The sequence below is a fragment of the Triticum urartu genome, chromosome 6A, assembly GCF_056163025.1.
Source record: "Triticum urartu cultivar PI428250 chromosome 6A, HENAU_Tu73, whole genome shotgun sequence".
Taxonomy (NCBI): domain Eukaryota; kingdom Viridiplantae; phylum Streptophyta; class Magnoliopsida; order Poales; family Poaceae; genus Triticum; species Triticum urartu.
In genome coordinates this window covers 585,807,707-585,879,795 of record NC_141878.1, presented here as the reverse complement: position 1 = coordinate 585,879,795, position 72,089 = coordinate 585,807,707, and the positions used below count along the sequence as shown (strand labels likewise).

General features: G+C 45.7%; 1 protein-coding gene, 1 non-coding gene and 4 pseudogenes across 2 annotated transcripts; 5 read left to right on the top strand and 1 right to left on the bottom strand.

Annotated features, from left to right (window-relative positions):
• The first annotated feature begins 26,788 nt into the window (after positions 1-26,788).
• Positions 26,789-26,891, top strand: LOC125517691 (U6 spliceosomal RNA). The gene has a single exon (XR_007287739.1). It is a non-coding gene; the product is annotated as a U6 spliceosomal RNA (small nuclear RNA).
• A 1,489-nt stretch (positions 26,892-28,380) lies between these two features.
• On the top strand, positions 28,381-28,785 carry LOC147966688 (putative ripening-related protein 7 pseudogene; annotated as a pseudogene).
• Positions 28,786-30,778: 1,993 nt separating this feature from the next.
• LOC147966687 (putative ripening-related protein 6 pseudogene) lies at positions 30,779-31,177 on the top strand (annotated as a pseudogene).
• An 11,000-nt stretch (positions 31,178-42,177) lies between these two features.
• Positions 42,178-45,244, top strand: LOC147966686 (putative ripening-related protein 7 pseudogene; annotated as a pseudogene).
• Positions 45,245-46,664: 1,420 nt separating this feature from the next.
• On the top strand, positions 46,665-47,045 carry LOC147966685 (putative ripening-related protein 6). The gene has a single exon (XM_087530918.1). It carries the CDS (start codon positions 46,665-46,667, stop codon positions 47,043-47,045), a length of 381 nt encoding a protein of 126 aa, XP_087387044.1.
• An 8,816-nt stretch (positions 47,046-55,861) lies between these two features.
• On the bottom strand, positions 55,862-56,254 carry LOC147966684 (putative ripening-related protein 6 pseudogene; annotated as a pseudogene).
• Between the last annotated feature and the right edge of the window lie 15,835 nt (positions 56,255-72,089).

The window sequence follows — 72,089 nt, the reverse complement described above, 5'->3', positions numbered from 1 at the left end:
TAATAGTACTTTGAATATTAAATGTTTGAAAAAAAATAATAATACAGTGTTTCGGTGACTAATATATTGCACGGAGAAAAATGGAGACAAAAAACATACGCTGGCAAGCAGATGGCATGTTCAAGTATATATACTGCCTACAAGAGGATGAGTGAGCTGAGATACTTTCATTTGGATGTGTATATTTTCAATGCCTTGATAAGCTCTTGATATCATGTTGTTGCATAGGCTTAACATACTTAATATTAATATATGTTAAGAGCAAATCAATCAGCTTCCTGCTGTATGTACGCGACCTGCATAAGAACTCACGAGAGGAAAAACTACAGAAGAAGATATTCAACGATGGCTCAATCGCCCTCCTTCCTATTCTTTGCTTTATATAGGGGTTTACAACGAATTCACGTCCAACACGGCACACATACTTGTCCAACATGACGTGACCCTGATAAGAAGTTTAAACTCTCTTATCTCCTTATCTGATCAATTCCTAGACGCACATGATACTTTCGAAACTGTTTTATACTTCAACAGTTCGGTTACAACCAGAATCCTAACACAATGTGCTTACTCCTAACATTTACCCCCCTAAGCATGTTGTGTTATCATTTCACATGCTGCTACTCCAATTCTCTTCCTCATCTCCAAAAATTTCTGTTTTCCAAGAGATTTAGTCAAGATGTCTGCTAGCTGATCTTCAGTGCATACATGATCGACTTCCACCTTTCCTTCCTCCTCACAGTCCCTTATGTAATGATACCTTATATTTATATGCTTGCTTTTATCATGATGAACAGGTTTCTTGCACAAGGAAATTGCAGATTTGTTGTCGATCTTCAATAGCACCTTCTCTGGTTCTTGGTCTAGGAGATCACCAATTAGTCGTCCAAGCCAAACTCCCTCACACGCCGCTGTCGCTACTGCTATATATTCAGCCTCACAAGAAGAAAGAGCTACAACCTTCTGCTTATGTGAGAGCCAACTAACCAAGTTTGGCCCAAGGAAAAAATGCAACGCCGGTTGTGCTCTTCCGATCATCCATGTCTCCCGCCATGTCACTATCACCGTAACCATGGAGCTGCTCATCTTTTGCACCTTTCTTCTTGACATAGCTACACCCAAAGTTGAGTGTTCCTTTCACATGGTGCAATATGTGTTTTACTGCAGCTAGATGTTCAGATTTCGGGGCCTCCATAAAGCGACTCACGATGCCCACTGGATGTGCCAAATCTGGCCTTGTATGTATGAGGTACCGTAAACTTCCCACAATACTACGATAATTTATTGAGTCAATTTTAGGAGCTTCACTTCTCTTGCTCAGCTTGAGACGAACTTCCATAGGAGTTTGAGTAGAATTGCAATCTGCCAGGCCGCTGATCTCTAGGATCTTTCTCGCGTATGCCTCCTGACATAGCGTTATACTCCCTGGTTTTTGATGCACTTCTATGCCTAGATAGTAGCTCAATAAACTCATGTCAGACATCTTAAATAAGTCCTTCATCTGTTGTTTGAACGTTGTCAATTCTTGCTCATCCTCTCTTGTTATCAGTAGGTCATCCACGTATACTGCAACAATTAGGTGAGATTTTTCTTCCCCCTTTTGTACATAGCATGCTCAAATGGACTCCTCTCGAATCGAGAGATATGAGCGTATCATTTAATTTAATGTTCCACGCTCTTGGAGCTTGATGTAAACCATACAGAGCTTTGTGGAGTCTTAACACCTTTTCTTCACTCCCCACCTTGATGAAACCTGAAGGTTGTTTTACATAAACTTCCCCCGCTAACACACCATTAAAAAATGCCGACTTGACATCCATATGATGTAGCTTCCACACTTTCTGAGCTGCAATTGCAATTAGCAGCCGGACAGACTCCATCCTCGCAACTAGGGCAAAAACCTCATCAAAGTCCACTCCTTGCTGCTGTACAAATCCTTTAGCGACAAGCTGAGCCTTGTGCTTGATCACCAGTCCCTTTGAAATTTTCTTTTCTTTAAATACTCACCTCAGACCTATAGCTTGGTGTCCATCAGGAAGATTGGTTAATGACCAAGTCTTGTTATCAATGATCGAGTCCATCTCTTCCATTGCTTTCCTTCAAGTTTTTTCCTTGTTTGCTCCTTCAAATGATACAGGTTCCTCTACACCTAGAAAACAAAGCTCTGCAATTTCTTCTCTTATGCTTGCAGACGAACTTCTTCTACTAGCAACTTGTCCTTTGTTGCGTCCTCTTCCCCTGGTTGTTGGTGGCTCGTGGCTTCATAAATGTCGTCAATCAAGCGCAGACGAACTGGAGTTGGCGGTCCTCGACAAGGTTCACTTACCGCTGCAGCATCACCTTGTTTTGTCAGGTCTGCAGCCTCAGGCGGATTCCCTGCCATGGCAGCATTTTCAGTTGCCGTGGCAGAAGAATTTGCTGCTGGGGGTGTTGCATCTCCAGCCATGGCAGCTACGCTGGGGCTTTTGCTGCTGCTCTGAATGGGTGATGAAGGGGTTTCCGGAACACCGCCTTGTACAAAGGGCATGCTGGGTGCTTCCCCTTCATTCCCATTGTCATGATTGTGCTCGCCATAACCTGCATCATGGTGATCATAAAACACCTTAAATATATCACCTGAAGAATGCGGAGCTGGTTCAGTTGCAGAATCCCAATTCCATGCTTTTGCTTCTTCAAAGACAACATCTTGAGTTCTCAGCATCCATGTACGAGGGTCATAGACTATGTATGCTTTTGATCCAGGCTCATATCCAAGCAACACCATCGGTGTGCTGCGGTCTTCTAGCTTTCCAATGTGACCTCCTACTCTTTTTACATGAGATACACACCCGAATGTGCGCAAGTGTTCCACAATAGGTCTCCTCCCGCACCATGCTTCGTATGGAGTCTTTCGGATCACACTTTTGGTGGGCGTTCGATTGAGAAAATAGACTGTTGTGGTAACAGCCTCCCCCCACCCCAAATCTTCCGGGCATATTTTTACTCTTTAACATGCTCCGTGCCATAGCTACAACCGTCTGGTTTCTTCTCTCTACCACGCCATTTTGTTGCCATGTGTAGGAAGCCGTCAAGTACCTTCTAATGCCATGTTCTTCACAATAGGCATTAAACCTCTTGGATCTGAATTCACCACCTCTATCCGTTCTGAGAGATTTCAACTTTGTTTCAGCTTCTACTTCGGCTGCAACCTTAACGTTTTTAAATGCTTCAAAAGCCCGATCTTTGTCTTCAACAACACGATCCACATGAACCTGCTATAGTCATCAACAATTAGCAAAAAGTATCGATTACAAGCTGGGGTAGCAGGTGTGATTGGTCTACACAAATCACCATGCATCAAGTCCATAACCTTCCTTGCTCTAAAATTTGCCTCGTAGAGGAACGGGTTATGCTTCTGTTTCCCAACAAGACAACCATCACAAAGCTGCTCGACATGCTCAATTCTTGGTAGACCGTGCACCATCTACTTCTGCCCTAGTGTATGCAACGCTCGGAAATTCAGATGACAGTAGCATGCATGCCATCTCCAGGCATCCTCATGCATACCAGCGACCAAACAAACTGGTTCGGCATGATCAAGGTTCAGTATGTAGAGGCGATTCCGTGAGCGCTTCACCCGTGCAAGCAGTGTACGCTGACGGTCAAACACCAGCATCATTCCATCCTCAATGACGATCTTGCAACCGCGCTCTTCGAGTTGGCTGAGACTTATAATGCTACTCTTCAGTCTCGGGATGAAATACACATCCGTCAGCACCTTGTGTTCTCCCTTTCATGTCTCAAATAACATGGTTCCGCGACCACAAATCTGCACCGTCGAGGCATCTCCAAATTTTACAGTGCCTCCAATTGAAGTATTCAACTCAGAAAATTGATCAATATCGCCGGTCATGTGATTACTCGCTCCGGAGTCCAAGTACCAGACATTCCCACCAGCTTCGACCTTTTCCTTCTGCTGCATATGCACTTTATCCTCTACAAGTGTCACATATTCAGTGAGCTTTCTCTGTATTTTCTCTTCCTGAACCTCTTTAGGCACGAGCATGTGCTTTGGGCATTCTTCAATCTGCTCATCTTTCATGAGCTCGCACAACTCTACATCAGCATCTCAGGCTGATCGTCACCTCCCTTTGGTAGAAAGCTTTTTCTTTCTTTGGCGGCTTGCGACATTCAGATTTAAAGTGTCCAAAAATCCCACAGTTATGGCACTTAATTTTCTTCCGATCAAACTTCGGTTTGGCAGGGGCCTCAAACTCTTCTTCTGATTTCTTCAGGTTACGCTGATATTCCTTCTTGCCACTGCCGCTTGCTCCTATCCCCTTGTTTTTCTTGTCGTTTAACAGTTGCATCCATTGAGTCTTGATTAGGTACAAATTCTCACTTTCCTTCGGACCGCTGAAGTTCAACCTGATCCTCTCATCACGGGCTTTGAATCTCCAGACGAGTTTTGCGACCGACAAGGTCTTCAGGACCACGCACTATTTGATTGAGGTGACAATCTGCATGTATCGTGGTGCCGCAGCACGGAGGAAGCCGCCAAAGAAGGTACAATCGCGGTATCCGTCAAAGTCTCTCCAATGTCCTTGATGGAGCTGGTGATCTCAACCACCCTCGTGGCAAATTTATCCGCGGATTCACTTTCATCCATCTTCAGACTTTCATAATCCCTCAACAGAGATTGTAGACGAGCCTCATGAACACGGTTGTGCCCTTGGTGAAGTTCCTTGACCACCTTCCAGGCTTCTGCTGTCGTATTCTTCTTGGATACATGACGTGCTACATTATTGAGGATGACAGAGTAGATCGCAGACATGGCCTGCCGATCCTTCTTATATTCTTCACCTCCCTTCTTGTATGCATTGCCTCCAGGATCGATCGGATCCCAGATTTCGTGAGCCTCCATGGCGCACTCCATCTTGATCGCCCAAATAGCATAGTCCTCTCCCTCCAGCCACGAGAAGGTCGTCGGGGTAAGGTTTCTTTCTTCACCGCCGAACTGCCTCCCAACGCAAGCTGCTTGGTCTTGCTATCGTCGTCGCCCATTGCTCTCTCATGACCGAGGATCTAGCAAGGCTCTGGTGCCAATTGTTAGAGCAAATCAACTAGCTTCCTGTTGTATGTACGCGACATACATGTTGACACCAGATTTTGGCATGGTCAAAAAGATAATTAAAAAGGCTTCAAATGGAAAAGTGCTCAAAGTGAGAAAGTTCCGTATCGTCAAAAGGAGAAACTTTGATATTTGGGCCGTAGCCACCCGATCTAATCTCTAAGGCCGAAGTTGTGTTTGAAGTACTGAGATTTTGCATTCAGAATACTATTCGGCTGATTATGTCCCCAATATGGACTCATATGAGTAATGTTTCTACACGAATTGTCTTCGTCTCGTCGAGACGATCGATTTCGATACAAAAAACGTCTAAATCGGAGTTCGTATGCAAAAGTTAGAGCCAAAACAATGTGCTGCATAAGTTTGCCCCGGAAGTTCCGGGCAAAACTTCCGGGGAGGTTCCGGGCTACACCGAAAGTTTGCACGCGGTGCGCCCCGAAAACTGGAATTTTAACATTATTTGCAGATTTGCGGGGCCGATTTCGACATTAAAATGACCTCTGATGAAAACGTGATCAACTGAAGAGTTTTTCTCCATTCCAAGATCTACAATTTTTCTTTTGGGACCATCGTCATCCGAAGTAGTATGCGGCCTGCAAATTCAGTGCAAGAGGGCTACTTGATATAATTTCAGCCCGGAAGTTCCGGGCCCGACCGGAAGTTCCGGCCCTCGTAGTCCGAGTTAGGGTAACTTTTGATGATTTGGAAATGATTTGAGTCCTTTTTTTGTATGGGAAGTCCATCCGCCTCATATATATGTAAGGGGTGAATGTCGATTGAACAACACACAATCGACATATCAATCTATCATCTTTTATCTTTACGTTTACCTTCTCCCTTTGTTCTTCTTCTTCTCGTTCTTCGTTCGTTCTTCTTGTTGCAGGGCGGCGAATCTCGAGGCCCTAGGGGCGGTCAGGCCGACCTAGGGCAGCCCATAGCCGCCGCGCGCCTTGACGTGGTCCCTCCCGGACGTGTGGGGTTTCGGGTGTACAAAAGCGCCCGCCGGATTGTCTTGCGTACCGCGCTTCCGGCGGGTCTCCTTCGACGTGAGCTGCGGTGCATCACCCCCGGCATCGAGGGTACACGGTGATGTGTTCGTGTGCGAACACACTTTTTGGCGACTCCACTGGGGACGAAGCTTTGAACGGTCTCCGGCCCATTATTGCTACAAAGAGATCGTCATCTAGGGTTTGCAATCTACAAAGATAATATGAATACCCAATTCCCTACTGTAGATGCAAATAATTCATTTGATGTTACTAGATCGTTCAATGATTATACTCTATCGGCCAGCCCTAGTTTTTTCAATAATGCATCTAATTACGTGCATATGCCGATTCAAAGTAATTTACATGTTTCAGCTTCTTATGATACTAGTAACATACAACATATGTATCCTAACTCTCATGCATCGGCAACCCCACAAATCCATATGCCGATGAACAACATGATGGGTTCGGTTAATCAATTTGATACACCTCATGTTAAAATTTTCAATAGCATAGAAGAAAGTGTTTCACCTTTTTATTCATCGGCAACTAATTTGCAGTATGTGAATCCAACCTTGCCGACGGATGGGAGAATTGGCCATGCTACTACTAGCTATTCGGCCAGTTACTCTCAACCATCATATGGTACACCTCATTTTAGTAATTTTTCAGCACCGTATGCAACTGTAGATGTTCATAATTCGGCCCCACATCTCCATGGTCATAGCCGAATAAGTGAAAATTTTACAGGAACACATGTGGCGTCATCAAATACTGTAGCATATAATGCATACTCTACGCAATTCAAGAATTTTGGCAACACTCACGAATCATTGCCGAAAGAATCTGAAAGTATTATGGAGCAATCCCTTCCAGAAGCGCTTGTGGCTGCGTTAAAAAAGAGCTTGGCACAAAACAAGAAAATTAGTGCTCTTTGCCTTGAACAATATGAAAAGGGGTTGTTTCCTGATTATGCTGCAATAAAGGCTAGAGTTTTGCAAGAAGATGAAACTACATGCATTGATAGAATTGGCGAAAGAGCATATGGTTATACAGCGGTGCATACACCTCCACCTAGTACCGCAGCATATTTTACACCCCCTACACAATTGCAAAATTTCGGCAACACTAACACTTCATTGCAGAAATATTCTAAAAGCATTGGGGGGCAAACTAATCTAGAGCGAGCCGAGATTGAGAGGGTAGTTAAAGCTTTGCGCGATAGGGTGCAAGTACTTCGCCAAGAGAGAATTGATAGGGAATTAGCTCAAAGAAAAGAAGTGTTGCCAATTGATATAACCGGTGAAAAGAGTGATGATTCGGAAACTAAAAGTGCTTCGGTTGAAAAAGCCGAATCAAGTAGTATATACCCCGAATCCATCAAATCCAAAGAGGAAAACATTGTTGAGAAAGGGCATGGGAAGTATAGCATGACAACCATACTTGATTTTGCTGAAGTTAATGGAACCTACTTCCTGCCCTATGAGTTTCGTGCCATAGAAATTGATGAGCTTCAAGAACAAGAACAAGTAGCCGAAGAAAGTTTGGTGGACGAAGATCTTCAAACTAACGATGCACGAAACCAAGAGAAAGATGATGACAAGGCGTTGGGGAGCTATCCGAAGGCGGAGCAAGATATTCTTCAAGTCACACCATCATCATGCTCTCCCAACATATTTGAAGAGGTATGTCTAGCAAGTAATTTACCTATTTTCAGATTTGGTCACAACTTTATTGTTGATGCATCTATTAGGAAAATTCTAATAAGTAATTTTCAAAGACCAATGAAGAAGGGCAATTTACTTGTTAGCAATAAAATTGTTACTAAGCATATCGGTCAATATATTGTACCATTCAAAGAGACCGATAGTGACTTACTACTGCAGCCAAAGCTTTTCCCATTGCTTTATTTAAAGTTCATATCTAATTGGGTAGCTTTGCTTGCTTCATGCTTGGCTTACGCATGGTCTCAAGTGAGACGTGTATGTTCTAACTACTTTGATTTCAGAAATTTAAAGCCAAGGTTAAAATCTTTTGGGAAAACCGATGCTAGTATAGTTTCTTATTTAATGACATCGGAAAAAATATGCGAAAGAGAATTCATAGCCGAATGGGAAGATGCCAAATCTGAACCATTCGTTTGCTTAACTCCAATGCCGTTCTCACAACAAGATCGACTAGAAAACAAAAAGTATACCTTCAATTCAAAGATGTGTGATCAAATCTTTGCTTTGTTGTTGAAAAATAATTACATTGGAATTCTTGATCACCATGTCAAGCCATCTATCCAAGGACGAATGTATTGTAAGTTGCATGATTCGTTCAAGCATACTTTTGAGGATTGTAACATGTTTCATCAAATAGTTAAATCGGCCATTGATAAAGGACGATTAAAATTTGTCGAGACACCAAGAGATGACCAGTCTATTCCGATTGGTCCCGATGGCAGAAAGTTTTTGCATCGGCTACTTCAAGCCGATCCATTCAAAGAGAAGGTAAAAACTGCAGGTGATGGGATCAAGCTTTCAAGAAGAAGTAGAAGATCACAATGAACATGAACTTGAGGGTGAGAATTCCATCGAAGCTACAATGAAGACGCTAAGGACTGGGGGGCAACAAGGAAATCCAATGATCGATAAAAGCAAACCAAAAGAAAACAAAGGCCGAAATAAGCGCAAGTGTAAGGGATCAAAAATCACCTTTGCTGAACTATTGGATAAATATCAAAAGAAGAGTGGAGAGAAGAATGCTTATCGGCCAAATCATGCAAAGAAACCAAGATCACCCCAAGGCACAAATATGAGGATCGGCATTAGCAAAGTGAGCATTTTAATGCAACATATTCATATCCTTATTTTGGGTCGCCAGTGCCAATGCCGTGGATGCATCCCTATGCTCATGTAGATCCATATCCATCATGGGACAGGTATGATACAAGGGCACACTCTCCATCTTATTTTAGACCATCTAACCAATATTATGCATCTCCGAGAAGATCAACATTTAAACAATCATATGTTAAAGACCGTTTAAATCATAAGGAATCGGTCCGGAGCTCAAAGAAGAAGAAAGAGGTGGTCAAACAAGTGTACCGTGTTAAAAGAGATGGTCGTAAGAGTGCAACTTCAGATTTGATCTCAAATGAAAAAGAGCCAATTAACGTGTTGACATTGGCTACTAAAGGCAATGAGACGAAGCAACCAATTATCAAGAGTCAAAGTGCCAAATCTGAAGAAAAGAAGTTGACAGTGCACAAGGTAACACAAGAATTTCCATTGCTTCAAACAAAATCACAGCCGGGGTGCCCACTCGGCTTATCGTATTGGCGAAAGAAGGAATTACAAAAACTTAGTGCACAAGAGCTGAAAAGGAAGAACATGGCAAGGGTTCCCAAGAGGAGCAGTCAAAATAAAAATGATGAGCAACCTTTTATTGCAACAAGTGTTATAAAAGTGAAGAAAGAGAAGGATGGAAACTAGAAACAGTTAAGCCGAAGGTTTGCATCACCCCATCAAAATCTTCGGTCAGCACATCATCCATGTTTTTCAACCATACCATTGACGCCTTTGCCATGGAATTCATCATCAGGTATGATAAATACCCTCCCTGGATTTATTTTGATCCATGGAAGCGACATAACTTTCTGCATCATGAGAGGGTATTACCAAATCTCTATACAATTTATTAGCTACATTTTTTCTTGCTAATCCAAAGGGCTGAAATATTTGATTGCTATTTCATTTGTTTATTTCGGCTATACATGATTTGGTGAATGAATTCTACATGAACCTCATGGTAATGGCCGATACTTATCTATCTCCCTAAGAATATATGTAAGAATGGCCGGTATGGTACTCTAACACCGTCCTTAGTTTGAGTAGACATTGAGATAAGTGCTTGCAAAGGAATTTGTCAAATTGATGCCATTGAGGATATTATGCATAGACCAATTCATCAAAATTGCAAAGTGAACTTATGTTTTGATTGGGTGTGCTTTGGCTTGTTAGTTTTCAGAACTTACGTAAGGCCAAATCATGGTTGATTTTATTATTGAGCATCATATTGACGTCATGCATAATATTGTTTTTAGTTTGATCTCTCTAGTACCACGGAGATTATATATTGATGGTTAAATTTCTAACAATGGCCAAGGTGTTGGTGTTGTTTATTTATCTCCATATGAAGCTATTTTGTGAAGCCTCATGCCGCTTAAAATATTTTTGCACAATGATCAAAGCCGAATATGCATTGTTATTCGGATTGGAGCTTTGCCTTGCTATAGGTGCTATACATATTGAGGCTTCCGGTGATTCGTTATTAGTAGTGCAACAAATATCCAAGGTTATCAATATTTTGACGAATCACTTATAGTTTATCTTTTGGTATGTCTAGATGCAAGATTTACCTTGGGTTGCTTTAAAATTATTCATATATCTAGACATGACAATTCGAAAGAGTTGTCACAGCAAGCATCCGACTACTATGTTAACCATGGTGTATTGCATGTCTATCAATAGCCGATGCTAGGTCTTGTCAACATAGGTAAGGCCGAATCGAAGCCCACCGCTTCGGCCACTAATGAAACCTTTATGCAGACGAAGTAATGATTGGAGGAAGTTCATTCTTGGTTATCTGCAAAATCCTAGCGAAAGGGTGAACAATATGGTTCGGAGGAGAAGTTTTCACCGGATTGTTATAGAAGCTGAGAAGTTTTCACCCAAGTTTGCATCAAGAGGTTCAAACAAGGAATGGCCGATGGGGTGTTGATATCGTCCGTAGAACAAGCTATGCGGAAGTTATTTTTCGGCACACAAGCTTTGCCGAAAAACAGGGGGGCATGTGTTGACACCAGATTTTGGCATGGTCAAAAAGATAATTAAGAAGGCTTCAAATGGAAAAGTGTTCAAAGTGAGAAAGTTCCGTATCGTCAAAAGGAGAAACTTTGACATTTGGGCCGTAGCCATCTGATCTAATCTCTAAGCCCGAAGTTGTGTTTGAAGTACTAAGATTTTGCATTCAGAACACTATTCGGCTGACTATGCCCCCAAGATGGACTCATATGAGTAATGTTTCTACACGAATTGTCTTCGCCTCGTCGAGACGATCGATTTCGATATAACAAACGTCTAAATCGGAGTTCGTATGCAAAAGTTAGAGCCAAAACAGTGTGCTGCATAAGTTTGCCCCAGAAGTTCCGAGCAAAACTTCCGGGGAGGTTCCGGGCTAAACCGAAAGTTTGCACGCGGTGCGCCCCGAAAACTGGAATTTTAACATTATTTGCAGATTTGCGGGGCCAATTTCGACATCAAGATGACCTCGGATGAAAAAGTGATCAACTGAAGAGTTTTTCTCCATTGCAAGATCTACAACTTTGCTTTTGCGAATATCGTCATCCGAAGTCGTATGCGGCCTGCAAATTCAGTGCAAGAGGGCTACTTGATATAATTTCAGCCCGGAAGTTCCGGGCCCGACCGGAAGTTCCGGCCCTCGTAGTCTGAGTTTGGGTAACTTTTGATGATTTGGACGTGATTTGAGTCCTTTTCTTGTACGAGAAGTCCATCCGCCTCATATATATGTAAGGGGTGAAGGCCGATTGAAGAACACACAATCGACATATCAATCTATCATCTTTTATCTTTACGTTTACCTTCTCCCTTTGTTCTTCTTCTTCTCGTTCTTCATTCGTTCTTCTTGTTGCAGGGCGGCGAACCTCCAGACCCTAGGGGCGGTCAGGCCGACCTAGGGCAGCCCATAGCAGCCGCGCGCCCTGACAGGGTCCCTCCCGGGTGTGTGGGGTTTCGGGTGTACAAAAGCGCCCGCCGGATTGTCTTGTGTACCGCTCTTCCGGCGGGTCTCCTTCGACGTGAGCTGCGGTGCATCACCACCGGCATCGAGGGTACACGGTGACGTGTTCGTGCGCGAACAATGCACAAGAACTCATGAGAGGAAAAACTACAGAAGAAGATATTCAACGATGGCTCAATCGCCCTCCTTCCTATTCTTTGCATTATATAGGGGTTTACAACGAATTCACGTCCAACACAACACACATACTTGCCCAACATGACGTGACCCTGATAAGAATGTTTAAACTCTCCTATCTCCTTATCAGATCGATTCCTAGATGCACACGATACTTTCGAAATTGTTTTATACTTCAACAATTCGATTACAACCAGACTCCTAACACAATGTGCTTACTCCTAACAATATAACACTATTATGAAAAGACTACTAGCAGTGCGGGTGCCCGCGCTACTAGTATCGCGCTACAGCTAATAGTTAGTAGTAGCGTGGGTTAAACCCGCGCTCACTAGTAGAAAACAGGGCTTTGGTCCAGGCCGGGTCAGCCCATTAGTCCCGGTTCAGTCCAGAACCGGGACCAATGTGGGCATTGGTCCCGGTTCGTGAGCCCAGGGGGCCGGCCGGGCCACGTGGGCCATTGGTCCCGGTTCATCTAGACCTTTTGGTCCCGGTTGGTGGGATGAACCGGGACCAATGGGCCTCGCTCCTGGCCCACCACCATTGGTCCCGGTTGGTGGCTTGAACCGGGACCAAAGGATCCCCTTTAGTCCCGGCTCATGTCACCAACCGGGACCAATGAGGTGCCTATATATACCCCTCGCTCGCGAGCAGAGCACCCCAGTGCTCTATTTTTCTCTGGCCGAGGGGAAGAGGGCTTTGTGGTGCTCTAGCTCACCTCCTATGCACATGAGGTGTTCGATGGAATGCCCGAGCCACACTACTTAAGCTTTCTCCTCTCGAAGCTCGACCTCCAAGCTCCATTTTCCTCGAGATTTGTCTAGATTTAGCGGTCCGTCACGCCCCGTCCCCGTTTTCACCGCCGTTGATCACCCGCGCCGATCTCATCACCGACACCACCGTGGTGAGCCTCTTGTTCTTATCTTCTTTCTGAAAGGAAAAATATTCTTACTTATATGTTTAGATAGATACTTGTATCATTTTCTTACTTTATTATTGCATCTTATATAGTGCGATGGTTTTGGTATCCGCCCCCGTCGGCCCTCGTCCTGTCTATGATTCAGATGTGGTATGTATATTATCTTTATAACTATTGGTTCATTTATTGTTTATGAAAATTATGCCGACCAACGTGACATAGATTTTTATTTATCTAGGATGTATGTGAATCGGAAATGCCAACCGATCCTATTGTCGAGAGGTTAAATTTAGTTGAAGAAGAAAACAATTTGTTGAAGGAAAAAATAAAAAAATTGAGGAGGAGAAGATGATATTGGAGTTGCATGTTGCGGATGTCGTCGATGATCACAAGATCAAGATGGATGCAATGCGCTTGAAGATTAGAAAGATTAGAAAATATGCCATTCATACCGAGGCTTGGTATCATTATGCCGTTGGATCAATTGTTACCTTGGTTGCGATTATGATCGCATTTGTTTTCGCATTGAAATGTTTTACATAGTTTCAATGTATGGTTTAATTAATTAGATGCTCTGGAGAGCTATATGTTGTTAGATGAGAACTATGTATGCACTTTGGTTTTAATGTGATGATGAACTTCTATTAATTTGGACACTTAATTATATATAATGCACGCAGATGAACCAGCAATGGATGTACGGTGACAGACACACCCGCGAGTACATTAAGGGCGTGCATGAGTTTCTCGATGCAGCTGAGGCAAACAAGCAGAATGGTTTTATGTGTTGTCCATGCACTGAATGTGGGAATACGAGGTCTTACTCTAACCGGAAAATCCTTCACTCCCACCTGCTTTACAAGGGTTTCATGCCACACTATAATGTTAGGACGAGGCACGGAGAAATAGGGGTTATGATGGAAGACGGCGAAGAAGAAGACTACGATGACAACTATGTGCCCCCTGAATACGGTGATGCTGCAACGGGGGGAGCTGGTGAAGATCAAGAGGAACCAGACGATGTGCCCAATGATGCTGCAACGGGTGAAGCTGCTGAAGATCAAGAGGAACCAGACGATGTGCCCGATGATGATGATCTCTGCCGGGTCATTGTCGATGCAAGGATGCAATGCGAAAGTCAAAAGGAGAAGCTGAAGTTCGATCGCATGTTAGAGGATCACAAAAAATGGTTATACCCCAATTGCGAAGATGGCAACACAAAGCTCGGTACCGTACTGGAATTGTTGCAGTGGAAGGCAGAGAATGCTGTGGCTGACAAAGGATTTGAGAAGCTACTGATAATATTGAAGAAGAAGCTTCCAAAGGATAACGAATTGCCCGACAGTACATACGCAGCAAAGAAGGTCGTATGCCCTCCAGGATTGGAGGTGGAGAAGATACATGCATGCCCTAATGACTGCATCCTCTACCGCGGTGCATACAAGGATCCGAACGCATGCCCGCTATGCGGTGCATTGCGGTATAAGATCAGACGAGATGACCCTGGTGATGTTGACGGCGAGCCCCCCAGGAAGAGGGTTCCTGCGAAGGTGATGTGGTATGCTCCTATAATACCACGGTTGAAACGTCTGTTCAGAAACGAAGAGCATGCCAAGTTGATGCGATGGCACAGTGAGAACCGAAAGAAAGATGGGAAGTTGAGAGCACCCGCTGATGGGTCGCGGTGGAGAAAAATCGAGAGAAAGTACTGGGATGAGTTTGCAAAGGACCCAAGGAATGTATCGTTTGCTTTAAGCACGGATGGCATTAATCCTTTCGGGGAGCAGAGCAGCAATCACATCACCGGGCCCATGACTCTATGTATGTATAACCTTCCTCCTTGGATGTGCATGAAGCGGAAGTTCATTATGATGTCAGTTCTCATCCAAGGCCCTAATCAACCCGGCAACAAAATTGATGTGTACCTAAGGCCATTAGTTGAAGAACTTTTACAGCCGTGGAATGGAAACGGTGTACGTACGTGGGATGAGCACAGACAGGAGGAATTTAACCTTAAGGCGTTGCTGTTCGTGACCATCAACGATTGGCCCGCTCTCAGTAACCTTTCAGGACAGACAAACAAAGGATACCACGCATGCACGCACTGTTTAGATGACACTGAAAGTATATACCTGGACAAATGCAGGAAGAATGTGTACCTGGGCCATCGTCGATTTGTTCCGACCAACCATCAATGTCGAAAGAAAGGCAAGCATTTCAAAGGCGAGGCAGATCACCGGAAGAAGCCCGCCATGCGCACCGGTGATCACGTGCTTGCTATGGTCAATGATTTACACTACGTAATCTTTGGAAAGGGTCCCGGTGGACTAGCTGTTCTGAATGACGCTGAGGGACACACACCCATGTGGAAGAAGAAATCTATATTTTGGGACCTACCCTACTGGAAAGACCTAGAGGTCCGCTCCTCAATCGACGTGATGCATGTGATGAAGAACCTTTGCGTGAACCTGCTAGGCTTCTTGGGCGTGTATGGGAAGACAAAAGATACACCTGAGGCACGGGAGGACCTGCAACGTTTGCACAAAAAAGACGGCATGCCTCCGAAGCATTATAAAGGTCCTGCTAGGTACGCTCTTACGAAAGAAGAGAAAGAAATCTTCTTTGAATGCGTGCTCAGTATGAAGGTCACGACTGGCTTCTCGTCGAATATAAAGGGAATAATAAATATGCCAGAGAAAAAGTTTTAGAACCTAAAGTCTCATGACTGCCATGTGATTATGACGCAACTGCTTCCGGTTGCATTAGGGGGCTTCTACCGGAAAACGTCCGATTAGCCATTGTGAAGCTATGTGCATTCCTCAATGCAATCTCTCAGGAGGTGATCGATCCAGAAATCGTACCAAGGCTAAGGAGTGATGTGGCGCAATGTCTTGTCAGTTTCGAGCTGGTGTTCCCACCATCCTTCTTCAATATCATGACGCACGTCCTAGTTCATCTAGTCGACGAGATTGTCATCCTGGGGCCCGTATTTCTACACAATATGTTCCCCTTTGAGAGGTTCATGTGAGTCCTAAAGAAATATGCCAGTAATCGTGCTAGGCCAGAAGGAAGCATCTCCATGGGCCATCAAACAGAGGATGTTATCGGGTTTTGTGTTGACTTCATTCCTGGCCTTAACAAGATAGGTCTCCCTAAATCGCGGTAGGGGAGACTGACTGGAAAAGGCACTCTTGGAAGAGACTCAATAATATGCAGGGACGGATATTCTTTGTCTCAAGCACACTATATAGTTCTACAGAACTCTACCTTGGTGACCCCGTATGTCGATGAACACAAGAACAGTCTGCGCTCCAAACACCCGGAGCAGTGCGACGACTGGATTACATGTGAACACATCAGGACTTTCAGCAGTTGCTTGGAAACACGTCTCAGAGGTGACAACACTGTTTGTGATGAGTTGTACTTGTTATCCAGGGGACCATCTTTGACTGTATTGACTTACGAAGGATACGAGATAAATGAGAATACATTTTACACGATCGCCCAAGATCAAAAGAGCACCAACCAAAACAGCGATGTCCGCTTTGATGCAGCAACCGAGAGCGGAAAGGATACATATTATGGTTACATAGTGGACATATGGGAACTTGACTACGGACCTGATTTTAAGGTCCCTTTGTTTAAGTGCAAATGGGTCAATCTGTTAGGCGGCGGGGTACAGGTAGACCCACAGTACGGAATGACAACAGTGGATCTGAAAAATCATGGGTACACTGACGAACCGTTCGTCCTAGCCAATGATGTGGCACAGGTTATCTATGTGAAGGACATGTCTACCAAACCGATTAAAAGAAAAGATAAGGAAGCGAATACATCATACGATGAGCCAAAGCACCACATAGTTCTTTCAGGAAAAAGGGACATCCTGGGAGTGGACGGCAAGACAGACATGTCTGAAGATTATGAAAAGTTTCATGAAATTCCTCCCTTCAATGTCAAGGCTGACCCAAGCATCCTGATAAACAATGAAGATTATCCATGGTTACGGCGCAATAAGCAAATGACACAAGCGAAGAAAAAGTGAAGACTTTCTCCCGCAACTTTGTAACACACGAACATGCTACCATTGTCCGTTTTGTACATGCACATGCTATGTGGGTGAAATTATGATACCATCCCAACTTTCAACTTTTTCAGAGTTCATTTGAAATACTTTCATGTCTTATGGTTCCTAGCCCATGCCAACTTTCAACTTTCAACTTTCTAAAACTAATGGCACTAACAGAAAGTTTATAATTTTGCTCCTCGCCCCTGGCCCATGACCATTAGTCCCGGTTTGTGCCACAAACCGGGACTAAAGGGTTGGTCCTCGTTGCGGGCCGAGTTTAGTCCCACCTCGCCAACCGAAGGGGGCTCACACCGGTTTATAAGCCCTTCCCTCTCTGCCTTGTTGAGCTCCTCTCAAAGTGAAAATAGATGCCCTAATAGAGAAAATTCAACCTAAATTCATAGTGAATTTCTCTGAAATTCATAGAAATTTACTAGGAATTTAGGTTGAATTTTCTCTATAAGCGCATCTGTTTTCACTTTTTAGTAAGTTAATCACAAACTTGTGATTCAAACAATTTTCAAAGAATTCAAATTTTAACTATTCAAATTTGAAAACTAATGGCACTAACAGAAAGTTTATAATTTTTCTAAAACTAATGGCACTAACAGAAAGTTTATAATTTTGCTAACCTAAAAGCAAACAGAATTAAAAATTAAAGCAAAAAAAAAGAAAATAAATAATGCAAAAAACAAATCAAAAAAACAGGAAAAAACTATTTTTATAGTAAAGTTAATCACAAAATAAAATAAATAAAGCAACAAAGAAAACAAAAAAACTAAAAAAGTGTTTTCAAATTTGAAAACTAATGGCACTAACAGAAAGTTTATAATTTTTCTAAAACTAATGGCACTAACAGAAAGTTTATAATTTTCCTAACCTAAAAGCAAACAGAATAAAAAATTAAAGAAAAAAACAAAAGAAAATAAATAATGCAAAAATCAAATAAAAAAATAGGAAAAAACTATTTTTATAGTAAATTTAATCACAAAATAAAATAAATAAAGCAACAAAGAAAACAAAAAAACTAACAAAGTGTTTTCAAATTTGAAAACTAATGGCACTAACAGAAATTTTATAATTTTTCTAAAACTAATGGCACTAAAAGAAAGTTTCTAATTTTTCTAACCTAAAAGCAAACAGAATTAAAAATTAAAGCAAAAAAGAAAATTAAATAAATAATGCAAAAAACAAATCAAAAAAATAGGAAAAAACTATTTTTATAGTAAAGTTAATCACAAAATAAAATAAATAAAGCAACAAAGAAAACAAAAAAACTAAAAGAGTGTTTTCAAATTTGAAAACTAATGGCATTAACAAAAAGTTTATAATTTTTCTAAAACTAAAAGCATAGAGAATTAAAAAATAAAGCAAAAAAACAAAAGAAAATAAATAAAGCAACAAAAAAACAAAAAAATGCCACCCACTGGGCCACCACGGCCTGAATACGACTAGAAACCCTACCATGGGCCAGGATTCAGGCCCGCAATAGGCCCAGTAGGCCCACAGGCATTGTAGTGACAGATTAGGCCCGAAAGCCTGCAGTTGAGAGGAGCTCGGGAGGGTGGGCGCAGCAGCGCTTATAAACCACTCCCGAGCCCTCTCAACTAGCGAGGTGGGACTAAACTTTTGGGCGCGGGGCAGCACAAGGCCATTGGTCCCGGTTGGGGGCACCAACCGGGACTAAAGGGGGGCATTGGTCACCAATGCCCCCCTTAGTCCCGGTTGGTGCCACCAACCGGGACCATAGGCCTCTGCTTCCCGCCCTTTCGGCTGCTGAAAAAAGACCTATGGTCCCGGTTGGTGGCACCAACTGGGACTAAAGGTGGCATTGGTCCCGGTTGTTGCCACGAACCGGGACCAATACTCTGTGTATATAAGCAGGACTTAGGAAATTTTCAGTTTCTCATTGACCATTTGCCCCCGAGGCCGCCAGGCTGCCCGTGCTCGCCGTCGCCGTCGCCCCGCGCCCCTGCCCCGTGCTCGCCATCGCCGCCCACTCCTCGTTGCCGTCGCCCTGCCCCTGCCCCGTCCCGCCCCTGCGCGCCGGCACCCTCGCCGCCCCCGCCGTCACCTCGAGCTCCCCTGCTCGCGCGCGCCGCCCCGCGCCCCGAGCCCCTGCCACGGACTCGCCGTCGCCGCCCGCCCCTGCCCCGACGCGCGCCGCCCCGGCCCGCCCCTGTCGCCGTCTCCCGCGCCCCTACCCCGACGCGCGCTGCCCGTGCCCCGACGCGCGCCGCCCCGGCCCGCCCTCGCCATCGCCTGCGCCCCTGCCCGCCTCCTCAACTTGGTCCGTCCGCCGGCGCCCTCCCATTGCAATTTTTTTCATATATATATGCTTGTTTTATATATATATATGCTTGTTTTTTATATATACATATGCTTGTTTATATATATGTAATGATTTTTTTATAGAATATGATGTTTTTTTCATAGATGATCACATATATGATGTATGCACGAATGTGGATGAAATATGATGTTTTTTTGTTCATAGAACATGATGTTTTTTTAATTCACATATTTTATTTGTTCATGAGAGAGGCGGGGACGTTGAGGGATCATAGATGTATTTTTTTCAGAATTTTCTATCGTGCATAGACGGATTTTAGACCACAGGAGCACCCCCTCTCTATCGTTGCAAAATTTGCAAAGTGATATTAAGAAGGAAGGAAAAGAAGTATAGGAAAGAAAGAAAATAAGAAGAGGAAAGAAAGAAGAAGAGGAGAGGAAGAAGAGGAGAAATAAATAAGAAGAAGAAAAAAGAAAAAAAAGAAGAGGAGAAGAAGAAAGGAATAGTGGAGAAGAAGAGAAAATAGAATATATTCTATTTTTTCTTCTTCTCCACTATTCCTTTCTTCTTCTCCTCTTTTTTTTCTTCTTTTTTTTTCTTCGATCTTCTCCTCTAGTTATTCCTTTCTTCTTCTCCTCTTTCTTCTTCTTCTTCTTCTTCTTCTTCTTCTTCTTAATTTTTATCAGGAACGAGGGTGTCGAGGGTTGGGAACTAGGGTAGAGGGTCGAGGGTCGTTAAGGGGTCAAGGGTCGAGGGTTTCAGTGTCGAGGGTTCGAGGGTTCTATAGGGTCGAGGGATCGAGGGTCGAGGGTTCCAGGGTCGTCTAGGGGTCGAGGGTTCCAGGGTCGTCGAGGGTTCGAGGGGTCGAGGATCGCCAAGGGGTCGAGAGAGGTTTCCTAGTGTCAAAGTATTGAAGAAATCCATGGCTTCATCATTAGCCGGAAGTAACCAGGGCACGACGAAGTCCTCCAAAGTTATTTTGGAATGGTGTCCCGGATAGGATAATTTGCCTTTTTGTATGAATTTCAGCAAAGGCCTTCCAAATAACGATATTTGGAAGGTTCTTGCTGAACTTTGTACCAAAAAGCGAATTATCCTATCTAGGATTTTGTTCCAAAATAACTTTGGAGAGCTTCGTACCATCATGCACCTGTTACTTTCGCCTAATGATGAAGACATGGTTTTGTTGAATCCTTTGACACTAGGCAACCTCCTGACCCCTCGGCGATCCTCTCGAACATGAGAGGAAGAAGAGGATAAAAAAAGAAGAGGAAGAAGAAAAAAAAGAGGAGAAGAAAGAATAGAGGAGTTCTTCTCCTCTATTCTTCCTTCTCCTCTTTTTTTTCTTCTTCTTCCTCTTTTTTTATCGGGAACGAGGGTCGTCGTGGGACATATAGATGTAGTGTCGTCGTTGTCGATATATACCCCCTCCCGATAGCTTCAACACGTGGGGGGGTCGAGGCCACTAATTAATATATATGATTCCTTACTATGATTAGGTAGCTAGTTCTACGTTTGGCACTAATATATCCATCTGTCATGTTTGAATAACAATTGCCATGTTGTAAATATTTGTAGAAACTATGGACACCGCCCGAGACGAAGCAAAAGAAGCGTTGTTGAGGGACATAATCGCAGAAGGAAGTGATGTCGTCTCGTTGTTTCTCAACGACACCGATGGTCTGGAAGGAGAGGGTGAAGAAGCTGGCTACGGTGACCTAATGCCGGTGCAAGAAGAAGAACATGAGGACGGCTCCGATGACCCAATGCGGGTGCAAGAAGGAGACCGTGATGACGGCTCCGGTGACCGAACCGAGTCCGGCCAGGTATATATATTAGTTAAGCCTGTGCTGACTAGCTGATTGATGCATTCATTGTTTTGGTATGTACACATATTAATTAAGTCTTTGTTCTTTTTTCTAGCCCTCCGGATCAAGCACAACTTCTGTAAAGAGACGAGGCCCGAAGAAAAAGTTGAGCTCGGATGAAAAGTTTGAGATCATAGCAATCGCGCCCGACGGCCAACCGATTGAACCCCTCCGGACAAAGAGCGCATTTGTTGCTCAGTGCGGGGTTCTGGTTAGGGACAAGATCCCGATAAGCATCCAGCAATGGTTTAAGCCGGCTACAGAAGACCCTGAGGTGTCTTATGTCAATGATATGCAGAAAAATGATCTTTGGACTGAGCTGAAGTCAAATTTCACCCTACCGCCAGAGGATAATCCAGAGAACCCAGTTAAAGAGCAATTAATCAAGTCTTTTGCTCTTAAGAGGATGGCAGAACTATTCAGGAGGTGGAAGAAAGAGCTGAATAAGTTTGTCGAAAATAATGAGACACCAGAATTCAAGGGCAGATATGAGAAGATCAGAGATCACTGGCCCGCATTTGTGGCCCACAAGACATCAGAAAAGAGTAAGAAGATGTCGGCGACAAACAAGCAAAATGCTGCGAAGAAGAAGCTTCACCATCGCACGGGGTCAGGTGGCTACCTCGTAGCCCGGCCTAAGTGGGCCAAGACTGAGAATGATCTGGTTGATAAGGGGATCGAACCAGAGACAATTAGCTGGCCAGACCGTTGCCGGACTTGGTTCTTCGGGGCTGGCAGAACCTTGGACCCTGTAACAGGGAAGTGCATTTGGACGAATGATCAAATGGACATACCAGTCAGGAAGCTTAAGCAGTATATCGAAGCAGCGCAGCAAGGGAAGTTCTTTCCAGACAGAGAGAACGACGAGCTCACAATGGCCCTCGGGAATCCTGAGCACCCTGGACGGACACGAGGCATGCCAGGCTCCATTCTGTGGAAGGTTGGGTTTCCGGACGCAGGTGGTTACAAATCCCATGAGAGGAGGAAAAAAGTGCAGCAGACCCAAATGCAGGCGCTGCAAGCAAGGGTAGACGCGATAGAGGAACGAGAAGCAAATCGTAGCAAACGTACTGCCGAAGCTTCCCCCGAAGCTAGCCCGCCATCTCAGCGCAGAAGCAGCCTGGCTTCCACCGAGCTGCTTCAGCCGGAGCATGCCTTGACGGCTCCTGCCAGCTATCCCGTGGATGCTATCACGGAGTCTCAAAATTGCCACCTTATGACGCAATGGATGAATTTGAAGGTCAAGGCGGCTGTTGGCTCTGTTTATCCTACTGAACCCGGCGCAACTTTTCACTGCCGGCCGATTCCAGAAGGATATGCTAGGGTGATGGTGGATGAAATAATGGAGGGATTTGAGGACCTCCAGCTTGACCACCCTACCGGTGAAGGGGAGACTCGGCTGGGGTCTGCTCTGAAGACTCCATGCCTATGGCGGAAGGAGCTCATCAACCTTCCGAACTGGACGCCTCCGCCTCCTCCTCCTCCTCCGGCGAGTCAGGGCACTCCGCCTCCTCCACCGCCTCCTCCTCCGGCGAGTGACGATCAGGGACCTCGGCCGGCTCCTTCTCCGGCGCGTGGCGGCACTCCGCCTGCGCTGCCGCACCCGAGCAGCCAGCCTCCTCCTTCTCCGCCTCGTCAGCAAGGGCAGAAGAGACCCGCCGCCGCTCCAGCAGCTGCTCCGGCGCGTCGTAGTCCTTGTCCTCCGCCTCGTAAGCAAGTAAAGAAGACAACCGCATCGTCTGCTCAGCCGGCGTCTAGCAGTACAACCAGAGGCGGGAGGACATACAGATTCGGTCCTTCTCTGAAGAGTCCACAGAAGTTACCATACGACAGGACCCCGGAGGAGAACGCGAAGATCACGCGAACCGGAGTGGATGACTGGTTTCAAGGGTTGAGAGCAAAGAGACATCCACCTCCGGAGGAGAAGGTAGATCCGGTGAAAGTGAAGCGCACTCTGGCTGCCCTGGCAAAACCACCCAAGTCTCTGCCGAAAGGCAACTATGAGCGCATTATTGCAAAGACATGGGCCGAAGCGGAGCGGTCGGGAAGTACAGTCAGTGATCAAAGGCTGAAAGAACGACGAGCAGCTGGGAAACAAATTGCCCAGCTCGGCGAACAAGTGAAGCAATCGTGCCCCCCGCTCAAGGTGCCTAGCGACATCGTCGATCCGAGGATGGTGCCCGATTATGGCAATGTTGACGATTACCTGCCCGACGATGTACATTATGATCCCATGGAGGTGCAGATAGACAGATACGAGTATGGGAAGCCTCTCGTCAAAGATGAAAAATCTTTAACAACGATGATGCGAAGATTACATGATTGGTACTTGAAAATCTGCAGAGAGTCTGGGGGGAGGAGTACTTTGTATGCGAGAGGTAAACCGGAGCATGACCTCGTTGGAATTGAACTGTTGCCTATTCCATTTGAGGAGTTCTATCAGTTTTTCAATCAATTGGCCCTCGATAAAACAACGATCACCTGCTACTATCTATAAGTACTACTACTTCTGTCATTAAGTCTCTCTATATAGCTCATCTCTTTCATTGCATGTATTTATAATTATCCTCACTATATTATGCAGATTGAAGATCGCCGAATTGAAGAAAAGACAAATTGGTGATATTGGGTTCGTTAACACATATCTCATAGATGCAACTGAGGTTGAACATCGTCCCGGAGATACCAAGGCCAACTTGCTACGATCATTCAAAAAAATTGAAAACAAAGATATAATACTCTTTCCTTACAACTTCAAGTGAGTGTTACTGTCTTGTGCATATTCGGTTTCCCTTATATATTAGTCCAGGTTATAGTAATGTAATTGATGAGTTATGCATGCGTGTGCAGTTTCCACTATATTCTCCTAGAGATTAGGCTTGAGCAGGAAGTAGTAACCGTCTTGGACTCTAAACGAAAAGATCCCCAGGAGTATGCGGACATGACTGAAATCCTCAAGAAGTAAGTTAAATCGATCATTATCCACCATATCAACAACTTTGTTCATTTCCTGATATCAAGTAATTGTTTTCTTTGTCCGGCAGGGTTTGGAGAAAATTCACCAGAAAAGTTCCGGGACTGCCGAAGGAGCTGGAATTTAGACACCCGAAAGTAAGTACTATAGTAGCATGTTCTGCGCATCTCCTAGTGATTCAAGCGCTAGTTTCATCAATACCATTTAGCATTCTTGCTTATCAGTTTGATTGACCTCTATTTCTTGTAAAGTGGTTGTGGCAGGAACAAGGGAATGATTTCTGTGGATACTACGTCTGCGAGTCCATCCGTCACACGACCTGTGAGCGGGGCGGGTACTCTGACGAACAATATGAAGTACGTAAATAACAACATTCACAATTTTATTTTATTACCATCATTTGTGTTGAGTTTCATTCATTCATATATATATGTATTGACCCCCTTCTTCAAATTAGATGTTTCGAAAGCGGGATGAACTCCTAGCACCAGCTCGCATGCGAGCAATTCAAGAGGAATTGGCGGCATTCTTTCTTGACCACGTGATCGCTGAAGACGGAGAATACTATGTGGACCATGAGTCCGTATGATTATATTTGTAAGAGATAATTATTGTATATATGTAGCCGGTAGTGTCGGATAGATATACGAGAACTTGTTGTTCGACCAATCTCTCGGAGAAGGAGAGGTGGTCGATATCACTTCTCTCTGTATGCATATATGTTCATGACGATCTTCTGTTTCCTTCGTTTGCTTACTAGCTAGCTAGCGTGTCTAGTCCTCTCTATACGTATGTATAGTACGTAGCGTCGACCAAGCACGAACATAAGAGAGGACACTTCTCTTTATTAATTATAGCTAGCTAACACAATATATGAAACACCTAAATTAACCCCCCAAAACCCCCAAACCCCCCCCCCTTTAAAAAACAAAAAAAACAAAAAACCCAGCCACAGAAATGCTGACGCGTGGATGCCTATTGGTCCTGGTTGGTGCCACCAACTGGGACCAAAGGGTCTCCTGCCTGGGCTCCGCGCACAGGCCACGTGGAGGCCCATCAGTCCCGGTTCTGGATTGAACCGGGACTAAAGGGACAGGGCATTAGTACCGACACTTTAGTCCCGGTTTAGGAACCGAGACTAAAGACCCTTACGAACCGGGACAACAGGCCCTTTTTCTACCAGTGGCTACTGCTATTACATACACGCGCTACTACTAATGAAATAGTAGTAGCGTGGGTAAACAACCAACGCTACTATACTAGTAGCGCTCAGTTTCCTCCCCACGCTACTTCTAACAATTTACGAATTAAAAAATAAAAATTAGATATAGTATTCATGAATAGTAATACGTCCAATGAAAAACAAACGAATGTCACTGAACCATCTCAATATTCCACTTAACATGTCACAGAACCATCTCAAGATTCAATTTAACATCAGACACACACAACCATCATCGTAAGGTGGGTATCTTCCCTAGTGGTCTACCACCAACCTAAACAGACCACTTCTCTAGATGTATCTACTTAGACTCGGAGTTCAGAAGTCGGTGGACTCGAATCCTCCCTCCCCCGGACGGTGGCGTCAAGGTCCTCCACCTCGGTGACCTCCGGCGTCGAAATCACTTGGACGATCATCTATGCGACGTGACAACCAGGCTTCACGGCGAAGTCCGTCTGCGAGTGGTTGAAGAGCACAGCGCCACCGGGCCGTGCTAGTTAGCGTCGATCACCTCTGCACCCACGTCGCGAAAGTGAAAACTTGTTAGTACGCAAATTGCATCAGTTCAACCAAATAGTACTAGCAAACATGCACGAATAGGGAAAAGAAATTTTGGCGTTCACCTAGTTAGGTATCAACTATTTAAATAAAAAAATCAGCAACTTCTTTCTTAAATAAAAAAGGTGCTTGGTAACTGCACTTGAAAAGCTTGATAGCATATGAGATTAAGATATATAAATTTGTGTGGTCACGTCCTTGCATGTTGGAAACAATCATTGGTTAAGATTACACTCTTTTGTAGAGGAAAGAACTTTGGGTCAATCAACAGCCTTTCACTTGATCTCCGCTAGCTACTTTGGATTCAATAAGAAAAGGAACATTTATTTGAACGGAAAAGAACAAGCAGGCAAGCATGCTATCAATCTTTTGGCTAGAATTTCACAAAATGCACCTGCCAAGTGTACTTTAACAATCGACGTGTCCCATCTCCTCATGATGAAGGACTTTAGCTGAGCCGACAACATGGAGCACGATGTAGTCTTTTCCGAGCATGAACCCTTGGCTGTCATCAATGAACCTGCAACATCCATCATGCCCATTGTAAAATATGTTAGTTTCAGATAAGAAAAGAACTGAACTCTGAACATATGATGTTATCTAAATCCTTACTTTATGGAGTCAAGATTCCAGGAGATGTCATCGGCAGCAAAAAAAGGAAATATATTTCACTGATTTTGGTGTTGCAACAACGTATATACTTTATCACATTATAAGTCCTCACACCATCAACTATGACAAGATCTTTATTAAAAGGCGAAAGGCCACATATTACCAACCAACCATTAAGGTTCATCCGTAAAGGTCCCTTCGAAGACATCCGATAAAATTGGAACGATACAGAGAAGATTAGTATGGCCCCTACGCAAGGATGACACACACAAATCGAGAAAAAAGGTTCATCCTTAAAGGAACATGAAATTACACATATATGTGAGTTTAAGATGATCCCTCCGGTAGTCATGACCATCGTGATCAGAGGATGTTGGAACCTGTGCCATCTGCTGCCGGTTATGGCCACCGGTGACATAGAGATCGAGAAGGATGTGTGTGTCAAGGCGGTGGCTAGCCACAACCCTGACCAGTTGGACGTCCGATACAAGAACAAACTGCCCAGTGTTTCCGTCCTCAGATAGTAAGTATGCATGCACGTTGATGATTCCATCTCTGTTTTTTTTCTACACTACCACTGATGGCATTTGGATTTAGTTAATCAACCCTTTTCGTTGCGTTATCATTTCACACTTGCTGTCTAGGTGAATTCTGCACCGATGTGTTTCTTCCACCGTGACATGGAGTTGGATGGATAGTTGTGCTCCTATGGTTGCTGCTACTGCTGCATGCGCTTGGCTTTTTCGTGTGCTCCCGTGGATAGCCAGACACCGCCGGGTTCATGGATGGCTGTTCAATGCAAACATGGAAGGGAAAGCTTCAGCCTTCAGGTGCGTCGGCCCTCACACGGTAGATCCCCTGTCACTGCTTTTGTGGTGTGTTGTTGTGTTAGGCTTTAGTGAGCTTTTGGTGGCTCTGGAATAAGAAGCTGACTGGCATGTGCTTGTGTCTACATGCCCAGACTATGCGGATGTGTGTGCCAAGTGTGGCTTTGCTGCTGAGTTGGCTTGCATCCACCTGGCCGCGCACAGTGCATGCTTCTGTGGATTGTTTGATACACCAGTAGTAAATTGAGCAGCAGCCTATACTGTATCTATGTGGCTGCAGTGTGAGTGTGAGTCTGGTTCTCTCCTCTTACAAGTGTTTGCCATGTATTTGAAGTGAACCGAGAAGCATCTGTGTGTGTGATACAGGCTGTGTGTTTCTTAAATATGTGCTTAAAATGGACAGCTACCTGTGATTGTGAAGTTGGTCGCGACATTTCTTATCTGGTTGCAAAGCATACTTTCCCATTTTGGTGTTCATTCTCTCGGAGTCTTGAAATGTAGTGTTTAGCAAGTGCTATTTCACAGCTTTTTGGACAAGCAAGTTTAGTCAGAGCTCATTTACAATTACAGACATGCTGCCGTCGCTCAAGTTTGCAGCAAGACTGCCCCTCTAGTTTTTTGCTCTTGCTGCATGCATGTGTGTTAGTACTTCAGAGTTGTAATCATGTTTGCCTCGGTGCAAGAGAAGCAGAGGAAGAAAAGGCCAAACTCTCGTCTCCTGTATTTTCTTGTGTGAAGCAGCCGAGAGAAAGAGATTAGAGTTTGTTTTGTGTGCAGGCTTGGACGTGTTGTTTGGCGATTCACACGAGGGAGGCATGCAAATGTGCAGCTACGTCCGTCCGTCGTTTTTTCCGCAAGTATGCAAATATATATAAACAAGAGCCTAGAAGAGAAAGCACACATGGCGAACACACGATATATTACAAACGCGAGCTATCAGGGGCCCGCTCAACCGCCATGGCGAACACCACCAAGGTCGTGTCCGTCTTTGGCATTCTTGTTTTCCTGCAGATATCATGGGTTGCCGGGCAGATCTACACATTCTCAGCGGTGATGTCGGTGAACGGCTTCGACAAAGGGGAGGAGGGCGGGCCGGCGAGCTGCGACCGCCAGTACCACAGCCACGACCAGTTCCTAGTGTCACTGGGTTCGATGTGGTACGGGTCAGGCAACCGGTGCGGCAAGACGATCCACATCAGGAGCGCCGATAGGCACTGTGTGGTGGCCATGGTCGTGGACGAGTGCGGCCGTGAGAGCGGCTGCAGTGAGAACGAGATCAGCACCTCGGCAGCTGTGTGGAGGGCCTTCGGGCTCGACACCAATGTTGGCGAGGTGTTCGTTAGTTGGTTGGATACTAACTGAAACTATTGTGTTTGTTTGAAGATGACCAGATGAGATTGTTCACAGTAAATGGAGTGGTCTGCTTTAAACTTCCACGTCTTTAGCTGGGTTGCATGGATGAAATCCTTAATGTGTGAACGGCGTTCCTGCCTTCATGGAAGTATGTACTTTTTTTCCTGTTCTTCCAAAAAGAGGGTAAACCCCTGTGCTCTGCAATAGGTGGTGCATACATCCTACAAAGTATCAACTGAAACGATTGTTCGTAACGGGCTGCATGTCAACTTGAAATGGTTGTCTACATTGAAGAATAAGATTGTTCACGGTAAATTGGGTCGTCCACTTTGAACTGTATGCATGAAATCCTTAATTTTTCAAAGTTGTTACTACACGCACCTGTTTGGATCTTGCCCACCTTCATCTTTGTAGTGAAATACTATTAACTAATTAACATGTACTTGGGAGTTTGTTTATTGCGCGCGTAAACTCCTGGAGTAAAAAATCAAGATTTAGTCCATCTTTTTCTCAACAGAGTGAGTGCATCCGGGAGTAAAAATGAATATATCATCTCACTCTGTAGAATGCACCTTATTGAGAGAAAGAGGAAGCACCAGTTCCCTAAGAGCAGCTCTAGCAAAAAATGGATGAAGCCCCAAAAAATGCAGCCCAAACCGTCCAAGCCATCGTCTAAAGATCGACATTGTCCAGAAAATACTCCACATCATCTATAATTGGACATCATCGAGGCGTCATCCAAACTCCAACAACTCGCTTCGAGGGCTCCCTCACACTACCTTCAAGAGCTGTTTGAGACCGACGAAGTTGCCACACCATCCCCGCAAGATGTCATGCGCCACTCCACCACCGTCGATGCCCGATCTGGCCACCACACGTGGCCTAGGCTTTGGATCCAGCCACCTGGGTGATGGCTCAAAGCGGAAAAAATCCCGGAATTTTTTATGGAATCAAACATGACCAAGTATTGCACTCTTATAAAAAGATTAAATAGGAAATGACTTTTACTGTATCCGGGGTCAAAGATTTTCCAAAAATGCTAGATAGAAGTACTATTCATGCTATATTGTCGTCATAAATTCATTTTTTTTGCCCTGAAGTCAACGAGAATTATTCCTTGGCCGAAATTTTTATATGAGTACAATACCTAGTCATATTTGGTTCAAAAATACATCCACGATTTTTTGACTTTTTTTGAATTATTAAATTATTTTTGGATATAGGGGGGGTGAAGCACCCGAGTGCTCCTAATCCGCTTCCATATCCCCCCTCTCTATTGAATGCGCTGTACTAAAAAAAGAGGGGAGCATTAATTTCCTGAGGCAAGAACAACTTGTTGCCATAGCTAGAGTAGGTTCTTTTACAATGCACTTGATATATCGTGCACGCCCTCATTTTCCGTTGTTGCTTCGAAATTTGTGCTACATTTTTTTTGGTTTTGCTGGCAAAGATTCTCTTGTTTCAGAGTATTAGATAATTTTCTCTATGTTTTTTTGTGTCAAAAAATGTATCATAATGTTTTGTTATTACATATCAACAAATAAGAGTGCACTTGTTTAAGTGTGGATTTTCTGTTACACAACAAGACATTATGTTGCATCTGGACAAGGGAAAAAAAATCTGCCAAGTTATTATATAATATCCTCAAACAAGAAATTTTTTGTCTTAACAAAAAAAAAGTATTACAAATCTCAATGCATCGAAAGACGGCGGATGCGTATAGTATATTACATGCATGATAGAATACCATTCGTTCTTCGTTGCCGTAGCTCTGTGCATTCCAAAAACCGTGGTCTCAGCAATGCAAGAGTCTGCGAAAGCAGGACATGAGAGAGTCCTTAATTCGTCTAAAGGCTTTGACGAGCGGCACGAGGGCGCGCATGCACATGTGTAACTACGTCCATCACTTTGTCAGCATGCTGCAGCAAGAGCCTATATATAGAAAGCACACAACTACCAGGGCAAGCCAATTGCAAGCTATCTTATAGACTCAATTATACAAATGGCGAGCACTACCAAAGCCGTGGTGATCTGTGGCATTCTAGTTTTCCTGCAGGTGTGGTTTGCCGCGGGGGATGTCTTAGACACCCCGGCGGTGATGTCGTTGAACGGATTCCAGCAAGGAGAGGAGGGTGGACCCGCGAAGTGCGACGGTCAGTACCACAGCGACAGCCTCTTACTGGTGGCGATGACTTCGGCGTGGTACGGGCCCGGCCGGTGCGGCAAGGTGATCAGCATCAAGAGCACTGGCGGGATCACCGTGCAGGCCGTGGTCGTGGACGAATGCGACACAGACAACGGCTGCGGCACCACCGAGATAAGCACGTCGGCCGGCGTGTGGCATGCCTTCGGGCTTGACACCAGCGTCGGCGAGGTGCCTGTCACCTGGTCGGACGTCTAGTTGAAACAGTTGTTTTTGCAATTGTGCTGGTAAAACGAGTCATCTGCTTTCAGTTTCAATGTCTTTCCCCAATGAAATAACAAACTACTCCCTCCGTTCCTAAATATTTGTCTTTTTAGTTATTTCAAATGGACTACCACATGCGGATGTATATAGACATACTTTAGAGTGTAGATTCACTCATTTTGCTCCGTATGTAGTCACTTGTTGAAATCTCTAGAAAGACAAATATTTAGGAACGGAGGGAGTATATGCATACGTACATGCATGATGTGTGCCAGTAATATGCTTATATGTAAGTGTCAACCATTGTAAGTTTGTTTGTGACGGTATAAGTCACTGTATGTAAGATGATCTCATGATAGTCTTCGATGAGCAATATACTTCCACATCCTCTGCTAAGTTTGATCGGTGTTTTTCTCCTTACATAATTACAAGTTCTGCTAAATTCTGTGTTCTCTTTTTTTTTCCTTTAGTGTTTAAATGAAAGTAGCATTAATTCTTACTTCCCCAAAAAATTAAAATGAAAATTGTGCTAGGAAAATACTGACGGGATGATTTAGGTGCAAGTACACCAGTAAAGAATATCATCTTACCATAATCTATGCTAATGAAGTAACAATGTAACGTTACATGGGTATATAAGAAACACACACTGGGAGTAACATGTACACATGTTTACATCGATCGCCAAATAGGAATAACTTCCTTTAAATTTCCATAACATTACAGTACAACTAGGAAGTCCCCCGCAAAAAAAAAGTGTGGACGCATGCAATGGCATGTCCAAAGAAAACAAAACTAAATCTATTGGTACAAAACAACATGGGTGCTTGGATTGTCCCATGCGACAACCTCAGAGAAAAAGAGGGCATGCACCAAAGAAATGCTTGACAAAAAGACATGTGGATGCACAGGTCACATATGGATTGTCATGCAGTGCATCTTTTCATTCCGCATTTCAATTGTTGTTAATTAGCCTATGGCAATAAATTCTTTTTTGCTATTGTAGTTTGCCAGACATGATGAAAAACACTAACGCATCATTTGGAACAAAGAAATCTCGTAAGAATGAAAACATATAGGAAATTTTCCAATGGTGCCCCTTTTCTGGAGCAACCTGAAGTTGCTCCGCCTTTTCACATAGAAGAAGAGAACGGGCTAGTTAATAAGAAAAATTGGCTGAAACCTTATACAATGCTACACACAAAGCAACTTCGAGGCTACACACCATCCGAGACGACAAATCTACGACCCCACGGCCAGAGACGACACACTAAAACACCAGGACAAATTCCAGAGCCGCTGCTCCGGCTTCCACACCGGCCCTGAGGACACACACTTGCCTAGTCGATGACTTTGCCGCTCAAGCGACCAAAACCAACACCCAACATGTCGAAGATTTCTGGAGTCGCCACTCTGACGTCCAAACCAGCCCCAAGACCGCAAACCAGCCTAGTTGATGGCTCCGCCCCCCAAGCCACCAAAATAAACGTCCAACGAACAATACATTTCTGAAGCAGACGCTCTTACTTCCACACTGACTGAGAGGCCACGCACTCGCCTAGCCAACGCCGAAGCTGCAAAGCCTCATTAGGCACTGCCAGTGGACAAAAGGCCGGAACTCAACGGCGTCACCCCAAGGGGAAAGCGACGGGGAACACTGCTGACGTCCTCTCTGATGAAGAATGAAGCTTGGGTTTTCACCATGAGGGCCTGAGACCGAAATAACGAGGGAGGTGAATGGGCTCCAATTAAAGCCTCCAAGGAGGGATGGATGTCCTAGAACGCCGCTCATGCCGTCGTCAAATGAGGTCGAGCTGGTTTTTACCTGGAGCTCACCAAACCCACCGTCACCATGGCTCGCCCAGCCAATCGCCAACAACAACTTGCTGACCAATATCGCCATAGCCATGTGTCCAGACACACTAGACAGCTCGCCGCCAACCACCACCAAGTTTCCCGTGAAACCACCAAAGCGCATCGCACCGCCACAGGATACCGCCAAGCATGAGCACTGCCATGCCTCTAACCTCCATGCTACCGCTCCAGCTAATTCCAGTCCAGTTGTAAAATATGCAACTATAAAACTGGTCATAGCTATTATTGTATCCAGTGGTTGGAATCTGATGCTGCTAGATATACATATTGTGTTCTTACATGGTGTTGTAGAAGAGAAGATCATTATGAGGCAACCACCATGTTTTGAGGATGACAAGGTACCAACAAACATATGAAAATTGAACAAGGCTCACTATGGCTTGAAACAAGTTGCACGAGCATGGTACTCTCGTATAAGCTGATGATATTATAGTAGCAAGCTCCTCTCCGTCTGCTTTTTTTAGAAAATGAGGATGACCCCCGGTCTCTGCATCTGGGAGATGCATACGGCCATGTTATTGATTATTCTCGAGGACCTTACAAAGTATTACAAACAATATACCTGAATCCACCATCTTGGCAACATATGCCTCTACTCCTATCCATATGATGAAGGGATGCTAGCTGGGCCACTACCCAAACCACCCACCTAGGCCTAACATCAAAAGCCGGAAGCCCCAGCCGAGCCACATACCGGGTCTGGGGCATGCTACCTCTTGAGCACTTGCGTTGGTTTTCTCTTGAAGAGGAAAGGGTGGTGCAGCAAATTATCGTAAATATTTCCCTCAGTTTTTAAGAACCAAGGTATCAATCCAGTAGGAGGCTATGCGCGAGTCCCTCGCACCTACACAAAACAAATAAATCCTCGTAACCAACGCGATAAGGGGTTGTCAATCCCTACACGGTCGCTTACGAGAGTGAGATATGATAGATATGATAAGATACTATTTTTGGTATTTTTATGATAAAGATGCAAAGTAAAATAAAAGCAATGAAAATAAATAAGTATTGGAAGATTAATATGATGAAGATAGACCCGGGGGCCATAGGTTTCACTAGTGGCTTCTCTCAAGAGCATAAGTATTTTACGGTGGGTGAACAAATTACTGTTGAGCAATTGACAGAATTGAGCATAGTTATAAGAATATCTAGGTATGATCATGTATATAGGCATCACGTCCGAGACAAGTAGACCGGCTCCTGCCTGCATCTACTACTATTACTCCAAACATCGACCGCTATCCAGCATGCATCTAGAGTATTAAGTTAAAGAGAACAGAGTAACGCTTTAAGCAAGATGACATGATGTAGAAGGATAAATTCATGCAATATGATAAAAACCCCATCTTGTTATCCTCGATGGAAACAATACAATACGTGCCTTGCTGCCCCTACTGTCACTGGGAAAGGACACCGCAAGATTGAACCCAAAGCTAAGCACTTCTCCCATTGCAAGAAAGATCAATCTAGTAGGCCAAACCAAAATGATAATTCGAAGAGACTTGCAAAAATAACCAATCATACATAAAAGAATTCAGAGAAGATTCAAATATTGTTCATAGATAAAATTGATCATAAATCCACAATTCATCGGTCTCAACAAACACACCGCAAAAGAAGATTACGTCAAATAAATCTCCACAAGAGAGGGGGAGAACTTTGTATTGAGATCCAAAAAGAGAGAAGAAGCCATCTAGCTAATAACTATGGACCGTAGGTCTGAGGTAAACTACTCACACTTCATCGGAGAGGCTATGGTGTTGATGTAGAAGCCCTCCGTGATCGATGCCCCCTCCGACGGAGCTCCGGAACAGGCCCCAAGATGGGATCTCATGGATACAGAAAGTTACGGCGGTGGAATTAGGGTTTTGGCTCTATATCTGATCGTTTGGTGGTATGTAGGTATATATAGGAGGAAGAAGTACGTCGGTGGAGCAACATGGGGCCCACGAGGGTGGAGGGCGCGCCTGGGGGGGGGGGAGGCGCGCCCTCTACCTCGTGGCCTCCCTGTTGGTTGCTTGACGTAGGGTCCAAGTCTCCTGGATCTTGTTCGTTCCAAAAATCACGTTCACGAAGATTTTATTCCGTTTGGTATTCCTTCTCTTCGAAACCCTAAAATAGACAAAAAAACAGCAATTCTAGGCTGGGCCTCCGGTTAATAGGTTAGTCCCAAAAATAATATAAAAGTGTATAATAAAGCCCAATAATGTCCAAAACAGTAAATAATATAGCATGGAGCAATCAAAAATTATAGATATGTTGGAGACGTATCAAGCATTCCCAAGCTTAATTCCTGCTCGTCCTCGAGTAGGTAAATGATAAAAACAGAATTTTTGATGTGGAATGCTACTTAGCATATTTTCAATATAATTCTTCTTAATTGTGGTATAAATATTCAGATCTGAAAGATTCAAGACAAAAGTTCAATGTTGACATAGAAATAATAATACTTCAAGCATACTAACTAAGCAATTATGTCTTCTCAAAATAACATGGCCAAAGAAAGTTATCCCTACAAAATCATATAGTCTGGCTATGCTCTATCTTCACCACACAAAGTATTTAAATCATGCACAACCCCGATGAAAAGCCAAGCAATTGTTTCATACTTTTGACATTCTCAAAACTTTTTCAATCTTCATGCAATACATGAGCGTGAGCCATGGACATAACACTTTAGGTGGAATAGAATGGTGGTTGTGGAGGAGACAAAAAGGATAAGATAGTCTCACATCGACTAGGCGTATCAACAGGCTATGGAGATGTCCATCAATAGATATCAATGTGAGTGAGTAGGGATTGCCATGCAACGAATGCACTAGAGCTATAAGTATATGAAAGCTCAAAAAGAAACTAAGTGGGTGTGCATCCAACTTGCTTGCTCACGAAGACTAGGGCATTTTGAGGAAGCCCATCATTGGAATATGCAAGCCAAGTTCTATAATGAAAAATTCCCACTAGTATATGAAAGTGATAACAAAGGAGACTCTCTATCATGAAAATCATGGCGCTACTTTGAAGTACAAGTGTGGTAAAAGGATAGTAGCATTGTCCCTTCTCTCTTTTTCTCTCATATTTTTTTATTTGGGCCTTCTCTTTTTTATGGCCTCTTTTTTTTCGTCCGGAGTCTCATCCCGACTTGTGGGGGAATCATAGTCTCCATCATCATTTCCTCACTTGGGACAATGCTCTAATAATGATGACCATCACACTTTTATTTTCTTACAACTCAAGAATTACAACTCGATACTTAGAATAAGATATGACTCTATATGAATGCCTCCGGCGGTGTACCGGGATATGCAATCACTCATGAGTGACATGTATGAAAGAATTATGAACGGTGGTTTTGCCACAAATACAATGTCAACTACATGATCATGCGAAGCAATATGACAATGATGGAGCGTGTCATAGTAAACGGAATGGTGGAAAGTTGCATGGCAATATATCTCGGAATGGCTATGGAAATGCCGTGATAGGTAGGTATGGTGGCTGTTTTGAGGAAGGTATATGGTGGGTGTATGATACCGGCGAAAGGTGCGCGGTATTAGAGAGGCTAGCAATGGTGGAAGGGTGAGAGTGTGTATGATCCATGGACTCAACATTAGTCATAAAGAACTCATATACTTATTGCAAAAATTTACAAGTTATCGAAGCAAAGTATTACGCTCATGCTCCTAGGGGGACAGATTGGTAGGAAAAGACAATCGCTCATCCCCGACCACCACTCATAAGGAAGACAATCAATAAATAAATCATGCTCCGAAAACTTTAACACAAGTATTTTCTCAAATTCACAACTACTCAACTAGCATGACTCTAATATCACCATCTCCATATCTCAAAACAATTATCTAGTATCCAACTTCTCATAGTATTCAACACACTCATAAGAGAATTTTATTATTAATCTTGTATACATAGCATATTAGGATTATTTAAACAATTTACCATGCTATTTAAGACTCTCAAAATAATCTAAGTGAAGCATGAGAGATCAATAGTTTCTATAAAACAAATCCACCACCGTGCTCTAAAAGATATAAGTGAAGCACTAGAGCAAAACTATATAACTCAAAAGATATAAGTGAAGCACATAGAGTATTCTAATAATTTCCGAATCATGTGTGTCTCTCTCAAAAGGTGTTTATAGCAAAGATGATTGGCTTAAACTAACAAATAAAGACTCAAATCATACAAGACGCTCCAAGCAAAACACATATCATGTGGTGAATAAAAATATAGCTCCAAGTAAAGTTACCGATAGAAGTAGACGAAAGAGGGGATGCCTTCCGGGGCATCCCCAAGCTTTGGCTTTTAGGTGTCCTTAGATTATCTTGGGGGTGCTATGGGCATCCCCAAGCTTAGGCTCTTGCCACTCCTTGTTCCATAATCCATCAAATCTTTACCCAAAACTTGAAAACTTCACAACACAAAACTTAAAGTAGAAAATCTCGTGAGCTCCATTAGCGAAAGAAAACAAAAGACCACTTCAAGGTACTGTAATGAACTCATTCTTTATTTATGTTGGTGTTAAACCTACTGTATTCCAACTTATCTATGGTTTACAAACTATTTTACTAGCCATAGATTCATCAAAATAAGCAAACAACACATGAAAAAACAGAATTTATCAAAAACAGAACAGTCTGTAGTAATCTGTAGCCAGCGCAAGATCTGGAACCCCAAAAATTCTAAAATAAATTGCTGGAAGTGAGGAATTTATCTATTAATCATCTTCAAAAATAATTAACTAAATAGCACTTTCCAAAAAAAATTGCAGCAGTTCTCGTGAGCGCTAAAGTTTCTGTTTTTTACAGCAGGATTAACAAGACTTTCCCCAAGTCTTCCCAACGGTTCTACTTGGCACAAACACTAATTAAATGCGAAATAAACAACCAAAATAGAGGATATATAAATTATTTATTACTAAACAGGAGCAAAATGTAAGGAATAAAAATAAACTTGGGTTGCCTCCCAACAAGCGATATTGTTTAACTCCCCAAGCTAGGCATAAAAGCAAGGATAGGTCTAGGTATTGCCATCTTTGGTAGGCAATCCATAAGTGGCTCTCATAATAGATTCATAAGTTAATTTAATTTTATTTCTAGGAAAGTGTTCCATGCCTTTCCTTAACGGAAATTGGAATCTAATATTTCCTTCTTTCATATCAATAATTGCACCAATCGTTCTAAGGAAAGGTCTACCAAGAATAATAGGACATGAAGGATTGCAATCTATATCAAGAATGATAAAATCTACAGGAACATAATTCCTATTTGCAACAATAAGAACATCATTAATTCTTCCCATAGGTTTCTTAATAGTGGAATCCGCAAGGTGCAAGTTTAAGGAGCAATCATCAAAATCACGGAAACCTAACAAATCACACAAAGTATTTGGAATCATGGAAACACTAGCACCCAAATCATAGAAAGCATAGCATTCATGATTTTTAATTTTAATTTTAATAGTTGGTTCCCACTCATCATAAAGTTTTCTAGGGATAGAAACTTCCAACTCAAGTTTTTCTTCATAAGATTGCATCAAAGCATCAACGATAGGTTTGGTAAAAGATTTATTTTGGCTTTAAGCATGAGGAGAATTTAGCACGGATTGCAAAAAGGAAATACAATCTATCAAAGAGCAATTATCATAATTAAATTCCTTGAAATCCAAAATAATAGGTTCATTAACATCTAGAGTTTTGATCTCTTCAATCCCACTTTTATCAAATTTAGCATCAAGATCTACAAACTCCAAATTTTTAGAACGCCTTCTAGGTAAAGGTGGATCATATTCAGTCCCATAATTATAAAGATTCATATTGCAAAACAAAGATTTAATAGGGGACACATCAATAACTTTTAGATCTTCATCTTTATTATCATGGTAACTAGAAGAACACGCTTTTATAAAGGAATCTTTCTTAGCACGCATCCTAGCGGTTCTTTCTTTGCACTCATCAATGGAAATTCTCATGGATTTAAGAGACTCATTGATATCATGCTTAGGTGGAATAGATCTAAGTTTCAAAGAATCAACGTCAAGAGAAATTCTATCAACGTTCCTAGCTAACTCATCAATCTTAAGCTATTTTTCTTCAATCAAAGCATTGAAATTCTTTTGCGAAATAATAAACTCTTTAGTATTAGATTCAAAATCAGAGGGCATCTTATTATAATTACCATAAGAATTGTTGTAGGAATTACCATAATTATTAGAGGAATTACTAGGATAAGGCCTAGGATTAAAATTTCCTCTATACGCGTTGTTACCAAAATTGTTCCTACCAAAAAAATTCACATCCATAGATTCATTATTATTCTCAATCAAAGTAGACAAAGGCATATCATTAGGATCAGAAGAAACACTTTTATTAGCAAATAATTTCATAAGTTCATCCATCTTTCCACTCAAAACATTAATTTCTTCTATCGCATGCACTTTCTTATTAGTAGATCTTTCAGTGTGCCATTGAGAATAATTAACCATAATATTATCTAGGAGTTTAGTAGCTTCTCCTAAAGTGATTTCCATAAAAGTGCCCCCCGCGGCCGAATCTAAAAGATTTCTAGAAGCAAAATTCAATCCGGCATAAAAAAATTTGTATAATCATCCACAAATTCAAACCATGAGTAGGGTAATTACATATCATTAATTTCATCCTCTCCCAAGCTTGTGCAACATGTTCATGATCAAGTTGCTTAAAATTCATAATATCGTTTCTAAGAGAGATGATCTTAGTGGGAGGAAAATACTTAGAGATAAAAGCACCTTTGCACTTATTCCACGAATCAATACTATTTTTAGGCAAAGACGAAAACCAAGCTTTAGCACGATCTCTAAGCGAAAAAGGAAATAGCTTCAATTTAACAATATCATTGTCCACATCTTTCTTCTTTTGAATATCACACAAATCAACGAAGCTATTTAGATGGGTAGCAGCATCTTCACTAGGAAGGCCGGAAAACGGATCTTTCATGACAAGATTCAGCAAGGCAGCATTAATTTCAGAAGATTCAGCATCGGTAAGAGGAGCAATCAGAGTGCTAATAAAATCATTGTTGTTGGTATTGGTAAAGTCACACAATTTACTGTTATCTTGAGCCATCGTGACAAGCAAGCAATCCAACACACAAGCAAACAAGAAACGGGTAAAAAGAGGCGAATAGAGAAAGAGAGGGAGGATAGAGAGAGAGGGCGAATAAAGTGGCAAGGGTGAAGTGGGGGAGAGGAAAACGAGAGGCAAATGGCAAATAATGTAATGCAAGAGATAAGGGTTTGTGATGGGTACTTGGTATGTTTGACTTTTGCGTAGACCTCCCCTGCAACGGCACCAGAAATGGCTCGTTGACGGGAGATAAAATTTTAACTTGACTTTGCGTGAGCCTCCCCAGCAACGGCACCAGAAATCCTTCTTGCTACCTCTTGAGCACTTGCGTTGGTTTTCCCTTGAAGAGGAAAGGGTGGTGCAGCAAATTATCGTAAATATTTCCCTCAGTTTTTAAGAACCAAGGTATCAATCCAGTAGGAGGCTATGCGCGAGTCCCTCGCACCTACACAAAACAAATAAATCCTCGCAACCAACGCGATAAGGGGTTGTCAATCCCTACACGGTCACTTACGAGAGTGAGATCTGATAGATATGATAAGATAATATTTTTGGTATTTTTATGATAAAGATGCAAAGTAAAATAAAAGCAATGAAAATAACTAAGTATTGGAAGATAAATATGATGAAGATAGACCCGGGGGCCATAGGTTTCACTAGTGGCTTCTCTCAAGAGCATAAGTATTTTATGATGGGTGAACAAATTACTGTTGAGCAATTGACAGAATTGAGCATAGTTATAAGAATATCTAGGTATGATCATGTATATAGGCATCACGTCCGAGACAAGTAGACCGACTCCTGCCTGCATCTACTACTATTACTCCAAACATCGACCGCTATCCAGCATGCATCTAGAGTATTAAGTTAAAGAGAACAGAGTAACGCTTTAAGCAAGATGACATGATGTAGAAGGATAAATTCATGCAATATGATAAAAACCCCATCTTGTTATCCTCGATGGCAACAATACAATACGTGCCTTGCTGCCCCTACTGTCACTGGGAAAGGACACCGCAAGATTGAACCCAAAGCTAAGCACTTCTCCCATTGCAAGAAAGATCAATCTAGTAGGCCAAACCAAACAGATAATTCGAAGAGACTTGCAAAGATAACCAATCATACATAAAAGAATTCAGAGAAGATTCAAATATTGTTCATAGATAAACTTGATCATAAACCCACAATTCATCGGTCTCAACAAACAAACCGCAAAAGAAGATTACATCGAATAGATCTCCACAAGAGAGGGGGAGAACTTTGTATTGAGATCCAAAAGGAGAGAAGAAGCCATCTAGCTAATAACTATGGACCCGTAGGTCTGAGGCCAACTACTCACACTTCATCGGAGAGGCTATGGTGTTGATGTAGAAGCCCTCCGTGATCGATGCCCCCTCCGGCGGAGCTCCGGAACAGGCCCCAAGATGGGATCTCGTGGATACAGAAAGTTACGACGGTGGAATTAGGGTTTTGGCTCCGTATCTGATCGTTTGGTGGTACGTAGGTATATATAGGAGGAAGAAGTACGTCCATGGAGCAACAGGGGGCCCACGAGGGTGGAGGATGCGCCTGGGGGGAGGGGGGTAGGCGCGCCCCCCTACCTCATGGCCTCCCTGTTGGTTGCTTGACGTAGGGTCTAAGTCTCCTGGATCTTGTTCATTCCAAAAATCACGTTCCCAAAGGTTTTATTCCGTTTGGATTCCATTTGGTATTCCTTTTCTTTGAAACCCTAAAATAGGCAAAAAACAGCAATTCTGGGCTAGGCCTCTGGTTAATAGGTTAGTCCCAAAAATAATATAAAAGTGTATAATAAGCCCAATAATGTCCAAAACAGTAGATAATATAGCATAGAGCAATCAAAAAATATAGATACGTTGGAGACGTATCAGGGCACAATCCGGTCAGACGCACTCGTGTGTCGTTGCCGCCATCTTCCATAGGTCCGTCTTCAGATCATATTGAGGCTTCTACCTTGTCTGGCCACTCTGCCATCGACGTCACCATGACGCCAGGCAGCTACCTCCTCCTGCACGAGTCCATCTCCGCGCATCGGATGCCGAGCCTCCACAGCGCCATGCCGCCGATCTCCGCCGCCATCAATGTGTGAGATGAAGTACCACTCCACCATCCCCCTAGCCATCACTTGCTCCAAAACGATGCCCCCAGGAGGGAAAGCAATAAAAACGCCATCATTGTCCGATCCGGAAGACCCAGATCTAGGGTTTCCCCCGGAGCATCCCGAGCCTGATGACGCAGACTGCAACGACGATGTCTCGACAAGGCAACGTCATCTAAGACGCCGTCATCGTCCGACATGACCATAGTCGGCGCGATTTTCATCGGCAGTTGCTCCACCAGACGTGCGCCACCGACGTCGCTGGTCCCTTCAACCGGAGTAAACTCCAAAACGATACCCTAAAGAGGGACTATGAGGCAAAATTGCCGTCATCGCTCGATCCCAAGGAGATCTAGGGTTTCCCCGGAGATGCCCGCGCTGTCAAGGATCAGACAAGGGTAGAATCCCGGTGGATCTGCCCGGCTGCCGACGAGTCACACCCGCCACCGTGTCGACGGCAGACCAGCGATCAAGGCCCACACTTGGGCATAGATCCGGCCGCGCCGCCACGAACCGATCCGGTCACGCCGCCGCCGTCCCTGGCGACCGCGACGCACCAGATCGCGAGGCCTCCTGCCGTGGGGGGGCGAAGTCGCCGAAGCGCCGCCATGCTCCGGCCCCGGGGCGCCGGGCCGTGCCAGCCCCACGCGAGCGAGAGGGCCCGAGTCCCCGCCACCACCGGCGACGACCAAGCTTCGCCTGGCCGCGCCCTTGGGCGGCGACGAGGGAGGAGGAGGAGGAGGAGGAGGAGTGGGGGAGGGCCGGCCGACGGGATCTGGGGGCCTCCCGGCCGCCCACGCGAGGGGCGACTAGGGAGGGGAGAGGGGCGGTATCTTGTGTCTTGATCAGCGAACTATTCTTCCTTTTGTTGCGTAGTGGTACGCCTGTGTCCTCTCCATCTGCTACTAGTGACTTGTTAACATATCTAAATTCAGAATTTGTCTTAAAAGATTTTTGGTGACTTGAAATATTTTTTGGGCATAGAAGTTAACAAAATTCAAGATGGCATAATTCTGAAGCATGAAAAATATGCCACTGACATTTTGACAAGGATTGGTATGAAGGACTGCACGCCTTCATCTACACCATTAGCTCCTACAGAAAATCTACCAGTTCATGAAGGAGAACCATTTGAACCAGAATATAGAACAAACTATAGAAGCATTGTACGTGCCCCTTCAGTACTTAACTCTGACTACGCGCCCTTCAGTACTTAACTTTGACAGGCCCTGCTCTTTCAGTTTTTGTCAACAAAGTATGCCAATATTTATATGCACCCACGTCAATACATTGGACAACTGTCAAAAGAATCTTGAGATATGCAATGTATACACTAGGGACTGGATTGACCATCAGAAAGTCTCGGTTTACATTGATCGGTGCCTTTCTCAGATGCTCTGATTGGGCATGCTGCACTAATGACAGAAAATCTACAGGTGGGTTTGCAGTGTTTTTGGGATCTAATCTTGTTTCTTGGGGTGCCAGAAAACAAGCTACTGTATCAAAGTCAAGTATTGAAGTTGAGTACAAGTCTCTTGCTAATGCTATTGCTTAAGTTGCTTGGTTTGCTTGATAAACTTCATTTTTTTGCGAGGGATGACCTTGGTATTAATTTTGAATCATACACTATGCCTTTGGTGTAATAACTTGGGAGCAACCTATCTATCTGCAAATCCAGTGTGTCATGCAAGAGCAAAATACATTGAGATAGACTTCTACTTCGTCCTAGAGAGAGTGGCTAATGGGTTTACATAACCTCCACCAAGCCATTTGAAAAATTCAAGCATAAAATCAACTTAGATGCATTGTGATTAAGGGAGGGTGTTAGGAGATACGTTCGGGAATTGTCTAGAGTCTTCTAGAAGAGTAATTGTATACGGTTTGGTTGAGATAAAACCAAACCACATTCCTTTCTATCTCTAGCTGTTTCATATATAGCAAGTCCTGTATTCCCGTTCAACTTGTATATATGCAGTTCAGGGATAAGCCCCTCCGTATAAATATACATCACGCGGCACCCTACGGGGTGTGAGACGCTTTCCCGATTCTTAGGCCCTTGATTATCTTTGTAGTAGAGTAGTATTAGTTGGCTTGACCTTGGGAGTTTGTTTATTGCCCGGAGAAATATGCATGAATATATCGATATATACTGAACTTAGAAGTTTAGTTGTAGCGTAATATATCCCCACTCTGTACAAAATACCATTTACTGAGAATAAAGGGCGCACTAGTTACCTATGACATGTTGCCGTGGCTCACTGCGACCCTGCCTCCATGAACTCCAAAAATAAGCGTGGCCTCAACGATGCAAGAGTCTGTGTGAGCAGGGGATGAGAGAGTCCTTACTTTGATAGGCTTGGACGACGAGTTCACACGATCGAGGGGGCGCGCATGCATGCGTACATATGTAACCTCGTCCCTCGCTTTGTCCGACAGGCTGCAGCACGAGGTTATATAAAGAAACTGCCCCAGCCATTGATAGAAAGCACACATCCAAGGCAGGCCAAGTGCATGCTAGCTCACAAACACAAGACCGAGCTCAGTTACCATGGCGAACACCACCAAGTCTGTGGCGATTCTCAGCCTTTTTGTTTTTCTGCAGGTGTGGTGCGCCGCCGGCCAAGTCCACGACATCCCGGCTGTGATGTCGGTGAATGGCTTCGAGCAAGGAGAGGAGGGTGGGCCGGCGACGTGCGACGGCCAGTACCATAGCGACGCCCTCTTCCTGGTGTCGATGACCTCCAAGTGGTACGGGCCCGGCCTACGGTGCGGCAAGAAGATCGGCATCCGTAGCTCGGACGCGCTTTATGTGGAGGCCATGGTCGTGGACGAATGCGACACAGAGAACGGATGCGGTGACAACGAGATCAGCACGTCGGCCGCCGTGTGGAAGTTCTTCGGGCTTGACACCAATGTCGGCGAGGTGACTGTCACCTGGTCAGATGTAAACTGAAACATGCATGACGGTAAGTCGGCCATCTGTTGCCAACCTCAAAAATCTTCTTACCCGCCTTCACGGCGCCTCGGCGGAGTACCTAGCTGAATAAAACAATAGTAAACTACATTCGTGCATGCCGGATAATCTATCTACTTATATCCAAGTGTTGATCAATGTAACGTTTGTAATGATGTAAGTCAGCCTGTCAGTGTATGTAAGATGATGCCAGTTTGCTAGTCCGTGCTGAGCAATGCATACCCAGCATTCCAGCAATATATATACTTCAACATATATCTTCTCGCCAATTTGGTCTGTATTTTCTTCTTTATAACTGTTCTCTCAAATTTCTCTCCTCCCACATAAAGTCAGCTAGGTTTCTCTCCCTTCTCTGACAAGGGCACTGACTACACTGTCCATCTTACGGCCGCATAGACTATCTGCTGCTGATGTTTCTTTTCCTACTTTTGGTGTTTAAGTGCTTTCAACCTGATAAGATGCTTATGCTCACATTCTATGTACCAAACATTTCCCAGACTTCGGTATGGCTTTGAAATTATGGAATATATAAGGTAGACAGCGGCCTGCATTTTATCCCCCCCAAAAAAATACTGTCCTTCCGATGTGTACTCTCTTTTCCTCAAGGTCTTTATCCCAGTGGTGACGTTGAGGTGCTGATGACATCGTCGCGGTGATGGAATAAGTCGCCACAGTCCCCTCCCCGTTCTGACGGTGTTCGTTCCGATGCAGATGGTGGGCTTGTGGGAGTCTGATCCCATGGATCCGGGCAACAAAATATAACGGGGGGTGTGATGGCAGGCCGTACCTGTTGATTTATATTAGCTTGATCAGATAAGTTACACGGTTTGGTACATGTTTAAGCAAACTAGAACTTGCATCTCAAGTCTTATCTACAATAGAGAGAAACTAAGTATAGTACTTTTACAGGTTTTAATTTCAGCATCCTAAACTAAGTAGTACATCTCTAGGATATATATACATGTACATTTACAGGTATTAATTTCAGCATCCTCTCTCAACCTCAACCTATAGAAGTGTCTTTGTAAACCTGTCTACAATATGACCCCACGTGTATTCAATAATTTATTTGCCACGCTCTCGCAGAAAACTGATAGTGCACTTCAATGTGCTTCGTTCTGGCATCGAACACTACATTTTCTAACAAATACGTTGCACAAAGATTATCACACCTTACTATTTCTGCTTTAGGACGAACTAGCGTACAATCCTCACTTTGTTGCGGGTATTATCCAATTCTTTTAGTAAATTTTAAATTTAGAAAAAGTGCATAAGAAATGTTACTTTTTAGTAGTTTAGTGTTCAGGCCAGTCTGTTGGAAATAATCTTGACATGTACTCGCCGAAACAACAGCCTTGAGATAAAGTAAACGCAAGCAAGAGCTCGCCCGGTAATTACGATGGCGAACACGAACAAGGTCGTGGCAATCTTAGGCGTTATTGTGTTCCTGCAGGCTGTATCATGCACCGTCGCCCTGCACACCGCTGATCCAGTGACGTCCGTCGCCGGCGTCCAGGCAGGAACGATGACAGTCGAGTATGAAGAAGGAGAGGAGGGCGGCGGGCCGGCAACGTGCAACGGCATATACCACAGCGACGGAGATTTCCTGACGATGCTTCCTACGGAGCTGTACGCGAGCGGGAGCCTGTGCAATAAGTTCATAGGCATCACGAGCACGCAAACCGGGCACAGCGCGAGGGCCATGGTTGTGGACGTGTGCGATCACTGCGGGGACTTAATGGAAAAACTGAGTCATCTTTGGAGTTGGATCTGCACGTAATTAATGGAAAAACGAATTACCCAGTCTATTCAGCAAATAAATCTAGTCGCACACAATGAAAGTATGTAAGATGTTAGACATACATATCTCTATGATCTTCCTATGACGGAGGATATTGCTGGATTTGCAGCAACTGCATGCATGTCATAGACAGATCAAGCAGATTCCTCTCCTGAATGGAGTCAGGAGAATAATACGGATGGACATACTTGCAACTTTGCAGAAACCGGTTCAACATTATGTGAATCGTACAATAATTTTGGAATGTGTAGGTACTAACCCGGTCGAATTGATTCCCATGCTTATCTCCGGATCCATGTCGACGCCGCCACGAAATGTATTGTTCCCCCTGTCGAAGCCGCCAGGAACAGAGTAAGGTTAGCGAAGAGCTATGCCTCGCTTCAATGCTATGGCCTACACAACATCTATCGCCACAACTAACAATACTGTATTGAATTTAATGGTATGCAACATGTACAGATGTACACATGGGTTGCGCTTCGATACACAACGCGCCTATACATGTTGACCGACGAATACTGCACGAATCTCATCGCTATATTATGTGATATCCACCTACCCTGTAGAAACCCGGACCACTAGAAAAACCACTCTCAAGGTTACTTCCCAAAAGTATTGCAAAAGCGCTTGTTGACCTCCAATCATCTTGACAACCTTCTCAATCTGCATCAGAGAGATGGCGGGCTTGTGAGAGTGTGATCCCATGGATCCAGGCAATAAAATATATGGGCGGTGTGATGGCAGGCCGTACTTGTTGATTTATATTAGCTTGATCAGATAAGTTACACAGTCTGGTACATGTTTAAGCAAACTAGAACTTGCATCTCAAGTCTTATCTACAATAGAGAGAAACTAAGTAGTACTTTTACAAGTTTTAATTTCAGCATCCTAAACCAAGTAGTACATCACTAGGATATTGGGGTGATGTATGCTCAGTGTGTTGCTCTGTCCATAGTTGTAAGATTAGCGTGCTGGGAACTTATCCAAACTAGTCCTTTCAAGATTTAAGATGTATCTCGTTCAGTATATCCTTTATAAATTCTAGGATTTCTGATGTATTAAATTGTTGCTGACTTGATGCATGCACTGTGCTTTCAGATGCACGACAGCGACGGTCTGGCGCCATTGAGATTGTTGACACAAGCATGACGATGCCGCAAAGGCGCCGAGGAGGGAAGCACCTCCTAGATCCGATATTTGCAAGCACCAAGATGAAATGGCTAGGCGAGCCGGCCGCCTAGACATGTTAATTTGTGCATTGTTTGTTGTTTTCTGGCGGAGTGCTGCTAATTGTTGACATAGGTGGTGATATAGTGTTGTGTACATACATAAAAAAAAATCCTTGGTTGTTGCCTGCCGCTCTCTTTGTCGGCTGGCTGGTGGTGTTGCTCAAAGTGTTGGGAGGCTGGTGGTATTGAACTGCTCATGAACTAGCTAAGCTAGTGCTTAAAGAAAATCAAATATCCCTGTTTTATGTACGAATGCAATGCAGTTAATTCTTCAGTGGAAGGTTTGAATAGCTGCTGCAAATTTCCAGTTAGACATTGTGTGGATGAATCTCTTTAATGGGGACTTTGGAATTAAGGGGCCTATCTGCAGGTGGTTGGTTCAATCAGAATCAGGATGAGATGAGCCACTATATTTTGAACTGAGTGTGCATAATATTTTGTAGCTGGCTCATGAACTAGTTACGTTTGAAAATCAACATGCATATCATATCATATTAGATAGTTTATGCTTTTGGCAGCAAATCTGATGGAAGTAAATTACTCTCTTGGTGAAATTGTCTTGATTATTTATGCCCAAACCATAAACACAAGATAAAATTTACGAGTTTTTGGACACCGGCGTGCGAGTGATGAGCCGAAGAAATGAACAACCTTGTAAGAAAGAACCGGATTATTGGTAAAATGGCCTTAGTCATTGACCTTAATTTATTTATTGTCTTTCCTGTATCACTTATTTTATTTATTTAGCTATTATCAACCTGCAGAATTGGGCTAGCAAGTAGGGTGCAGCCGCAAAGAGCGCTAACAAATCTAGGAAACAGTCACTGGAAACAACGCCAGGTAATCTTGGAAACATGCACCACAAAGATTGCCAGCCAGCCGGCCAACCATGAGAAACATGTCCCTCGTAATTCTTCTTTCGAGTAAAACAATGAATGCACGTCTATATTGAAAAAGGCTTTTGACCCGTTTTATATATAAACTAAAGATCATCAACAACCCGGTATAAACGCATGCCATCAAAACACACGCACACACCCAAGGCAGGATACATAGGCGCTGAGCACAGCAACACCACCCTTAGCACTACAAGAGCAACCGGGGGCCTGGACAGTGACCACGCCAATGCGAAGAGATGAAGCTACATATGACGAACCGTAGGCTCCAAGGCAATGCCTTCAGGAAGCTTACGACACTGAAGTGCCGACACCGCCCGATCCAAGGATCAGAGTTTCTCCTGGGTCAACACGACGGACAATGAGAGCCATGGCGACGCCTTCAAGAAAGGAATGAGTTTCGCCACTGCCGGTCCGTCCGAAGTTAGAACATGTTTTCACCTCGGCCAATATGCACCGCCACCGAACGTCACATCCCGGCTACCACGCCGCCCACACGGTCATGGTCACCGGACAGAACCAAGCCCGGGCTCTTCCCAAGAGCACCGTGCTACCACCACCAGGGCCGCCGCCCTGCCCTCCAAGACCTTGACACCACCTCACCCGAAGCTCGCCGCTACCCTCGCCAAAGAGAGGAGCGGAAAGGTCCCGCCTTTCGCACCCCTGAGCGGTCCCCAGTGTCGAGACCTACCAGGCCGGCCAAAACTGGCCTCCATCGATCTGTCCAGCGACATCGGGCACGAGACGAGGCCGGTCCTACTGCCGGGCGCGAGACGAGGTCGGTTCTACTGCCGGGCGCGAGACGAGGTCAGTTCTGTAGCCGGGCGCGAGACGAGCTTGGTCCTGCTGCCAGAAACGAGACGGGCTCGGTCCTGCAGCACCGGGCACGAGACGAGCGATGGACCGCAACTGGGAGAGCTCCAGCCCTTCGACAAAAGTAACGTCGGACGACGAGGGAGGATTGAAGGCCGCCACAAGCAGCCTACGAGCGAGCCGACGCTGAAGGAAACCAACCGCCGCCGCACTGACCTGCCATCGCACGGGCCGCTCACCGACGGCCGACGCTGGAGAGGTCCAGCCGCTGTCGAGGAATGACCCGGCCCACCTCCATGGGCTACCACCACGCCGTAGCAGCCCACATCCAAGCATCGACCTTGAGTCCGCGGCCACCATCCCAAGCCTCCCGCCGCCGCCCACGGCCAGATCCGGGCGGATCTGACCAGTAGCCATGGCACCCCTGCAACAGCGGCCTGCGCGCTGCCGTGGCCACGGACAGAGAAGGCCGTGTCAGTCGCTGCCCACCCACGCGCCGCCCGCTGCCAGGAGCCCGCCAGATCGGATCTGGGCAGGGCCACTGCCGCCAAGCGCACCCCGCCACTGCCGCCAGGCACTCCCCGCCGCTGCCACCGTGAGTGGGAGCCGCTGCCACCGTGAGCGGGATCCACCACCACCGCTATCGCTGCCAAGCAGCCCTCCGCGCCACGGCACAGCCGCCAGCGCCACCGCGCCCTGCGAAGCGATGGGACGAGGATCCCCTGACGTGGGATGTCCTGCCATTGAGAGACTGGCACATGGGTCCCATCAAGCACAGGGCCCATCTGTCAGTGACCAAAAGGCAGTGAAAGGTAGGGTTTGCTACGTCAAAGGATCCGTGTCCGAAGCGGTGCGCCCCCGCGCGAATTAAGAGGGCGTCCCGCGCTGCCCGACCCAGCACGAAGAGGAGAGGATGCCCCGCCGCCGCCAACACCAACCGGTCTTTGCCCGGCGACAAGCTCCGGAGGCGGCAGGACGAGAGAAGGGGAGGAGAAGAGTAGAGGGGCGACGGCTAGGGTTTCCCCCGTCGCTCGCGGGGTAGACACCGGGAGGTCCAACCTTTTTCTCTTTTCAATGCGCGCCTATAGGGATGCCCAACAGGTAGACTGGCTTGCGCCAGCTCATCGATCCGCGGCACCGCGGCTTCCTCGTTCTCTCTCTTCATCATGCCTTCTAAGACGGCCGACTATCTCCATGTACGCTGGAGAGAGACATACATCCACATGTGGGGTGCGCGTGTAACTTATGACTTAGGACTTGGCCACGACTGGCAAGAGACCATGCTCTCCTTGTGAGGTGGTTATACTCATTACCCCGTCGATTAGTCGTCATTGGTGAATGCTCTGTTGACCCAAGGAACCATGCGCAATCTTGCAGGTCCTCGTTGTCTTGTCCTGGGAGCAGTCTATCTCTCGTGGAAGATATATGCCGGTTCTTTTTGGGTGAGGGAGGTCGCTAGGCCGTCGGAGGAGTGCGGCTTGAGAAGGATGTCGGAGATGGCGTGGGGCGGGGCGGGGCGAGGAGGAAGACATGTGTACGACAACTAAGGCGGGTGGCTGAGGACTGAGATCGCACATGGGTATGATTCCGGGCGCGGCCCGGCCGGCGGCGAACTGGAGGTTGGGAGGTGGAGAAATTGATAATTTGGGTGGATCGGAGGTGCAGTGCTGGATGGAGAGGGAGAAGAAGGGAAAACGATGGCCGTACTTGCCGGGGAGGAAGAAGACTCTTGCAGGTTGATCGAGAAGAAGAAAAAAGAAGAGACTCTTGGTTTCCTTGGCTGGTTTTGATTGGTTGGATCGAAAAAAAGGAGTACTAAGTTCGTTCGTTCGTTTTGCAATGGATGGATGGATGGATGGATGGATGGATGAAACGCATGGACGCATGTTTGCTTTGTTGGCTTCGCCGGGCGCGGAACAAACCCATGCATGCATGTTTGGCATGAATGCTTGGCGCGGAATTCGCACGCATACATGGACCTCCATCCATATTCCTCTGCTCGATCGAGGAGCGCGCTTTAATTTGGACGGGAGAGATCGATAGAGAAGCGGGATCCAGGTGGTGTTTGGTTCTTTAGTTCTAAGACTTTTTCTAGTCTCAACTAAAAAGTCTCTAGTTTCTAAAAAAGTCCCTTCCGATTTGTTTTTATAAATTAAAAAATTCTTAGTCCTTTCCTAAAGGTTATTAAATGACCATGTTGTCCCTAGTATATAGAAAAATAACAATCAAACAACATTATGGGGTGGCGGGCCAATAGGTGCATGAAAGGACATTGTTGGAAAAGTCTCAAAAAGTCTCAAAAAGACTCTCTTTGAAAGTCTTCTTCATTTAGTCTCAAATGTCTAGTTTAGTGCCTAAAAAGTCTCTCCCTTTGGTAAAAAAGTCTTTAAAAGAGACTTTTTCTAATCCTTACACAAAAAAGTCCCTGGAAACAAACATCCCCCAATCCCAAGCCATGGACGCATCCTATATATTGGGAAATGATTCGTTTCATCCGGATGATTCCACAGCGCGCGACGGTCGCTTGCTCTGCCGTCCGATCCTGATTAGCTTCTCCCGCGATAGTGTTCCCATGGCCGTTCCTCACGTGCGTGGTTCCCGTGGGCCATAGCTGATTCCTCGTTGACTTTCCGTTACTCCACACATTAGTTGGTGCATTGCTGCCATGTACCCCTTCAAGTCCATGCTACCACTGCCTTTCAACTCACAAGGATGGCACGTGTGGGGCGATTTATCCATACTGCAAGCTGGCCTTCACATGCTGCGAGTCGGATGCTACGTTGCAATGCCGACCGCCATTATCTTTTACTGCTGGAAAGTCGGTCACACGAAGCTGGCTACGCGGCCAGCCCTGCTGCAAAGATTTTCTTTCGAGAGAAGTACATATTTCAACTCCGAACTCTTGCCCTAGTCTAATTTACAACCCCGAACTTCAATACCGTCTAAATTACAACCTCCAACTCTCAAAACCGGTCAGGATTCAACCCTTCACTACCTCTTGACCGGTTTTGACCAAGTTGACCGGTTTTGACCCGTTGACTAGGTGAACAGTAAATTAAAAAATATATTTCTTATTTTTTTTCACATGGTCAATAGTATTTTTTTAAGTTACAATTTTTAGCTTGTTTGGACATTTGAGTAGCTCTCAGAAAAAAGACAAATGTGGAGTCTGTGAAACAGTTAACTGTCGTGCACTGTTCGGGCTGATTTTGTTTTTTTGGCTGAGAGCTACTTAGATGTCCGAACACGATGAAAATTGGCACGGACCTCACACATTGATACATCTTCCATGCAAAAAATATTCTTTTCTTAATTTTTTTGTTTTTCGAATTTACTGTTCAGACGATGAAAAAAATCAAAATTACTTTTTGAATTTTTTTACTTTTTAAAATTTACTGTTCACCTTGTGAAAAAAATATATTGTTTGTGATTTTTATATTTTTATATTTTTTTAAATTTACTGTTGACTAGTCAACGGGTCAAAACCCGGTCAACTAGGTCAAAACCGGTCAACAGGGAGAGAAGGGTTGAATTCTGACCGGTTTTAAGAGTTGGGGGTTGTAATTTAGATGGTATTCGAGTTCAGGGTTGTAAATTAGACTAGGGCAAGAGTTCGGAGTTGAAATATGCACTTCTCTCTTTTCTTTCCCCGGAGAAGAACATGCACTGATAGGTTAGTGCATCTTAATCTCATCGTTGTGTATTTTCTACATTACCTCAGTTAACTTATTATGTTTTTTTACGTTGCAATCATTGTTTCAACAATCTTCATCGCAATGAATTAAGATTGTCGCATATATACGCTGGAAATATTTGTAGTGTTTTTTTACAGTCTTTGACATACAACAAAAAAGTGCTTACGACCATGTTGTATACACTCATATTGGTGCTGCAAGGATGCTAACGTGCTTCAAGACGGTGTTGCAAGCCGGAGCTGCGAGGGCATCGTCGTGCTTCAAGTCGGTGTTGCGGGGACACCATCATGCTGCAAGTCGATGCTGCGAAGGCGCCACTGTGCTTCAAGCCGGTGTTGCAAGGGTATCTCCGTGATGCAAGCCGAAGCTATGAGGGCACCTTCGTGCTTCAAGTTGGTGCTGCGGGGCCAATGTTGTGCCGCAAGTCGATATTGTGAAGGCGCCGCCATGCTTCAAGCCGATGTTGCAAGGGCGCCGACGTGTTGCATGCCGGAGCTACGAGGGCATCATCGCGCTTCAAGTCGGTGCTGCGGGGACACTGTCGTGTTGCAAGTCGACGTTGCGAAGGCACCACCGTGCTTCAAGCCAATGTTGCAAGGGTGCCGTCGTGTTGCAAGCCGGAGTTGCGAGGGCACCGTCGTGCTGCAAGTTGATATTGCGATGGCGCCGATGTGCTTCAAGCTGAAGCAGCGAGGGGGTTGTCGTCTTTTAAGCCCATGCTGTTCGCCAAAGTTACAGGGGTGAGATGTCAGTGATGCTGCGTGGACGGCACGGCGGCGGCGAGCGGCCTGGTCGATGATGTTGTGACGGCCGGTGCGGTGCTGCTGATGGCACTGAGACGTTTGCATGGCATGGCCGCTGTGACGGGGTGACGTGATTGCTACAAGTGGAGATGTCGGTGACGCTAAGACGGCCGGCACAGCTGCTGCGATGGACCAAAACACAGTGCTGCAAGCCGTGTGAGTCCATGGCAGTGTGGGAAGGGAACAACACAAGAGGGTTTCAACTTGTGTATATACATCAAATCCAGTGTGTGTACGTATATACAGAAAACATGCACAAGCAGGTGCGGCCACTACTCCAACTACCACCGAAACTAACTCCAAGCAAATGCGATTACACAACGTGAGACTAGGTTCGTTAGTAAGAGGTTGTGAAAAATAAAAGGTTCGTTAGTTTAGAGAGAGAGCAACGTTGAGAGTTGATCACGTGGGTGTAGCCGGTTGAATAGGTGCATTCCAACAGGCAGGCGCGACTCGCGCGAGGCGAGGAAGGACAACGAGGTGTTGCGGTTAGGATCGAACGGCCACAATGAACCAGATCGAATGGTAACCGGGACGACTGATTTTTCGCTCGCTCCATCCGGATGGCGCCTAGCGCGCCCCTTGGAGTTTCTGAGACATCGTCATTTTTGCAGAAGCAAGTTTCTGAAACATCATTGTTGTTGCAAAGATGCATTTTTAAACAGATCGCACGCGCTTAGATTGCAATGTGACCGGTCTTTCTGAAACATCGACGTTGTTGCAGAAGTTTGTTTTCTAAAACATTGTTGCAGAGGTGCGTTTTTGAAACATCGTCCTTGTTATAGACACGGATCTGCGAGCTCACAGGATTGCAACATCACTAGTGTTGCTAAAACATGGTTAGTGTTGCAATGCTTACAACGTCACTGATGATGCATGAGGCAAGAAGGACGTTGTGGGCCACTTGATTAAGGTTGATCTGACGGTGGGGGAGGTGGTGGATAACTGGGCAGGTGGTGGATAACTAGAAGTTATCCGCCGGCCGAGGCGTAGCACGGCCTTATATATATATACACACGTGGTCAGAAAAAGTTGTTGAGTTCAGCTGAACCCAACGCCGGTAAGCTAGCTGCGCCCGACTAATTGCAAAGTCTCAGCCGTTACATAGAAAAGGGAGTACGTGAGGAAAGGCGGCCTCCTTATCAGTGACCTACATTGGTTTATATCATCATAGACAAACTTAAATTGATTGACACTAACATATAAGCAGATCACATCGTGCATGTAGTTTATTATTTTATTAAGTTACCTACTCAGCCGTGAAGGCCTGTAAGTAGCAATAACGACGCTGCCACATATATATATAGCGAGGAAAGACTTTGACGTTGAAAACAGTACCAGCGCACACAACCGTTTCAATTAGACATCCGACCAGGTGACGGGCACCTCGCCGATACTGGGGTCGAGCCCCAAGACCCTCCACACGGCGGCTGATGTGCTGATCTCGTTGTCGCCACAACCGTCCTCGCAATCGTCCACCACCATGGCCTGCACGATCCCGCCCGAGCTTTTGATGGTGATCATCTTGCCGCACCGGAGGCCAGGCCCGTACCACTTCGAAGTCATGGAAACCAGGAAGAGGTCGTCGCTGTGGTACTGGCCGTCGCACCTCGCTGGCCCGCCCTCCTCTCCCTGCTGGAATCCATTCAAGGACATCACCGCTGGGATGTCATAGACATTCCCCGCAGCGCACCACACCTGCAGGAAAACCAGAAGGCCAAAGAACACCAGAACCTTGCTAGTGCTCTCCATGGTGAATGAGATAGTTCCTGCTTGGTTTTGCTTGCACTTGGCTTACCCTGGCTGTGTGCTTTCTCCCAGAGCTTATTATATAGGCTAGTGCTGCAGAGCCTGCAGACAAAAAGCGAGGGACCTACGTACAAATGTGCATGTGCCTGCCGCCCGGCCTCGTGTGACTCGTCAGAGAACTCGTCGTCCAAGCCTGCAGACAAAGTAAGGATTAACAAAATCTGGCATTGTTGAGACCACGCTCGTTTTTGTATTTCATGGAGCTAGTGCTGGAATTTAGTTTATTTTGAGCAGCCTAATAACTATGTCAGAAATTTCTAATAAATTCTATAGGCCCACTTAGCCCATTTGTGCAAGGCAAGGGATACTACTAAAGTTTAGTCCCACATTGCTAGTTTAGTGAGAGTTGGACCTCCTTATAAGGGAGGTTTTTTCCTCACTTGTACGAGCATAAGAACAAGAGAGATATCCACGTGCCCTCCTCCTCTGCCGCCACGCCTCGTCACGACGCGCCTTGCCTTGCCTTGCCTTGCGGGAATGAGCCGAGCCGATATCTAAATTTTTGCCACGCACTACGGGTATACGAAAGGTCATACGGAAGCTGAAAAGATTTTTGCGAAAGTGGAGTTCGAATGCGAACGGTGCAGCCCTTCGGCTGCTAGCTGTTCGCTTCGTCTCTGTCTCTTCGTTTCGCCTCCCGTCGTTGCCCTCTCGCCTTCTTCTCTTGCGCCTATAAAAGGGAGGTCGCTCCTCCCAGAGAGACGCGCCAGAACTTCTCCTTCCTCTCGCCATCGGTTCCAATCTCTGAGCTGTCGTTGTCTTCCTCATCCCGGCTTGCGGCGTGCACCGCGAGTCGGGACAGTAGGCCTCCGAAACCGCACCTTTTGTCTTGCGCCTATAAAAGGGAGGTCGCTCCTCCCAGAGAGACGCACCAGAACTTCTCCTTCCTCTCGCCACCGGTTTCAATCTCTGAGCTGCTGTTGTCTTCCTAATCCCGGCTTGCGGCGTGCACCGCGAGTCGGGACACCAGGCCTCCGAAACCGCACCTTTTGAGTCCTGTACGGGAGAAGGGTGATAAGGTTTTTGGGGAGCGCTCAGCGCGACTACTGGCTGCTTCATCACGGACGATCCGGTCGCCGACGACTACTTCCCCGATGACGACTTCTTCCCCGACGTCCACGACCTCCTCGACGACATGGCAGGCGAGGACACCGACCCCAAGTCTAGCGCTTCTGCTGCTGCTCTCCCGTACGTGTTCTTGTTTTTCCTGTTAAAGGTTCTGCCGCAGTTCCTTATTCTAGTCCTTATCCTACACATGATAGGTTCTACTTCATATATGCTACTTGCTATACTGTCTGCTCTAGATATGTTTACTTACAGCTCATATATGAAGATGTTGTTTACCTTCTTTTTATCAAATTGCATGACTTGCTTTATCTCTACTATATTAGTCATGCTTTATCTAGTATTTCTGTCAGCAAAGTTGTTTGGTAAATTTCTCATATTTCCAACAGCTAACTACCGCAAGTCCGCAACAGGCCATAGAGAATTATTGAAGAAATGGACAATATGTTAATTTTTAGTCCCTGATGCAGTCATTCCATACGGTATGCTCAGTTTGCCAGTGAAGAGATGAAGATGGCAGCCATTTTCTGTTTCGATGCAAGTTGGTTCGTCACCTGTGGAGAAATATGGGACTGGAGCATGTCCGTGCTACTTGGAAGGAGTTTCACGATCCAAAGGAGGTCATATAGGCAATGCTGCACATCACACAAAAAAGGGACACTTCTTCCATCGATATAAGTCATTACTTTCAGATGCAAAAAGGATTGAGACAGTGAGATCCAATATCTCCTATCCTCCTTAATGTTGTCGTTGATATGTTGGCCCTTCTCATTAATAGAGCAAAAGAGGACAGCCAGGCAGGTGGTCTTATCCCATATTTAATGGATGATGGGGTATCCATTGTACAATATGCCAATGACATCCTTATTTTAGTGGAACATGAGCTGGCTAAGGCAAGGAATATGAAATTAGTTTTATGCCTCTTTGAACAACTGTCCGGACTGAAGATTAATTTTAATAAGAGCGAGTTCTTCTATTTTGGATGCGCCAAAACGGAGCAGGATAATTATAAACAATTGTTCGGTAGAGAGCTAGTTTCTTTACCTTTTTCTTATCCGAGAATCTCAATTCATCATCGCAAACTCACCAATAAAGAGTGGAAATGTATCGAAGATCGGTTTGAAAATAAATTGAGTTGTTGGAAGGGAAAACTCTTATCTTATGGAGGGAGGTTGGTACTTATAAATTTGATACACACGAGCAGGCTGATGTTCCTCCTTTCCTTCTTTGACGTACCGGTAGGGGTACAGAAAAGATTGGATTTTTTATTGATCTCGATTTTTCTGGCAAATAGACGAAAACAAAACTAAGTATAGGTCAGCCAAATGGGACATCATCTGTAGACCGAAGGACCAAGGTGGCTTGAGTATTGAAAATCTAGAAGTGAAAAATAAGTGCTTACTTAGCAAATGGCTATACAGATTGGCGGTAGAGAGGGACGGGGTTTGGATTCAGCTATTGCGTAATAAATACTGACATTCCAAAACGCTAGCTCAAGAAACGGCACAACTGTCCGATTCTTCTTTTTGGAAGGGTCTTATGAGGACAAAGGTTGCCTTCTTCAACAGGAGTAAATTCATTGTAGGGAATGGACGGAGTACTAGCTTAGGGAAGGACATCTGGTTGGGAGAGATCGACTCCACCAGCCTTGCAGTATCCTTTCCTATATAACATTGTACAACAGAAAGAGGTTTTTGTTGGTATAGTGTTGGGATTTGTTCCTCTTGATATTCAGTTCAGACGATTGTTACTGGGTGAATGATGGGATAGATGCTTGCATCTTGTGCGCAGGTTAATGGAGGTTAACCTTTCTGATGCAGCAGACTCCTTGCATTGGAAGTTGTCCGTGTTAGGAGTATTCTTAGTTAAGTCTATGTATATAGATTTGATTAACACCGGGCTTATCCCGAGGTCGATTCAGGTTTGGAAACTTAAGGTTCCATTGAAAATTAAGGTGTTTATGTGGTTTGTGTATAAGAGGGTATTTATTTTTGTGGGTGAAAATAACACATAAGAGACTAATACGGACTCTTCATGTTTTTGTATTTCGCCTTTCTATTTTTCATTTGTGTGAGAAGACCTTATTTTGTTGTGTGCATCTTAGTTATACATAGGTTGGGTGTAATGCTTAAATCATTTAAGTAATAAAGCGCCCCTTTTAGGAAAAAATATCTTAGGAAGCGTGCAAGTGTTCGTTAACATCATTGGTTTTTATGAGTTTTTTTTGTGGGAAAAACTTCCAATCTATTCATCTTCAATCATGGTAGTACAACGAACACTAGAAATAATAAAGATTACATCCAGATCCGTAGACCACCTAGCAACGACTATAAGTACTGAGACGAGCAGAAGGCGCGCCGCTCTCATCGCCGGAGCCAGGCAAACCTTGTAGTAGTAGATAGTCGGAAAGTCGTCGTGCTAAAGCTAGCCCCATAGAACCAACGCACCAGAATAACAACCGCCACGGGTGAAGAGTGTAGATCGGAAGGATCCAAGCTAAAGACACATGAACGAAGGAGGACGACGAACACATCCGAGCAAATCCACCAAACACAGATCCGCCAGAGACACACCTCCACACGCCCACCGATGATGCTAGACGAATCACCGGAGCGGGGGCTAGGCGGTGAGACCTTTATTCCATCTTCAGGGAGCCGCCGCCATCTCACCTTGCTGAGCAGGACACAAACCCTAACAAAGCTCGAAAAATGATGAAAAAATGGAGCCCTCCCACCAGCAAGGGCCAAGATCCACTCCGCCTTCATGACCCTAAGGCCACCGGAGACGGGACGGACCGGTGCCAGCGCCGGCGGGAGGCAGAGAACCCTAGCTTTTTGGGAGGCGGTGGCTGACTACTGTAGGTGTCAAAATCGACAGATCTCGGACAGGGGTCCCGAACTGTGCGTCTAAGAATTGATGGTAACAGAAGACAAGGGACACGATGTTTTACCCAGGTTCAGGCCCTCTCGATGGAGGTAACACCCTACGTCCTGCTTGATTGGCTTTGATGAGTATAGGGGTTATAAGAGTTGATCTACCACGAGATCATAATGGCTAAACCCTAATTGTCTAGTCTGTATGATTATGGTTGCCTCTACGGACTAAACCCTTCGGTTTATATAGATACCGGAGGGGGCTAGGGTTGTACAGAGTGGGTTTGCAAAAGAAGGAAATTACATATCCGGACGCCAATCTTGCCATCCACGCATAGGAGAGTCCCATCCGAACACGGGAGGAAATCTTCTGTCTTGTATCTCCATGGCCCATTAGTCTGGCTCATGTCACATAGCCCGGACTCCCGAGGACCCCTTAATCCAAGACTCCCTCAGCTACGTCGCGTTCGTTTTTTAACTTACAACTTAAAACGTCCACTGGTTTATGAGTTGATCCAGATTCACAAAAGTGCCAGGTTCTCCTACTTCAGAATATGCACGGTCTAAAAGATAGACCCATTGAACAGTTGATACGGAGAAATAATCATGCTTTATGAGAGCACACAAGAAGTTCATGTTGAAGATTTACATACGAAGGTTACACAGATGCATGATTCAGGACTAGCAGTAATAGAAAAACACATTGGTTCAAACTTCTCCGGACACTCTCCCTATCCAACTACCGTTCTTCCACCTGAGCGTAGTAACTGGAGGAGGCGCTGCTCGAGTGAGAGTATGGCTTTTTGACCATCTATGTCCATGGTTGACAATGATCCGTAGCAATGCATAGGCACATTTACTAGTTTACGATAAAAGAACTAGACCATATTTGATTTCTACATTTGCATGGACACAAATGCCCCTGCCAAATATGCCCAAAAAAAAAGGAAAAACACAATCAACTCTGACTCAACTGCCGCCCCATTCGACCGCCGTGGCCATCCCACGCCTACAATGTTTCCCCCTTATCTTTCCCGACGGCCTCCCATAGTCGGCCCCAGGAGTAAGTCCTGGTGACTCCAGACCGCGACAATAATCGTGCAGCTAGGCCCGGTCGCATTTGGTGTCGTTTGTGCTTTGTCTACGACAACTCCTCGCCCATACTACCATTGCCGAAGACGATGCTATCGTTCTTCATCCCACACTTCCTCAATATCGTTTGGCATTGAATGTAGAGCTCGGCCACGTTGGACCTCGATTCAGTGACTTTTCCTGGTCCGGGTTCTATTACTCCTTACCTTACATATGGGAAGTCCAATACTAGCGATTCAAACAATAACATGGGTGAAAAAGGAACTTTCCCATTGCCATGGCGTGAGCCACCAACCACTGGTTGCCCCTTATGGCCAAACGAGCTGCCTATCCGCCGCTTGTTAGCGCAGAGTGCGGCATGCCGGGGCACCTCCGTCAGCATAGTAAACTGAGATCATTTTACAGACTTATAGTAGTATTGTACCATTACGAACTTCCACTGATTTTTTTTTACGGGTGAAAACTTCACACTGAGTGACACTTGCATAAAGTAAACTATCCGCAGTCCCGCACACATCATGCATGCACACATGCACATTATTGAAGTCAAAATCGGATGCACGCATGCATGTTACTCCCTCCGTCCCAAATTATTTGTCACAGAAATGGATATATCTATAACTAAAATACATTTAGATACATCCATTTCTGCGACAGGTAATTCTGAACGGAGGGAGTACAATCGACCGGCACCAGATTTTAGAGTACATCCGACCAGGTAATGGACACCTCGCCAAGGTTGGTATCAAGCTTAAGTGCCTCCCACACAACGACGGACGTGCTGATCTCATCGGTGTGGCAATCGTTATCGGTGCCGCACTCGTCGGCGACTGTGGGAGTCCTGAATTAGGGGGTCTCCGGACAGCCGGACTATCTTCATTGACCGGACTGTTACACTATGAAGATACAAGATTGAAGACTTCGTCTCGTGTCCGGATGGGACTCTACTTGGCGTGGAAGGCGAGCTAGGCAATACGGATATGTGTATCTCCTCCTTTGTAACCGATTTTGTGTAACCCTAACCTCTCCGGTGTCTATATAAACTGAAGGGTTTTAGTCTGTAGGACAACATACAATCATATCATAGGCTAACTTCTAGGGTTTAGCCTCTCCGATTTCGTGGTAGGTCTACTCTTGTACTACCCATATCATCAATATTAATCAAGCAGGACGTAGGGTTTTACCTCAAGAGGGCCCGAACCTGAGTAAAACATTGTGTCCCCTGCCTCTTGTTACCATCCGCCTTAGACGCACAGTTCGGGACCACCTACCCGAGATCCGCCAGTTTTGACACCGACATTGGTGCTTTCATTGAGAGTTCCTCTGTATCGTCGCCGTTAGGCTTGATGGCTCCTACTATCATCGATAGCGATGCAGTCCAGGGCGAGACTTTTCTCCCCGGACAGATCTTCGTGTTCGGCGGCTTTGCATTGCGGGCCAATTCGTTTGGCCATCTGGAGCAGATTGAAAGTTACACCCCTGGCCACCAGGTCAGGTTTGGAAGCTTAAACTACACGGCCGATATCTGTGAAGATTTGATCTTCGACGGATTCGAGCCTCTGCCTTGTGCGTCACGATAAATATGATCTAGCTCTACCATCGGACAGTGTCCAGGAGATCGCACAGGCAGCCACTCTGACCCTCAATTCGGAGCCAGTTGCGCCGTCCATGGACGGGCGGATGGACCCCGCCACGGAGGCCCTACCCTCAGCGGCGATCGAGCCAAACATCGACCTTACCTTGCACGAGAGCCGTGTTGTTAAACTGTCGGATCCTTCTCCGGCCACGGACTACGAACCGCCTGCGCCCGTTCCTATCGAATCCAATTGGGCGCCGATCATGGAGTTTACCTCCGCGGATATTTTTCAGCATTCACCATTTGGCGACATATTGAACTCATTAAGGTCTCTCTCCTTGTCAGGAGGATCCTGGCCGAACTATGTCTGGCAGGACTGGGATGCGGACGACGAAGAAATTCGCGGCCCACCCACCACCCACTTAGTAGCCACTGTCAATGACTTAACCGACATGCTCGACTTCGACTCCGAAGACATCGGTGGTATGGACGACGATGCGGGAGATGAAAAGGAACCACTGCCTGCAGGGCATTGGACAGCCACGTCATCATAAAATATATATATGGTGGATACACCCAAAGAAGGCAATGGCGAGGAGATAGCGGAGGATGACCCCTCCAAGAAGCAACCCAAGCACCAACGTCAGCGGCGCCGCTCTAAGTCCCGCCAAAGCAAAAGTGGAGATACCGGCACAGGAGATAATAATACTCCGGATAGTGCCGAAGACAACAACAATCCCCTCCAGCAAGATTTAGAGAAGGAGGATGGAGGAGTCAGCCCTCCTGAGAGAGCGGCAGATGGAGAGGCGGAGGATGATAATTACATGCCCCCCTCCGAAGACGAGGCAAGCCTCGGCGATGACGAATTCGTCGTGCCAGAGGATCCCGTCGAATAAGAGCGCTTCAAACGCCGGCTTATAGCCACGGCAAATAGCCTTAAGAAAAAGTAGCAGCAGCTTCAAGCTAATCAGGATCTGCTAGTTGACAGATGGACTGAAGTCCTCGCGGGTGAGGAATATAAACTCGAGCGCCCCTCCAAGAGTTACCCAAAGTGCAGGTTGCTACCCCGACTAGAGGAAGAAGCGTATGACGCGGTTGATCGGCCACCTCGTGGCCGCGATAGAGAAGCATTCCAGTGAAAAACTCAGCCTGCACCCCGACGCCATTCAAATAAAAAGGCATGGGGAGACACCCCAGACCTGCGAGACATATTGGAGGACAAAGCAAAGCATGCAAGATCGTTCTACGGATCACGAGGGCGCACCACTATGCGAGACGATAAACATCACGCCGGATACAGTAAAAGCAAATCCGGCCGGGCCGAACACAGCGGGCAAGACCCATTCGAACTGCGTCGCGATATAGCCCAATACAGAGGCGCCGCACACCCCTTATACTTCACAGATGAAGTAATGGATCATCAAATCCCAGAAGGTTTCAAACTTGTAAATATTGAATCATACAACGGCACAACAGATCCCGCAGTATGGATCGAGGATTTCCTCCTCCACATCCACATGGCCCGCGGTGATGACTTACACGCCATCAAATACCTCCCACTAAAGCTCAAGGGACTAGTGCGGCATTAGCTTAACAGCTTGCCAGCAGAGTCCATTAGCTGTTGGGAAGATCTGGAAGCCGCATTCCTCGACAACTTTCAGGGCACCTATGTGCGGCCACCAGATGCCGATGACTTGAGCCACATAATTCAGCAGTCAGAAGAATCGGCCAGGCAATTCTGGACTCGGTTCCTAACAAAGAAAAACCAAATCGTCGACTGTCCGGATGCAGAGGCCCTAGTGGCTTTCAAACACAACATCCGCGACGAATGGCTAGCCCGGCACCTTGGTCAGGAAAAGCCGAAATCTATGGCAGCCCTCATGACACTCATGACCCACTTTTGTGCGGGAGAAGACAGCTGGCTGTCTCGCAGTAATAACATATCAAAGAACCATGGTACTTCGGATACCAAGGGAGGCAATAGCAGGCCACGTCGCAACAAACATAAACGCCGCATTAACAATGATAATACCGAGGATATGGCAGTCAATGCCGGATTCAAAGGCTCTAAACCCGATCAGCGGGAAAAGCCATTCAAACAAAGTACGCCGGGTCCGTCCAGCTTGGACCGTATACTCGATCGCTCGTGTCAAATACACGGCACCCCAGACAAGCCAGCCAATCACACCAACAGGGATTGTTGGGTGTTCAAGCAGACCGGCAAGTTAATTGCCGAAAACAAGGACAAGGGGCCATAGCGATGACGAGGAGGAGCCCCGACAGCCACACACCGGAGGACAGAAGAGGTTTCCCCCACAAGTGCGGATGGTGAACATGATATACGCAACCCACATCCCCAAGAGGGAGCGGAAGCGTGCGCTCAGGGACGTATATGCGTTGGAGCCAGTCGCCCCAAAGTTCAACCCATGGTCCTCCTATCCGATCACTTTCGATCGCAGGGACCATCCCACTAGTATCCGTCATGGCGGATTCGTCGCACTGGTTCTGGACCCAATCATTGACGGATTTCACCTCACTCGAGTCCTTATGGATGGCGGCAGCAGTCTGAACCTGCTTTATCAGGACACGATGCGCAAAATGGGTATAGACCCCTCAAGGATCACACCCACAGAAACGACCTTTAAAGGCGTCATTCCAGGTGTAGAGGCCCATTGCACAAGCTCAATTACACTGGAAGTGGTCTTCGGATCCCCGGATAACTTCCAAAGTGAAGAGTTAATCTTCGATATAGTCCCGTTCCGTAGTGGTTATCATGCACTGCTCGGGCGAACCACATTTGCAAGATTCAATGTGGTACCACATTATGCATACCTAAGGCTCAAGATGCCAGGACCTCACGGGGTTATTACAGTCAATGGAAACACAGAGCGCTCTCTCCGAACGGAGGATCACACCGCGGCCCTCGCAGCAGAAGCGCAAAGCAGCCTCTCAAGGCAATCCACCGGTTCGGCGTTTCAAGACCCGGACACCTTCAAGCGCGCTCGGAGCAATCGGCAACTAGACTGCCTGGCGCGACCTGAGCTCGCGTAGCAATGCGCCCCCCACCCCAGTCCCAGCCAAACAGCGAAACTCGTGCCACGCGTACATAATTACGCATTAAAATACCATGGGCACAGGTGGGAAGGGGGGCACAACTGTGGCACGCCCCAAGACGCGGCTTAAACCGCACTAGGGGCTTCCCGTTTGGTCATTTTTCTCTTTTTCAGGACCTTAATCTCTTGAAACCCTGTCCGGCAGCACTATTGCCGAACACATGATGCAGCAACCAAGGAGGCAGAAAGCTACGTCACACCACGGCATTCCCAGATGGAATAACGAGCGAAATATTTGATTTAATACTATTCCTCAGCTTGCCCTTGGAAGGGAAATAGTCCTACTCTTTGCTTATCGCACCATCTGTAACATCCCGCTTTAACTCACCTTTTTGAATAAACAATGCATAACATTACGACTATTATTGCATTCCTGTTATATATATATGTGTTCATTAATGACGCCTTGCAACCGTACACTTTGGTACGGCCAATACACCAGGGGCTTACGTACCCCACAATATGGTGTGAAAAGTCTGAACACTTTCACAAGTGCGGCACCCCGAACTTATAGCATTATATGCATCAGCTCCGAATCATGTCTTTGGTCAAATGTTGGGTTTGCCCGGCTCCTATGTTTTGGTACCTTACGTTCCACTCTATCGGCTAAGGTAGTGCTAGGAGAACTACTGCGATTGTGCCCCGGTTCTGCTGGGTTAAGCACCTCAGTAGAGAAAGCTAAAACTGACTGTCATGATAAGGCGAGAGACTGGTTGCTGTTCGGCGAGGTTTTCTAGTCCCTAAAGACTTATGCCGTTAGAGCGAGGGGCCGACCCTGTCCGGCTTAAAGGCATGTATCGCGCCCCGTCGGCCTTTCGAATACCAGGGGCTTCGCCAAAATTTAAAATTATAGAATTCTATGGCTAAGTGAGAGTGATAAAGCATTATTAGTCCGGTTGCCTTGTTCGTTGTGCTGAGCACCTCCCTCGAAGGACCCAAACATGGAAACAAGAGTGCTCAGGTTTATCCCGAACACCCCAGCACTCGTGGCATGGGGGCAGAAGTCGAGGTCTAGCCATCTCTCAGATTGGATAAACAACCAAACAGAAGGTAATATTTTAAATTCACACAAGCGTTGCATAGCGCATATGAAACAAGTTTTCATCATATAGGATCACACGAGCAAGTTTACTCAAATATTACATCCTTTGAACATTCGTCCGCTACAAGACGGGCACCCTTCAGGACACCCTCATAATAAATTTCGGGGGTGCGATGCTCCTTGCCCTGTAGCGGCCCTTCCTTGATCAGCTTCACGGCGTCTAGCTTGGCCCACTGCACCTTCACACGGGCGAAAGCCCGACGTGCACCTTCGATGCAGACGGACCGCTTGACGACCTTCAGTCGTGGGCAGGCATCCACAAGCCGCCTCACCAGGCCGAAGTAGCTGTTCGGAAGGGCGTCGCCAGGCCACAGCCGGACTATAAGGCCCTTCATGGCCTGTTCGGCCGCCTTCTGCAGCTCGACTAACTGCTTTAGCTGGTCGCTCAGAGGCATCGGTTGTTCGGTCCCAGTATACTGAGACCAGAACAACTTCTCCGTTGAGCTTCCCTCCTCGGCCTGGTAAAACTGCGCGGCATCCGACACGCTGCGGGCCAAATCTGCGAATGCTCCTGGAGAGCTCCGAATTCAGGTATGTAATCGGTAATTTACTTTTACATGCTTGCTTTGCATATTGAATGCCTTACCCGCCGCTATCTTCTTCATTGCATCGATCTCCTGGAGGGCCTTTTGGGCTTCGGCCTTGGCACTTTTTGCGCTCTCGAGGGCCGCGGCAAGCTCAGACTCTCGCGTCTTGGAGTCAAGCTCCAACGCCTCGTGCTTCGTCACGAGAGCCTGGAGATCTTGCTGCACCTCGCCCACCCGAGCATCTTGCTTTTCTCGCTCGGTGTGCTCCTTGGCCGCTTTATCTTCGGCCTCGGACAACACTTGCTTTAGGGTCGCCACTTTGGTCGTGGCCCCTGGCAAATTCATGATGATCCTGTCATTTTGCAATCGCATTCTTTTTATACATATCCACAGACTAGGTACTACTTACCTTTGTTCTCCTTGAGCTGCCTCTTGGCAAGGCCGAGCTCGTCCTGGGACCCTTTAAGGTCCTGCTTCAGTACGGCGACCTCCGCAGTCAGTGCGGCGGACGCCAGCAGCGAAGCCTTCATATGCATATTGACATACTCATATTAGACTCCTGCGATATTGTTTGATCCTCTGTTCGGCTTTTCTTTGTGAACACCGAACAGAGCATCAGGGGCTACTGTCTATGCGGTAATATTTTCCTATATTTTAAACACTTACCTCAAAGCCTGTCAGAAGGCTGGCACAGGCTTCAGTCAATCCGCTCTTGGCGGACTGAACCTTCTGGATCACCGCACTCATGATAGTGCGATGCTCCTCGTCGATGGAAGCGCTGCGAAGCGCTTCCAGCAGATTGTCCGGCGTCTCTGGATGGACAGAGGTCACCGGTACAGGCGTCTCGCCCCTCTTAGAAGGAGGCTGCCCGCCCGAGTCCGGAACCACTGGAGGTTCCGGCGCGGTGTTCGGCTAAGGGCCAAACTCGGAGCTCTCAGGGGCCTTGCCCCCTCGGCTCCCGGAGTCCGGGAGGCCGCCTTGAGGCGCCTCCGGGACTGTCTCCCCTCGACCCGGTGCCTCGTGAGACAGCACCTCGGCATCGTCCGTAGGATGAGGGGAGGTGGCGGTCGGGACTGGATCGCTATCCATATCCGACAAACCCAAGGAGTCGTCCGATGATACATCGATACGGGCTCGGGGCGGCCTGCATAATCATATTTCGGCGTTAGGTGAAGTAGTGCGACAAAGGAATACTAATAACTTACTCTGGTATCCGAATACTAACGACTTCCCCAGAGGCTTGGCCCTGGGCAGCCACTCGTCTTCGCCGTTGGCGGCGGTGGTAGAGCAGTCCAGAAGGAGAGTTCTCCCCTTCTTGGACCCTTCGGCCTCCCCAGTTGGGGCGGCCTTCCTTTTCTTGTCTCCCCCGTCTGAAGGGGGAGCATCTTCTTCTGCCTCCTCGTCTTCGGGGGAGGATTGCGCCGTAGAGCCTCGGATGGTGAGTCCGACGACGCCTGGCGTCGGGAACTCTTTCGGGTTCCCTTGGCCTTCTTGGTCTTCTCCGGCACCGTATAAGGAGCCGGAGTCAGCATCTTCGCCAGAAGAGCGTCTGCTGGGCCTTCGGGCAAAGGAGTCGGACAGTTAATCAGTCCGGCCGTCTCCTTGTTGGGGAACGTAGCAGAAATTCAAAATTTTCTACGCATCACCAAGATCAATCTATGGAGTAATCTAGCAACGAGGGGAAGGAGAGTGCATCTACATACCCTTGTAGATCGCTAAGCGGAAGCGTTCAAGAGAATGGGGTTGAACGAGTCGTACTCGTCGTGATCCAAATCACCGGAGATCCTAGTGCCGAACGGACGGCACCTCCGCGTTCAACACACGTACAGCCTGGTGACGTCTCCCATGCCTTGATCCAGCAAGGAGAGAGGGAGAGGTTGAGGAAGACTCCATCCAGCAGAAGCACAACGGCGTGGTGGTGGTGTAGGAGCGTGGTGATCCATCAGGGCTTCGCCAAGCACCGCGAGATATGAGGAGAAAGAGAGGTAGGGCTGCGCCAGGGAGAGGTCAAAAACTCATCTGTCGGCAGCCCCCCAAGTGCTCAAGTATATATAGGGTAGAGGGAGGGGGTGCGCCCCACCTAGGGTTCCACCCTAGGGGCGGCGGCCAGCCCCAAAACACCATCTAGTGGGGCGGCCAAGGGGGGAGAGGGGAAACTTGCCCCCCAAGTTAGGTGGGTGCGCCCCCTCCCCAAACCCTAGGCGCCTTGGGCACTTGTGGGGGGGGGGGCGCACCAGCCCACCTGGGGCTGGTCCCCTCCCACACTTGGCCCATGCAGCCCTCCGGGGCCGGTGGCCCCACTTGGTGGACCCCTGGGACCCTCCTGGTGGTCCCGGTACGTTACCGATAAAACCCGAAACTTTTCCGGTGACCAAAACAGGACTTCCCATATATAAATCTTTACCTCCGGACCATTCTGGAACTCCTCGTGACGTCCGGGATCTAATCCGGGACTCCGAACAACATTCGTTAACCACGTATATCTATTCCCTATAACCCTAGCGTCATCGAACCTTAAGTGTGTAGACCCTACGGGTTCGGGAGTCATGCAGACATGGCTAAGACAACTCTCTGGTCAATAACCAATAGCTGGATCTGGATACCCATGTTGGCTCCCACATGCTCCATGATGATCTCATCGGATGAACCACGATGTCAAGGACTTAATCAATCCCGTATACAATTCCCTTTGTCTATCGGTACGATACTTGCCCGAGATTCGATCGTCGGTATCCTGATACCTTGTTCAATCTCGTTACCGGCAAGTCTCTTTACTCGTTCCGTAACACATCATCACGTGATCAACTCCTTGATCACATTGTGCACATTATGATGATGTCCTACCGAGTGGGCCCAGAGATACCTCTCCGTTTACACGGAGTGACAAATCCCAGTCTTGATTCGTGCCAACCCAACAGACACTTTCGGAGATACCTGTAGTGTACCTTTATAGCCACCCAGTTACGTTGTGACGTTTGGCACACCCAAAGCACTCCTACGGTATCCGGGAGTTGCACAATCTCATGGTCTAAGGAAATGATACTTAACATTAGAAAAGCTACATACGAACTACATGATCTTGTTCTAAGCTTAGGATTGGGTCTTGTCCATCACATCATTCTCCTAATGATGTGATCCCGTTATCAACGACATCCAATGTCCATGGTCAGGAAACCGTAACCATCTATTGATCAACGAGCTAGTCAACTAGAGGCTTACTAGGGACATGGTGTTGTCTATGTATCCACACATGTATCTGAGTTTCCTCTCAATACAATTCTAGCATGGATAATAAATGATTATCATGAACAAGGAAATATAATAATAATCAATTTATTATTGCCTCAGGGCATATTTCCAACAGTCTCCCACTTGCACTAGAGTCAATAATCCAGTTCACATCGATATGTGATTAACACTCAAGGTCACATCCCCATGTGACTAACACCCAAAGAGTTCTGGGTTTGATCATGTTATGCTTGTGAGAGAGGTTTCAGTCAACGGGTCTGCAATATTCAGATCCGTATGTACTTCGCAAATTTCTATGTCATCTTGTAGATGCAACTACTACGCTATATTTGGAGCCATTTCAAATAACTGTTCTACTTGGAGCTATTCTAAATTGTTGCTCCATTATACGTATCTGGTATCTCTACTCAGAGCTATCCGGATAGGTGTTAAGCTTGCATCGACGTAACTCTTTACGTCGAACTCTTTATCACCTCCATAACCGAGAAACATATCCTTATTCCTCTAAGGATAATTTAGACTGCTATCTGGTGATCTACTCCTAGATTACCTTTGTACCCTCTTGCCAGATATGTGGCAAGGCACACATCAGGTGCGGTACTCAGCATGGTATACCGTATAGAGCCTATGACAAAAGCATAGGGGACGACCTTCGTCCTTCCTCTTTCTTCTGCCGTGGTCGAGCTTTAAGTCTTAACTTCATACCTTACAACTCAGGCAAGAACTCCTTCTTTGACTGATCCATCTTGAACACCTTCAAGATCATGTCAAGGTATGTGCTCATTTGAAAGTACCATTAAGCGTTTTGATCTATCCTTATAGATCTTGATGCTCAATGTTCAAGTAGCTTAATCCAGGCTTTCCATTGAAAAACACTTTCCAAATAACCCTATATGCTTTCTAGAAATTCTACGTCATTTCTGATCAACAATATGTCAACAACATATATTCATCAGAAATTCTATAGTGCTCCCACTCACTTCTTTGGAAATACAAGTTTCTCATAAACTTTGTATACACCCAAAATCTTTGATCATCTCATCAAAGCATACATTCCAACTCCGAGATGCTTACTCCAGTCCTTAGAAGGATTGCTGGAGCTTTGCATACTTGTTAGCATCTTTCAGGATTGACAAAACCTTCCGGTTATATCACATACAACCTTTCCTCAAGAAAAACAT

Bases quoted from the DNA above. Each gene is read 5' to 3' on its own strand.
- LOC147966685 (XM_087530918.1), top strand. From the start codon at position 46,665: ATGGCGAACACGAACAAGGTCGTGGCAATCTTAGGCGTTATTGTGTTC.